We start from the raw sequence: 71,309 nt of genomic DNA on the forward strand, positions 1-71,309 counted from the left end.
ACAGGCTGCTCGTCTTGAACTCCTGGCCTCAAGCTATCAATCCTCCTGCCTTGGCCCCTTGAGTGCTGGGATTATAGGCATGAGCCACCGCACTAGGCCTGGCCTTTAAATATAAATTCTTGTAAATATACATTATGCTTCCCCAGCTACATTTTTTGCCTTTTCAGGGGTACAGATTTGCTTCTTACCTCTTTACATGTCCTTTCCCAGCACACAACAGTACTCAATAAATAATGACGGCATTACCTTTTCGTATCCACTATTATCAATGACCAAGTCACTTTTTCTGGAATAGGTGCATTCAAAAGGCCTTGAAGGGCCAGGCATGGTGGCTCATACCTGTAATCCCAGTACTTTGGGAGGCCAAGGCAGGTGGATCATGAGGTCAGGAGTTCCAGATCACCCTGGCCAACACAGTGAAACCCCATGTCTACTAAAAACACAAAAATTAGCCAGGCGTGGTGGCACACACTTGTAATCCCAGCTACTCAGGAGGCTGAGGCAGAAGAATCACTTGAACCTGGGAGGCAGAGGTTGCAGTGAGCTGAGACTGTGCCATTGCACTCTAGCCTGGGTGACAGAGCCAGAAAAAAAAAAAATTTCCTTTTCCCTTTTTTTTAAAGCTTCGACCCGTCACCACCACATTTACTCACTTAGACTGGGCTCTGCACTAGTAACACCTTAAATTTGTATAACCATGTAGTTTAAGGAGTTTTCTCACTTTTTATTTCACTGGTAAATGAATGAAGGCAATAAAGGGATATTATTTCCACATGGCAGACAGGGAAAATGAAGTACAGAACCATGACTGACGCACATGGTTCCGCAGCACAGTGGTGACAGGCCCACTGAGAGCAGTTGCTAATTTCTAGGCTGGGGCTTTTTATTTTATTTTTGAGGCAGACTCACTTTGCCACCCAGGCTGGAGTGTAATGGCCCAGCCTCAGCTTACTGTGACCTCCGCCTCCCAGGTTCAAATGATTCTCCTGCCTCAACCTCCTGAGTAGCTGGGATTACGGGCGCACACAACCACGCCTGGCTAATTTTCGTACTTTTAGTAGAGACGGTGTCCCGTCATGTTGGCCAGGCTGGTCTCGAACTCCTGACCTCAAGTGATCCTTCCGCCTCTGCCTCCCGAAGTGCTGGGATTCCAGGCATGAGCGTCTGTGCCCTGCCCACAGGGGCTCCTTCACTAGGTAAGTGGCTTATCTGGTTTCCTTTTCCTGCCAGTTCTCTCTCACCAAAAAGCAAGACTGCTTTCATCTCTTGGTGAAGAAAAAAGGGAGGGAGGCAGAATTTTGCAGTTAATCATCCTGCACTCTTGTCTCCAGCAGTGATTCCCCTGAATTAGCTGTCAGATATCTCCTTAGGAATTCTAACACACACCGCAGGCTCCTTCTCACTACAGAGCCTTCAGGTGGCCAGTTCTCCTCTGCTGAAATGCCTTCATCCTTCCTCTCCATGAACCCACATCCATCCCAGTCTGCAGACATCTTCCTTGTCACATTCCTACCTGACCCCATTCCGCCCTATGGGGACTCTGACTCAACCATGCTGACCAAGAGTCTACGATAGGGCCAGTCATTGCTTTTAGGAGTAAGGTTTTTTGCCCCATTTTATTTTTTATTTTATTTTTTGAAAGGAGTCTTGCTCTGTCACTCAGGCTCGAGTGCTGTGGCACGATCCCAGCTCACTGCAACCTCCACCTCCCGGGTTCAAGTGATTCTCCTGCCTCAGCTTCCTGAGTAGCTGGGACTACAGGTGCCTGCCGTCACACCCAGCTAATTTCCTTTCTTTTCTTTTTTTTGTTTTTTTGAGATGGAGTCTCGCTTGTCGCCCAGGCTGGAGTGCAGTGGCACGATCTGGGCTCACTGCAAGCTCCACCTCCCGGGTTCCCACCATTCTCCTGCCTCAGCCTCCCGAGTAGCTGGGACTACAGGCGCCCACCACCACACCCGGCTAATTTTTGTTTTTTTTCTATTTTTAGTAGAGACGGGGTTTCACCATGTTAGCCAGGATGGTCTCGATCTCCTGATCTTGTGAACCGCCCACCTCGGCCTCCCAAAGTGCTGGGATTACAGGAGTGAGCCACCACGCCTGGCACCCAGCTAATTTTCATGTTTTTAGTAGAGACAGGGTTTCACCATGTTGGTCAGGCTGGTCTTGAACGGCTGACCTCAAATGATCCTCCCGCCTCAGCCTCCCAAAGTGCTGAGATTACAAGTGTGAGCCACCACGCCTGGCCTTTATTCCCATGTTAGAGGTGATGCAACCCAGGCTCAGGAGAGTTGAGAACTCCAGCTTCTCGGCCCTCTAGGCTTTGTGCTCTTTTCTTTTCCCCGTAGCTCATGGTGTCTTTTTCCTTGTCAATCTCCTTCCCTTTATGAAAATTCCGGGGTTTCCGTGTACCATTCAGAAGAACTGCAAGAGATTTAGTTCCAGGGTTAGGTAAGCCTCATGGAATAGTTTGTGGAGGGTTGGAAATGAAATAATTTCCAATAATAATTTCAAATAATTAGGCTGTGTGCGGTGGCTCACGCCTGTAATCCCAGCACTTTGGGAGGCTGAGGTGGGTGGATCATGAGGTTGGGAGTTCAAGACTAGCCTGGCCAACATAGTGAAACCCTGTCTCTATTTTTTTTTTTTTTTTGGAGACGGAGTCTTGCTCTGTCGCCCAGGCTGGAGTGCAGTGGCTGGACCTCAGCTCACTGCAAGCTCCGCCTCCCGGGTTTACGCCATTCTCCTGCCTCAGCCTCCCGAGTGGCTGGGACTACAGGCGCCTGCCACCTCGCCCGGCTAGTTTTTGTATTTTTTTAGTAGAGACGGGGTTTCACCGTGTTAGCCAGGATGGTCTCGATCTCCTGACCTCGTGATCCGCCCGTCTCGGCCTCCCAAAGTGCTGGGATTACAGGCTTGAGCCACCGCGCCCGGCCCTGTCTCTATTAAAAATACAAAAAATTAGCCAGGTGTGGTGGTGGGTGCCTGTAATCCCAGCTACTCAGGAGGCTGAGGCAGGAGAATCGCTTGAATCCAGGAAGTGGAGGTTGCATTAAGCTGAGATGGTGCCACTGCACTCCAGCCTGGGCGAAAGTATGAGACTCTGTCTCAAAAAAAAAAAAAAAAAAAAAATTCGAATAATTGAACAATTTCCAGTAATTTCCAGATGTGCACTCCTACACTCTGCATGTGCTTCGGTTACTCTCTCCATCCTGACTAAGGTCAGAGGTGCCCCAGATCCTACTTTGGTCCCTCCACCTGTTGGAGTAAAGGGGTTCACAGGGGCCCAGCTTGGTATGGGCTGTGTCTGCAGCGGTGCGGGTCTGTCTCTGTGACTGTGTCTGCTGCGGTCCGGGTCCTGTGTCTCCCGTGGTCCGGGTTTGTCTCTGGAGTTTGCTGGTACTCATTTTGAGAGTTACTCCCATGGGAGGGGCTGGCCATTGAGTTTAGCTTTTGGAATTTATTTATTTTTGTTTGTATTTATGTATGTATGTAGGGTTTTTTTTTTCTTTCGACAGAGTCTTATCGCTCTGTCACCTAGGCTAGAGTGCAGTGGTGTGATCTCAGCTCACTGCAATCTCTGCCTCCCAGGTTCAAGCAATTCTCCCACCTCAGCCTCCCAAGTAGTTGGGACTACAGATGTGCCTCACCATGCATGCAAATTATGTTTTTTGTATTTTTTTTAGTAGAGACGGGGTCTCACTATGTTGGCCAGGCTGGTCTTGAACTTCCGATCTCAAGTAATCCACCCACTCGGCCTTCCAAAGTGCTGGGATTACAAGCATGAGCCACCGTACACGGCCTAGATATTAAATAAAGGTTGCCAAAAATATATTTCATTGCAAACATCCAAGTTACTGGATGTCCAGAAATGACAGGTATAGGGGCCAAGGCCTTGGGCCCCCTGGAGGTTCAAAGATCACTGACGTGAAGCTGATTGGCAGGAGAAAAGGCGCACAAATTTATTTAACATACCATGTGCAGGCACAGGGACAATCACAGAGTGACTGCTTATCCCCTGACAGGCTTCAGAAGCTCCTGGCAAACCAGGTTATGGGAGAAGACAGAAGAGGAGTTTTTTTTTTTTTCTTTTTTGGTTTTTTTTGAGATGGAATCTTGCTCTGTTGCCCAGGCTGGAGAGCAATGGTACGATCTCAGCTCACTGCAACCTCCACCTCCTGGGTTCAAGTGATTCTTCTGCCCAGGCTCCCAAGTAGCTGGAATTACAGGTATGCACCACCATGCCCTGCTAATTTTTGTTTTTTTTTTTTTTTTTTGAGACAGAGTCTCACTCTGTCGCCCAGGCTGGAGTGCAGTGGCGCGATCTCGGCTCACTGCAAGCTCCGCCTCCCGGGTTCACACCATTCTCCTGCCTCAGCCTCCCATGTAGCTGGGACTACAGGTGTCCGTCACTGTGCCCGGCTAATTTTTGTATTTTTAGTAGAGATGGGGTTTCACCGTGTTAGCCAGGGTGGTCTTGATCTCCTGACCTCATGATCCGCCTGTCTCGGCCTCCCAAAGTGCTGGGATTACAGGCGTGAGCCACCGCGTCCGGTTGGCCAGGCTGGTCTCAAATGCCTGATCTCAGGTGATCCACCTGCCTCGTCCTCCCACAGTGCTGAGATTACAGGTGTGAGCCACTGTGCCCAGCCCAGAAGAGGAATTCTATTGAGGAGATTACCAGGGAGAATGAGAATGAATGGATCAGGAAACAGATTAATTTGTCAGATGTGGTTACATTCTTGGTCTTTTTTTTTTTTGAAACAGAGTCTCGCTCTACCACCCAGGCTGGAGTGCTGTGGCCGGATCTCGGCTCACTGCAAGCTCTGCCTCCCGGGTTTACGCCATTCTCCTGCCTCAGCCTCCGGAGTAGCTGGGACTACAGGCGCCCACCACCTCGCCCGGCTAGTTTTTTTGTATTTTTAGTAGAGACGAGGTTTCACCGTGTTAGCCAGGATGGTCTCGATCTCCTGACCTCGTGATCCGCCCGTCTCGGCCTCCCAAAGTGCTGGGATTACAGGCTTGAGCCACCGCGCCCGGCCACATTCTTGGTCTTACAGAGAGGGGCAGAAAAAAATCAACTGCTCGTTTATGGTGGACCCGGATCTCAGGAAGACAAACGAATCTCAACTTCACTCTGTGCTTTTGTAGGGGAGGGAGGCCAGAGAGGCCCTGAGGTTTCTTTAGTTCAGCATGTCAAAATGCCATATTTTTGGGGTATTGGTTTCTGAGCCCAAACAGAGGTAATACTATGTAATAATGGCAAGAATAACAACAGTGAAAATCAGATAAAAAATAAAACATTTGAACTTCTACCTGTAACGCTACCTTCCTGGCATGAACCTTTGTATTGCCTCTTAGCGTGTATAGGTTCTGGAACAAAACAAGACAAATTTATATTCACTTACTTGAAATTGCAGAGGAGGGAGATTCTGCAAAGCCTTCAGTCACAAAGGGTTGGTATGTCTGTAATCCCAGCACTTGGGGAGGCTAAGGTGGGAGAATCCCTAGAGCCCAGGAGTTTGAGACTAGCCTGGGCAACATAGGGAGACTCTGTCTCTGCAAATATTAAACATTACCCAGGCGTGGTGGCATGTACCTGTGGTCTTAGCTACTTGGGAGATTGAGAGACAGGAGAACCACTTGAACCTGGGAGGTGGAGGCTGCAGTGAGCCATGATCACGCCACTGCAGTCCAGCCTGAGTGGCAGAGTGAGACCTCATCTCAAAAAAATAGGCCATGCATGGTGGCTCATGCCTGTAATCCCAGCACTTTGGGAGGCTGAGGCAGGTGGATCACTTGAGGTCAGGAGCTCGAGACTAGCCTGGCCAACATGGGGAACCCTGTCTCTAGTAAAAATACAAAAAAAAAAAAAAAAAAAAAAAAAAAAAAATCAGCGTGGGGTGATGGTTTAGGCCTGAAATCCCAGCTACTCTGGAGGCTGGGGCAGGAGAATTGCTTGAACCCCAGAGGTGGAGGTTGCAGTGGGCCGAGATCGTAGCACTACACTCCAGCCTGGTGACAGAACGAGACTGTTTCAAAAATAAATAAATAAATAAATAAATATATAAATAAATAGTCAAAGTGTTAATAAGTGGACTTTAATTGCAGTGTCTGTTAATACTAATAACAGCATAAAAATAAAAATATAATTGACAGCCTCTTTAGTGTCATGTTTATGGTTTTATTTCAGCGAATATAAATTTTTGAGATTTGGATTTTCATGTCCAAATGGTCCTGGCCTCTAAATGTCTCCTAAGCATATTTTTCTCTTCTTTTCTTTTTTTTTTCTTTTGAGACAGAGTCTTGCTCTGTTGCCCAGGCTGGAGGGCAGTGGTGCGATCTCAGCTCACTGCAACCTCCCCTTTCTGGGTTCAAATGATTCTCCTGCCTCAGCGTCTGGAGTAGCTGGGACCACAGGTGTGTACCACCAAGCCAGGCTAATTTTTGTATTTTTAGTTGTGATGGGGTTTTATCATGTTGGCCAGGCTGGTCTTGAACTCCTGACGTCAGGTGATCCACCTGCCTCAGTCTCCCAAAGTGTTGGGATTACAGGGATTAGCCATCTCATATGTCCACTTAAACCTACATCCTCCATGAGGGTATAAGATCTTCACCGGCAAATACCAGCATAGTTTGTTTCTTTTTAAAAGATACTTCAGTCAAGGAAAGGCAGGCCAGGCACGGTAGCTCATGCCTGTAATCCCAGCACTGTGGGAGGCCGGAGGCAGGAGGACTGTTTGAGCGCAGGAGTTCAAGACCAGTCTGGGCTACATAGCAAACTCTGCATCAAATAAAAAATAAAAAATAAATAGGCTGGGCACAGTGGCTCATGCCTATTATCCCAACACTTTGGGACGCCAAGGTGGGCAGATCACCTGAGGTCAGGAATTCAAGACAAGCCTGGCCAACATCATAAAACCCCATCACTACTCAAAATACAACAAGTAGCCAGGCGTGGTGGTGCACACCTGTAATCCCAGCGACTTGGGAGGCTGAGGCAGGAGAATTGCTTGAATCCGGAGGCAGAGGTTGCAGTGAGCCCGAGATCATGCCACTGTACTCCAGCCTGAGTGACAGGGCAAGACACTGTCTTAAAAATAATAATAATACAAATATATAAAATTAATAATTAAAAAAATAAAGAAGGAAGAGCAAAGGGGAGCAGGCCTGGTGTCTGAATGTTAAGGTAGGCCTTCTGTGGAAGTGCGTCCTTAACCTTTTCCTGACTAGATAATTTAAGGTGCAGCAATGCTCCTGCTCAAATTACTTTTTTTTTTTGTTTTAATTTGAGATGGAATCTTGCTCTGTTACCCAGGCTGGAGTGCAATGGTGCGATCTTGGCTCACTGCAACCTCCATCTCTTGGGTTCAAGCCATTCTTCTGCCTCAGCCTGCTGAGTAGCTGGGATTACAGGTGTGCGCCACTACACTCGGCTAATTTTTTTGGAAATTTTTTTAGTAGAGATGGGGTTTCACCATGTTGGTCAGGCTGGGCTGGAGCTCCAGATCTCGTGATCCACCCACCTCGGCCTCCCAAAGTGCTGGGATTAGGGCGTGAGCCACCGCGCCCGGCAACTCAATGACTTTTAAACACTTCTCTCTGGGGAGAGAGATTTTAGAGAATGGGAGCAAAGAGAAAGGCGGTGAGATAATCCCAAGTACTTTCTCTAGCTTAGAGCAGAAAAAATAAAGGGAAAAGTAAAAGCCGAAGGCCGAGAAACAGATTTGCTTCTTAAAGGGCTGTTCTGTAGTCCCTAAGGGCGCCGAAGGTCAGTTTATGTGCAATGCTTTTAAGGTCTGGGTTGTTTTCTTGCATTGTAGCTACTACCTCCCTGGCCTGCAGGTTACTGACCAGAGGGAGGGAGAGGGTGTGATTGTTTGGAAAGAGTTTAAACAGTGATAAGAATTGAATTTTATTTGTTATGCATTGCACAATCCAATAAGAGCAATGATGGCAATGAAAGAGAAAGTTAATCTACAATTCTATCACCCGATTGTTTCTATTTTCCCTTTTATTCCCTCATGCATTAAACATTATGCAAAGCACTCCGCTACTCTTGGTTACAGTGCAGCTTGTATACATTCTGAACAAAAATTTGCATTTTGCTTTTCTTTTCCTTTTTGTATTTCTGAGGCTGCAAAATACATCTTCACAAGAGCGGCTTTAATGGTTACCTAACATTTCATCCTGCACATACATTTTAAGGAACTGCTGCAGTGCAAGTATCCAACATTTGAGCGTCCACGCCAAAAGATTTGACCTTGCACTGCAGGGACTGGAGGTCGGTCAAGGTCAGGCGGAGGCTGCCAGGGTGGAGGAAGGCGCCGAGGCAGAGGCCAGTGCGCCTATCGCGCGGCTCCTCGGGGCACCTGCAGGCTGGCGCCTTTTCCCTTCGCCTTCGCCTCGCCCGCAGCGCCCTCCGCGGAGGGCCCCGCCCGGTGCGCGCGCATCCCCGCCCCCAGGCGATCTGTCAGAGCACCTCGCCGAGCGTACGTGCCTCAGGAAGTGACGCACGACCCCGGGGGGCCGGGGGCGGGGCCAGGCTATAAACCGCCGGTTCGGGGCCGCCATCCCCTCAGAGCGTCGTGATATCGGGTGGCTGCTAGGGCGGCGCGGGACAGAGGACGCGCTAGTGTGAGTGACTGCGGGCTTCTAGAACTACGCCGACCCTCGTGTCCTCCCTTCATCCTGCGGGCCTTGCTGGAGCGGCCGCTCCGGTGCTGTCCAGCAGCCATTGGGGGCCGCGCGGGGAGCGGGAAGGCGGCCGCGGCCCCAGGCGGGGCGGCCGGGATGGAGCGGGGCCGCGAGCCTGTGGGGAAGGGGCTGTTGTGGCGGCACCTCGAGCGGCTGCAGGTGCACGGGGTCGGGCGGCTGTGCGGAGAGGCGTCCCTTCTCCTCTCGTCCCTTCGCCTCGTCCCTTCGCCTCTCGTCCCTTCCCTTCTCGCTGCCTTCTTGCCCGCCGCCTCGGTCACAGAGCGACGAATGGCTTCTCTTATTGCTCCGAGGACGAGAGCAGGTGTACCCCACTGTCGCTCTCAGCCTCGCAGACTTCGGGTCCTCGCCCTTGCAGGCTGCAGGCCCTCGTGCGCGGGCTCCGGGCTGCGGGTCCGGGAGCGCGGGCGCAGTCACGGTGCAGCTGCGCTGCGTGCGGCGTCGGGGGAACACGTGGCTGGGCTGCTCCAGGAAGTCGCCCCAGGGAATGGCTGGGATCCGTGGGTGACCTTGGCTTGTAAACCTTCGCTTCCCCGGGCTCCAGGCAGGCCCCGCTCTCACTGCGGAAAGGGACAGAGCTGTCCCCGATTCGGTTACCTAACGTGTTACAGGCATTAATTAGATACGGGCTTCTGTAAACTGACCCTTCGGCTCTGGTACAACCTGATCTTGCCATGCTCTGCCTGGTCGCCATGTGTGTGACTTCTATTTTCTCAAGGCAGAATCCGACTGAACGCCGCAGGTGTTGACCTTAAGCATATTGCTAGCAGTTCTCACGACAAGACGGGAGCCATAGGAGTGACTTATTTGTGAAAGATACTTGGAGATGAGCGGTGTGGTTGGAGGGCTGTGCTGTATGATGGGCGCCCGAGAGGCCGTTGTGTCACATTCTGCTGGACAGTTCTTTAAGGTTGGGAGGGTGGGTAAGAAAATACATTCTGACTGGGCTTTTTTCGGTTAACACTTTCCCTCTGCTCACTGCTTGTAGAGACCTTGGGTACATCACTTATCCGGGGGACTGGACTCTGCAGCTTTTTCCATTTTCTTCCCCGTTGATAAGAGAATTAAAGTAGGAAATTGTATTTGGCCACCCCATACTTGTATGCTACGCTTACTGTGAAAATTACGGTTAAGTTCTCTAGAGTACTTGTGGACCCTGCTGGTCGGTCCCCCCACCCCCCGCCCTCAATTTTGGGTTACAATATGCTTCTCAAGAAAATCCAGAGTTAAGATAATTTTTGTCATCGATATTGCAAGGTTATATAGAGCATGGCATCCTTCAATTTCCTTTGGATGTTCTTATCAAGTAATGGTGGCTGTAAACCTAGCCTGTGTTGAAGGTTGTTAGATACACAGCAGTTTGGCTAACTCTGCCCTAAGGCGAGGCAGTTACTTGCCTCTGATAATGTATTTACATGTCATGGAGCAAGGTTCCCAGCCAAACGTGAATTGGATCACAATCCAATTTATGTTAAAACTGATCCTTGGTTGGGTGCCGTGGCTCACGCCTGTAATCCCAGCACTTGGGGAGGCTGAGGCAGGCGGATCACCTATGGTCAGGAGTTCGAGACCAGTCTGACTAACATGGTGAAACCCTGCCTCTACTAAAAATACAAAAATTAGCCGGGCATGGTGGCTCACACCTGTAATCCCAGCACTTTGGGAGGCCAAGGCAGGCAGATCGCTTGAGGTGAGGAGTTCGAGACCAGCCTGGCCAACATGGGGAAATCCCATCTCTACTAAAAATACAAAAATTAGCTGGGTGTAGTGGTGCACACCTGTAATCCCAGCCACTCAGGAGGCTGAGGCTCGAGAATCACTTTAACCTGGAAGGCAGAGGTTGTAGTGAGCTGAGATCCCTACACTGCACTCCAGCCTGGGCCACAGAGCGAGATGCCATCTCAAAAACAACAAAAAAAACTCCCTACTAAACCAGAAGAGTGATGGGGACGGGAAAAGATTACTGGTCCAATGTTTTCATTATATTTTTCATTTGGAATTCATTATATATCATTTGGAATCTCATGCATCAAGCATGCCCCAGTACTGTTAAATACAATATTTTTACTCATTATCAGGTCGTTCAATACCAGTTATTACAGGATAGGGAAGTCAGTCAGAGAAAGCTTCATAGAGATGGCCGTTGAGCTGAGCCTGGAGGAAATGAGGAGGACCTCAAGGAACAGAGAAGAATGTTAGTGGGTAAAAAGATGGGCTGGATTCCGTCAGATTTTGGAGAAAATAGAGGGTAGTGAAGTGGTTAGGCAGTGAATGTATTCCATTTCGTGGTTCAAAACGTGGGGCTACGTTTTGCCTACCTGAACTTCATTATTAATGTGAAAAATTGAATTGTTGTTTTCAGTCACCATTGAGAACACCAAACATACACAAGCAGCTTAGATTATTTATTTATTTTTGACGGAGTTTCACGCTTGTTGCCCAGGCTAGAATGCGATGGCGTGATCTCTCTGCAATGGTTGCTCTCTGCAACCTCCACCTCCCCTGGGTTCAAGCGATTCTCCCACCTCAGCCTCCCCAGTAGCTGGGATTACAGGCATTCGCCACCACGCCCAGCTAATTCTGTATTTTTTTAGTAGAGATGGAGTTTCTCCATGTTGGTCAGGCTAGTCTCAAACTCCCGACCTCAGGTGATCTGCTCGCCTTGGCCTCCCAAAGTGTTGCTGGGATTACAGGTGTGAGCCACCGTGCCCGGCCATCGCTTTGTGTTCTTAAAATTAATCTAAAACTAGAAAACTTGAGGAATGATGGTTCAGATGAGTGTTAAACCCTGCAAGATGTTTTTTCCTGGAAAAGGATGATTAAAATTGGTTCAGGGTGGGGCCTTCCAGGTCTGCTCTAGTGACTGGGTCCTTACTGCTCTGGTGGTGGCAGTGATAAGCATTTTGTAACAGAAGGGGCAAAAGATTGTGCTTCTGTCCGGGCAGTGGCTCACGCCTTCAATTTCCTTGGGATGTTCTTATCGAGTAACTAATCTTAGTTCTTTGAGAAGCCAGGTGGGTGGATCACCTTAGGTCCAGACCAGCCTGGCCAACAGACGGGTGAAATCCCGTCTCTATTAAAAATACAAAAATTAGCTGGGCATGGTGGCGGGCGCCTGTAATCCCAGCTACTCAGTCAGAGGCGGGAAAATTACTTGAACCCAGGAGTCTGAGGTTGCAGTGAGCCGAGATCGTGCTGTTGCACTCCTGCCTAGGCAACAAGACTGAAACTCTGTCTCAAAAAAAAAAGATTATGCTTCTAAGAATATGACCCATTGCATATGGACGCTGGTCTTTAAAGCTTGGATTTAAAAAGAATTTGTTTGTAATGGGTTTTATAACTTTTTTCTTTTTTGAGATGGAGTCTCACTGCTGCCATCTTGGCTTACCACAACCTCTGCCTCCCGGTTTCAAGCGATTCTCCTGCCTCAGCCTCCCCAGTAGCTGGGATTACAGGTGCTCACCAGCACGCCCATCTAATTTTTGTGCTTTTAGTAGAGATGAGGGTTTTACCACCTTGGCCAGGCTGGTCTCAAACTCCTGATTTCATGATCCACCTGCCTCGGCCTCCCAAAGTGTTGGGATTACAGGTGTTAGCCACCACGCCTGGCCAGAAAGCTTTTTCTTAATGCCGGTTATCATACCCTTTGCTTTACAATTTGCATATACCTCACAGCTGGCTTTGTGCCGTGTGCATGTTTAATATGCTCTCAGTGTTCTCATATATAGGAAAAGCTTTAAAATAGCGTCCAATAAATGTCCATTTTGTAAATCTCAGGATCATATCACTTTCACGTATCTAGATGCCCTCAAACCGAAAATTCAGATTTCAGTTAAGGCCTTTAACTTAACATAGGACTTTGATTACAGAGATGCATTTTGCTTTGACAGAAGTTAAGGTTAATGTCTTAAATTTCCAGAGATGAGAATACAGTTTCTATAACCCAGTAACCCATTTAACTTCACTTAATCTAAGTGATAATCTATCAGTTTTCAGCCTTGAACAGGCCACCTAGTTTCTCTGATAAGTGGCCTCCTCATCTGTAAAATAGCATAATCTGTGTTTTGTGTTTCTTTTTGTGTCAAAGATCGAATCACTTGTAGAACTATTCATTCAGTCAGAATCAGGATTTCTTCCCCTTTCCATTGAAGATGGTTTGTGGTATTCGTAGCATAACTGGTCTTGTCTGCTTTAGTCTTAATTTTTTCAAGTGATAGTCTGTTGTCTTTTTGTGCGTGTCACTTTTTTTTTTTTGAGATGGAATTTTGCTCTTACTGCCCAGGCTGGAGTGCAATGGTGTGATCTTGGCTCACCGTAACCTCCGCTCCCCAGGTTCAAGTGATTCTCCTGCCTCAGCCTCCCGAGTAGCTGGGATTACAGGTGCACACCACCATGCCCAGCTGATTTTTGTATTTTTAGTAGAGACGGGGTTTCACCATGTTGGTGTCAGGCTGGTCTCGAACTCCTGACCTCAGGTGATCCACCGGCCTCAGCCTCTCAAAGTGCTGGCATTACAGGTGTGAGCCACCACACCCGGCAGTATGTGTCACTTTTTTGTCTACTCAGGGCATAGTGGTTCATGCCTGTAATCGCAGCACTTTGGGATGCCAAGGTGGGAGGATTGTTTGAGATCAGGAGTTCAAGACCAGCCTGGGCAACATAGAGTGACCTTGTCTCTACCAAAAAAAAAAAAAAAAAAATACGTATATAACAAATACTAAAAAGGATCACACTTAATTTACTTGTCATGTAAATTGTGGCTAAATGCCTTTTCTAGAAAAGTGATAATGTATTTTAAAAATTTGATATAACATTTAGCCTGGTAATAGAAAGTTCACTAATGTGATCCGGTAGTATCTTTCTTAGTAATTCTCTATTCTGATACCCAGGTTCTTCTGTGTGGCTGGCAGTTCAGGATGATGGATCAAGCTAGATCAGCATTCTCTAACTTGGTAAGATATTTTCAGTTGTATTTCTGTGTCTACAAGAATGTGAAATATGCAAGCATGACTTGAAGCATGAAATAACCCAAATCTGTTATCAGGTATTCATTTACATTTGAATTGGTCTTGAGGCATAACTGATCCCACAGAGTTCAGCCTTCAGTAGGGTTAATTATAGAAGGTCTTGGAAGAATTCTCAGCGTGGTTCTGGGTGTGGTAGAGGGGCAGCCCGAGTAGATAAGATGAACTAAAGAAAGCACTGATCAAAATGTCTTCTTAGTGAGAGAGGTAAAAAGCAAAGTTGGCTGGGCGTTGCGGCTCACGCCTGTAATCACAGCACTTTGGGAGGCTGAAGTAGGTCGATCACCTGTGGTCAGGAGTTCAAGACCAGCCTGACCAACACGGTGAAACTCCATCTCTACTAAAAATCCAAAAAAAAAAAAAAAAAAGAAAAATTAGCGGAGTGTCATGGCACATGCCTGTAGTCCCAGCTAATCGGGAGGCTGAGGCAGGATAATTGCTTGAAGCTGGGAGGCGGAGGTTGCAATGAGCCGAGATCACGCCACTGCACTCCGGCCTGGGTAATAGAGGGAGACTCCATCTCAAAAAAAAAAAGCAAAGGCTCAATGAGGCCAAGTGTGGTGGCTCACTCCCGTAATCCCAGCAATTTGGGAGGTGAGGCAGGAGGATCACTTGAGGAGTTTGAGACTTGCCTGGGCAACATAGCAATCCCATCTCTATAAAAAAAAAAAAAATGGGCCGGGCGCGGTGGCTCAAGCCTGTAATCCCAGCACTTTGGGAGGCCGAGACGGGCGGATCACGAGGTCAGGAGATCGAGACCATCCTGGCTAATACGGCGAAACCCCGTCTCTACTAAAAAATACAAAAAACTAGCCGGGCGACGAGGCGGGCGCCTGTAGTCCAGCTACTCGGGAGGCTGAGACAGGAGAATGGCGTGAACCCGGGAGGCGGAGCTTGCAGTGAGCTGAGAGCGGCCACTGCACTCCAGCCTGGGCGGCAGAGCAAGACTCCGTCTCAAAAAAAAAAAAAAAAAAAAAAAAAAAAAAAAAAAATGAAATTTTAAGAAACATTGAGTAGACAGTATGAGCGAAAGCTGAAAGAACATACAGAAAAGACAGCCATCCAGGACATGACGAAAAGGAGCCTAACTCTTGACACACTATCTAGACCTCAATTCTCTCTCTTATTTATTTATTTATTTTTATTTTATTTTTTGGGATGGAGTCTCAGCGTGGGCTCTGTTGCCCGGGTTGGAGTGCTCACCACAACCTCCACCTCCTGAGTTCAAGTAATTCTCCTGCCTTAGCCTCCTGAGTGGCTGAGATTACAGGCGTGCACCACCATGCCCAGCTGATGTTTTTTTTTATTTTATTTTTTTAATTTTTAATTTTTTTATTTTAGTAGAGACAGGATTTCACTATGTTGGTCAGGCTGGTCTCAAACTCCTGACCTCAAATGATCCGTCTGCCTTGGCCCCTCAGAGTGTTGGGATTACAGGCATGAGCCACTGTGTCTGGCCTATTCTCTTTTTTCTGTCTTCTATCTTATGCTTAGTCAGAATTTCTGCTTATTTATAACCTTGTTTTATTCTTGTTCCCTGGCTCCTGCCAGCGTCATGGTCTGGGTTACTGCATAGTATCCTAAAGTGATTTGTGCCCCTAGTCCCAGCTGCTCAGGAGACTGAGATGGCAGAATCAGTAGAGCCCAGGATATTGAGGCTGCAGTGAGCGATGATGACACCACTGCACTCCATCCTGAGAGAGAGAGGGAGACCTTGTCTCAAAAAAAAAAAGCAAAAAACCATTTACAGAAAAGGAAAGACTGACTGAGAAGACCAGTGTGAACTAGCCCTTGACTGGGCCCAGGGAAGAATGTTGGTTTGAAAGGAAAACACTGAGGAATACATAGCAAGTCATAGTAATGGCCCAATAACAAGCGTATACCTAAGCAAGCGTTTCCTAAACATTCCTGTGCCTGTTCTTCATCATGTCTTTTTCCCCAAAACAGTTTGGTGGAGAACCATTGTCATATACCCGGTTCAGCCTGGCTCGGCAAGTGGATGGCGATAACAGTCATGTGGAGATGAAACTTGGTGTAGATGAAGAAGAAAATGCTGACAATAACACAAAGGCCAATGGCACAAAACCAAAAAGGTGTAATGGAAATATCTGCTATGGGACTATTGCCGTGATCATCTTTTTCTTGATTGGTAAGAATGACCATTCCAAACTTCAGTATTTTCCATGACCAGCTCTGGGAAGTCTCTTATTTCAGCTTAGCATATGGTTATTTTGTGCCTTTTTGTTTTGTTTTGTTTTGTTTTGTGACAGAGTCTTACTCTGTTGCCTAGGTTAGAGTGCAGTGGCACCATCTTGGCTCACTGCAACCTCTGCCTACCAGGTTTAAGCGATTCTTTGCCTTAGCCTCCTGAGTAGCTGGGACTATAGGCGCTCACCACCACACCTGGCTAATTTTTTTTTTTTTTTGAGACGGAGTCTCACTCTTGTCGCCCAGGCTGGAGTGCAGTGGCGTGATCTTGGCTCACAGCAATCTCTGCCTCCTGGGTTCAAGCGATTCTTCTGCCTCAGCCTCCTGAGGAGCTGGGACTACAGGTGTGCGCCACAATACCTGGCTAATTTTTGTATTTTTAGTAGAGACGGGGTTTCACCATGTTGGGCAGGCTGGTCTCGAACTCCTGACCTTGTGATCTGCCCACCTTGGCCTCCGAAGGTGCTAGGATTACAGACACGAGCCACTTCACCCGTCCACTTTGTGCCTTTTTAAGTGCCGCTAGGAAGACAATCATGAGTAGATTCTATACCTGTCATTGAATTTAGTCTGGTTAGAAAAAGAGACCCATGAATTCTTTCAACACGACAAGCAAGTGTTTTCTTTTTATTTATGAATTTTTTTGTTTGCTCCCACTCCACCAGGAAACAAATGTCACACTGAAACATACACAGGATGCTGGTGGTGTGGAAGCTCAGTCTGATGTGTCAAGGAGGCCTTTTGGAGAAAGTGCCTATGTTTTGAATAGGTAGCTCTTTGAAATAAAGCTCGTACACAATTTATTCAATGGCTTAAAGTAGACAAAACTGAGATGCATTATATACTTTAAAACTACTTAGAATTTGAAAACCAATATTTTCAAGGCTTACCTGAACAGTGTTAACAGGGATAGATGACAAGTGAAAATCTGAGCTCAGCTCTGGAACTTTGTCTCTTTAGGGTTTATGATTGGCTACTTGGGCTATTGTAAAGGGGTAGAACCAAAAACTGAGTGTGAGCGACTGGCAGGAACCGAGTCTCCAGTGAGGGAGGAGCCGGAAGAGGGCTTCCCTGCAGCACCTCGCTTATACTGGGATGACCTGAAGAGAAAGTTGTCAGAGAAACTGGACACCACAGACTTCACCAGCACCATCAAGTGAGCGTGAGCTACTTTGCAAGTATCTAGACAAGTAATTCAGGAATTATGATAGGCCGCAGGGAAACAATAATGGTGACACTGTGGGAATGGCTTTTCAGAGAAGACAAGACTTGCCATGTTTAGCTAAAGAGGGTGAGGGGCCTGTAAAGAACTGAAACTATACTGGTAGGAAAAAAGGTAGAACTTCTAGGGAGTCTCCTTTTTCTTAAAAAACCCATAGGCCCTTGATGTTTTCCCGATCTTTGTAGCTCATTGCTTGCTGTCATTCTTTGGCTCTGATTTTGCTTCTTTTTTTTTTTTTTTTTTTTTTTTTGAGACGGAGTCTTGCTCTGTCGTCCGGGCTGGAGTGCAGTGGCCGGATCTCAGCTCACTGCAAGCTCCGCCTCCCGGGTTCACGCCATTCTCCTGCCTCAGCCTCCGGAGTAGCTGGGACTACAGGCGCCCGCCACCTCGCCCGGCTAATTTTTTGTATTTTTAGTAGAGACGGGGTTTCACTGTGTTAGCCAGGGTGGTCTCGATCTCCTGACCTCATGATCCGCCCGCCTTGGCCTTCCAAAGTGGTGGGATTACAGGCGTGAGGCACCGCATCTGGCTCTTCTTAACCTCTTATAATGTTGTACTAAGCTCTGCTTTGTTGACAAGGACATCAGTAGCTTTTCTCTTTTATAGGAAGCAATACATGCCAGAAGTAGCCTTTTTCATCTTCTAGATCATGGGTAATTTAACTGCCTGATTTAAGTCTCTAGTGCTTCTTAGTTTCTGCTGATACTCACCCATTAACCCATAGGCCAATAAGTATCCAGATACAGTGTCTCCCTCTGGTGGAGGCTGGAATACAGTAGTACGATCTCATCTCACTGCAGCTTCAACCTCCCAGGCTCAAACGATCCCCACACCATAGCCTCCTGAGTAGCTGGGACTATAAGCACGCAGCACCACACCCAGCTCATTTTTTTTTTAAGAGACAGAATCTCACCATGTCTTCCAGGCTGGTCTGTCCTTAGATTTTTATTTTTATTTATTTAGTTATTTTGAGATGGAGTCTTACTGTGTTGTCCAGACTGGAGTGTAGTGGGACAATCTCAGCTCACTGCAACCTCTATCTCCCAGGTTCAAGTGATTCTCCTACCTCAGTCTCCTGAGTAGCTGAGATCACAGGCTTGTGCCGCCACACTCTGCTGATTTTTTTTTTTTTTTGATAGAAACGGGATTTCACCATGTTGGCCAGGCTGGTCTTGAACTTCTGACCTCAGGTGACCCTCCTGCACCGCACCTGGCCAGATTTTTATTTTATATTTATTTATTTTATTTTTAATGGGCTTTCTGGCAAAAGCTAGAAAGCATGCTAGACAGATTCTAAGAGCTTGTAACACTTGTCCGTATAGAGTTTTACTATCTTTGTACATCCATGCCTCTGTGCAAATAATAAATTTTTCTTTTCCTTTTTTCAAGCTTCCTATAGTTACCGTGGTACTATAATTCTTTAGTCTTAAGTTATGGCATTTTCTACTTCATCTAGTTGATGCTTTTGTGCTTATTTACTGTACACCAGACATTATGGATGAAGTGAGAGTATAGTCCACCCCACAAACGTGAGAACTAATAAGCTGAGTAAATAGAACGATGGGAGATCAGGCCAAGGAGCAGCTTTGCTTCAGGGTATTCAGAAATGCTTCACAAGTAGGTGAAAATTGAAACTATGCACCTGTTTAGCACAGTAGTCCTATCTTAGATTTTATAATTGACTTTATAGTAGATCTCCTGGAAGCTACTCATTTCCCCTCAGCAGATACATTGTGTTATGATGAGGCTCTTGAAGGGGTCCTTTATAGTGGGTAAAGAAGCTGTGAAGTTATAAAATTTGGGGCACAGTTTTTTTTTCTTAGTTTGTGTTATTCTGGTCAATCTAAAAGTTTTGGGTCACGGTTCGTTTATCTAAACTATGAGGGATAATATTTTGCTTTCAAAACAATTTGTTTAATCCTTGAGTTAAATGTTTATTTTAAATTAAACTTAAGTTCATTTAAAAGACATTTTCTCCTCCAGGCTGCTGAATGAAAATTCATATGTCCCTCGTGAGGCTGGATCTCAAAAAGATGAAAATCTTGCATTGTATATTGAAAATCAATTTCGTGAATTTAAACTCAGCAAAGTCTGGCGTGATCAACATTTTGTTAAGATTCAGGTCAAAGACAGGTATGTTGAAAGATGGTTAACTTGTTTTTATACAAGTAGCTATTTCCAGGTGTACTAAATATAGCAAAGACTTTTTGTTATTGTTGCTTTTTTTGAAACGGAGTCTTGCTGCGTCGCCCAGGCTGGAGTGCAGTGGCACAATCTCTACTCACTGCAGCCTCTGCCTTCTGGGTTCAAGTGATTCTCCTGCCTCAGCCTCCAAAGCAGCTAGGATTACAGGTATACGCCTCCATGCCCAGCTAATTTTTGTATTTTTAGTAGAGGTGGGTTTCACCATATTGGCCAGGCTGGTCTCGAACTTTTGACCTCAGGTGATCTGCCCACCTCGGCCTCCCAAAAATGCTGGAATTACAGGCGTGAGCCACCACATGTGGCCCAAAGGCTTTTAAAATAAAAATTAGCCTTAAGATTTAGAGGTAAATTTCCTGAAGCCAAATAATGCAAGACATACTAAATGTAAGCTATTGTGTTTTTAGGAAGGATGACTTTAGGCTTATTTTAACTTCATCTTTTTAACAGTGCTCAAAACTCGGTGATCATAGTTGATAAGAATGGTGGACTTGTTTACCTGGTGGAGAATCCTGGGGGTTATGTGGCGTATAGTAAGGCTGCAACAGTTACTGTAAGTAAGGCAAACAGTGCCTGAGATGCTCTTCCCTCTTGAATCATTCAAAACTCATCTTTTCTGTTCTTAGGAATTATATATTTACTTGTAAAATGTAAATTATCATGAGATATTTTGGTTTTCAACCCTCTAATGACACAGTCAACATGCAATGTCTTCTCTCTCTAATCACTTTCCCCACATCCTGCTTTATTTTTTCTTTATGGTACTGATAGCACCTGACATTATCTCTGCCTTTGTTTCCGTTGGAATGTGAGCCAGATGAAGACCATGGGTTAGTTCTGTTTACTGCCACGTCGCAGAGCTTTGGAGAATGATTTACTGCCACGTCGCAGAGCTTTGGAGGATGGCTGACATACATAGTAGTATTGCTAAACAAATGCATACCCTCCCTGTGGGGACAGATCTAAATAGCCATCTTGGCTGGGGCCTAGTCTTAGCTCCATTCATTAATGCTTGATCTTTTTTTATTTTTGTTTTGAGACAGGGTGTCACTCTTTTGCCTTAGCTGGAATGCAGTGGCGTGAGCTTGGCTGACTGCAACCTCCACCACCACCCAGGCTCAAGTGAGCCTCCCGAGTAGCTGGGACGTCCTGCTAATTTTTATTTTTTATTTTATTATTATTATTATTATTATTATTATTTTTTGTGGTAGAGACAAGGTTTTGCCATGTTGACCAGTCTGGTCTTGAATTCAAACTCCTAGGCTCAAGCCATTCACGCACCTCGGCCTCCCAAAGTGCTGGGATTACAGGAGTAAGCTGCTGCACCCAGCCCTCGATCTTTTTAAACTTAGGCAGATACAGTCAAATTAACACAGAAATAGAGAACAGATAGATGGAATAATTTTCAGCTTAAAAATCACATTTGTGGTTGGGCGTGGTGGCTCACGCCCATAATGCCAGCACTTTGGGAGTCCAAGGTAAACAGATCACCTGAGGTCAGAGACTAGCCTGGCCAACATGTTGAAGTCTACTAAAAATACAAAAATTAGCCAGGCGTGGTGGTGGGTGCCTGTAATCCCAGCTACTTGGGAGACGGGCAGGAGAATCCCTTGAACCCAGGAGGCGGAGGTTGCAGTGAGTGGAGATTGCGCCATTGCACTCCAGCAGGAGCAACAAAAGCGAAATTCGGCTCACAAAAAATCACATTGGTGAGTCGGGCGTCTCCAGTGGACACCTTTCGAGACAGGTGCAGTTCAATGGTGATTCCTTGCCTTTCTGGATACTTGTGCTTTATCCCTTTGCCTGGCTGCCTGTAAGCCAGGAGTTTAGAGATGGTAGATTGTTCTGTTAAAGAACATTGAAGATTTTTCTTCAGCTTCCAGCTTTCTGTGTTCAGGTGCTTGGTGTTAGTGTCTGTTTATAGCTGTTCATCTGGACTCTTCTTAGCTTAGGAACATAATGACACATCCAGAGTTGGTGTATGCAAGTCACTTTGTTGTAATAGATGGTGTTTTAATTTTGGGACAGATGTATCGTCAGGTCTTTCAGTTAAAACCTCTTTCTATGATGTCCTCAAGGCGAAGATTGTTCCAGGCCTCCAGTCCCATGACCAGTCTACATAGGCCTCTTTAAGCTAAATACCCTTTACATGAAAGGCAGTGTGGGATAAAAGCATGAAAGACATAGGAGGCTAAAACTCTTGATTTTATTCTAATACCTCTGACCTAAAAATTATAAAGTTTTTTACAACTCATGTCTGTTTTAGGCCTTGGACTCCTTTTATCTCTTACTTGGGTTGCCTGTCTTAGGTTTGATCTATAAAACTCTTCTGTCTCAAGATTTTAGAGCTGTTCCAATACCATAATGCTCATTAAATCTAATGTCTTTGTTCTAGGGTAAACTGGTCCATGCTAATTTTGGTACTAAAAAAGACTTTGAGGATTTAGACTCTCCTGTGAATGGATCTATAGTGATTGTCAGAGCAGGAAAAATCACCTTTGCAGAAAAGGTGAGTGTGGGTTATTATAATATTCAATACAGTACTTTGGTATCTTACTCTTCAGGTAAATTATTTATTTATTTAGTTTTTTTTTTGAGACGGAGTCTCGCTCTGTCGCCCAGGCTGGAGTGTAGTGGCCAGATCTCAGCTCACTGCCAGCTCCGCCTCCCGGGTTTACGCCATTCTCCTGCCTCAGCCTCCCGAGTAGCTGGGACTACAGGCGCCCGCCACCTCGCCCGGCTAGTTTTTGTATTTTTTATTTTTATTTTTTTTATTTTTTATTTTATTTTTTTTTTTTTGAGGCGGAGTTTCGCTCTGTCGCCCGGGCTGGAGTACTGTGGCCGGATCTCAGCTCACTGCATGCTCCGCCTCCCGGGTTCACGCCATTCTCCTGCCTCAGCCTCTGGAGTAGCTGGGACTACAGGCGCCCGCCACCTCGCCCGGCTAGTTTTTTGTATTTTTTAGTAGAGACGGGGTTTCACCGTGTTAGCCAGGATGGTCTCCATCTCCTGACCTCGTGATCCGCCCGTCTCGGCCTCCCAAAGTGCTGGGATTACAGGCTTGAGCCACCGCGCCCGGCTATATTTCTTGTTAATATTCTTATATTCTGAAAACCAGCAATCTTAAACTCTCATACCAGATAATACAATTTATTAAAAGTGCTAAACAAATCAAATAAGTTCCACTTCTCTAATCAGAAATGCTTAAGTGAAAGCCATTTGTCTGTATAACTCAGTTTTATGCATATACAGAATACAGTTAAAAGCATGTTTTATAAAAAGGAAAATAAATAGCTAAACATACACAAGGAACTAGATTGGAACATATCAAAGGACAGTGGTGATTTCTGCATTTTTAAAGAAGTGGCAGGGCTCACACCTGTAATCCCAACACTTTGAGAGGCTAAGGTGAGAGGACTGCTTGAGCCCTGGGGGCTGTGAGCTGTGCCTTGTGCCACTCCAGCCTGGGTGACAGTGGGACTGAAAAAAGTGGTTGTCTTAGATGGGTTTTTGTTATTTTTCTTTTTTTTTTTTTTTTTTGAGATGGAGTCTCAGTCACCCTGGCTGGAATGCAGTGGTGTGATCTCAGCTCACTGCAACCTCTGCCTTCTGGGTTCAAGCGATGCTCCTGCCTCAGCCTTCTGAGTAGCTGGGATTACAGGCGTCTGCCACCATGCCCGGCTAATGTTTGCATTTTTAGTAGAGGGGGATTTCACCAAGTTGGCCTGGCTGGTCTTGAACTCCTGACCTCAGGTGATCCGCCTGTCTCGGCCTCCCAAATTGCTGGGATTACAGGCGTGAGCCACCACTCCTGGCCTTCGTTATTCTTTTTTTTTTTTTTTGAGACGGAGTTTTGCTCTTTTGTTCAGGCTGGAGTGCAGTGGCTTACTGCAACCTCTGCCTTACAGTTTCAAGCGATTCTTGTGCCTCAGCCTCCCGAATGGCTGGGATTACAGGTGCCTGCCACTAAGCCCAGCAAATTTGTGTATTTTTAGTCGAGATGGGATTTCACCATGTTGGCCAGGCTGGTTTCAAACTCCTGACCTCATGATCCGCCCGCCTCAGCCTTGCAAGGTGTTGGAATTACAGGCGTGAGCAACCACGCCCGGCCCGTTATTCTTACTTTGCAAACAAGTGAGTTAATTTTTCAGGAAACAATTAACATATTACCAGATAAACAATTTGAAATATTTGGAAGTATTATAAGTTTAGTCCTCTGTAACCATTTGGCCTTTAGCATAATGTCCAAGAAGTATTCTCATTTCGTATGGTCAGATTTTCATTTTCTGAGCTTTATATGTTTTCTTTTAGGTTGCAAATGCTGAAAGCTTAAATGCAATTGGTGTCTTGATATATATGGACCAGACTAAATTTCCCATCGTTAAGGCAGACCTTTCATTCTTCGGACATGTGAGTTATTTCTTGAGTAAATCGCCGTTTTGAGTTCTTTTTTTTTTTTTTTTGAGACGGAGTCTCGCTCTGTCGCCCAGGCTGCAGTGCAGTGGCCGGATCTCAGCTCACTGCAAGCTCCGCCTCCCGGGTTTACGCCATTCTCCTGCCTCAGCCTCCCGAGTATCTGGGACTACAGGCGCCCGCCACCTCACCCGGCTAGTTTTTTGTATTTTTTTAGTAGAGACGGGGTTTCACCGTGTTTGCCAGGATGGTCTCGATCTCCTGACCTTGTGATCCGCCCGTCTCGGCCTCCCAAGTGCTGGGATTACAGGCGTGAGCCACCGCCCCCGGCCCGTTTTGAGTTCTTTGAATTGTTCTTGGATTCCTATATTAGCAGAAATAGCACTGTGTCTTCCTTAAATGCTCTTTTTCTGGGAGGGCGTTAGCAGTAAGCAAGAAGATAGATTACATTGACTTTGAGGCTTTATTATTTGTTGGTAAAAGTACTTTATCAATAGTGCCTTGAACTGAGAATTTCCACATGCCATGAAAACAGGAGTCACATTGTAGAGCCACTCAGATTTTTGAGGCTTTAAGTTGGTAAACTAAGGTTGGGCTGCAGCCTTACACCAAATCTGAATCTTACACCAAATCCGAATCTTACAGAGAACTTTTGAGGAAGTATGTGATGGAGCGAATTGCCCTTTTGTTTTCCTAGGCTCATCTGGGAACAGGTGACCCTTACACACCTGGATTCCCTTCCTTCAATCACACTCAGTTTCCACCATCTCATTCGTCAGGATTGCCTAATATACCTGTCCAAACGATCTCCAGAGCTGCTGCCGAAAAGCTGTTTGGGTAAGTTTTTATTTGACAGCTGTCTTGCAGGGTGAGGTTTTATGGTTAGGGAAGAACGGTAATTTGTTGATTAAAATGTTAAACATGATTATAATTTTCCACATTTGGGAATTTGGAGGATGGTTAGCTGTTACCTTGGTACAGATAAAAGTGAATTTTTCTCTATAAAGAGATCTTAATAATGGACTTTGGACTTCTTGTGCAAGATTCCTGGCGTAACTTCTGCTCAAGCACTTCTGTGCTGAGGCACGATGCCTGTGGCAACCCGTTCAGTTAGTGGAGAGAATCTGTTAGAATTCATATTGGGTAAAATCCTATTCCCTGAAACATCCATTTGTCTGGATTTTTCTTCTTTTTTTTATTTTTTTTTTATTTTTATTTTTTATTTTTTTTTGAGGCGGAGTCTAGCTCTGTCGCCCGGGCTGGAGTGCAGTGGCCGGATCTCAGCTCACTGCAAGCTCCGCCTCCCGGGTTCACGCCATTCTCCTGCCTCAGCCTCCCGAGTAGCTGGGACTACAGGCGCCCGCCACCTCGCCCGGCTAGTTTTTGTATTTTTAGTAGAGACGGGGTTTCACTGTGTTAGCCAGGATGGTCTCGATCTCCTGACCTCGTGATCCGCCCGTCTCGGCCTCCCAAAGTGCTGGGATTACAGGCTTGAGCCACCGCGCCCGGCCTGGATTTTTCTTCTAAGCAACACGGGATGATTCCAGTTTCCTTGTCTGTAGATTGAGAAGCCTCCCTTCTCATGCTGGTTTCCAGAGAAACCATTTGTGGTCGTGGCGCGCTCTTGGATATCCTCCCTGTAGTGTTAGTGCTCCTCTTTAAAAACAGCCCAGTTCTATTACAGGACGTAGCATTAGTTTTGATTTGGATGTGGACATATTTCTCTTCCTGTTGTTATAGGATAGAGATCGAATTTTAGACCTTTATGAAAGCATTTATCTCCTGTATGACATAGGCTCTCTGATCCTGTTTCTTGAACATAATTGGATAGTGAAAATATATTCTACCTGATAGTCTCAAATGAAGAACGTCTGTATGTAAGGAGTACGTGAAATACCATGACTATTGATCATGCTAAGAGGCCTTTAGCATAGGGGAGGGAGTGTGTAACATACCATGACTATTGATCATGCTAAGAGGCCTTTAGCATAGGAAGGAGTGTGTAACATACTATGACCATTGATAATGCTAAGAGGCATTTAGCATAGGTGATTTTTGTTGACTCATTCTACTTACCACCTACAAGTCATAACAAACCTGTGAAGCCAGTGACGCATCTTTCCCTTATGTAGTAGGGGAGTAATAATGTTTCAACCTATATTTGTGTAATTAAGCCCCCTTAGGAACAGCTATTATTTGGGGTAACACAGAGGAATTAGACGGGGGAAGCATAGGATTTTTTTTTTTTTTTTTTTTTTGTGATAGTCTTACTCTGTTGCCCAGGCTGGAGTGCAGTAGTGTGATCCTGGCTCACTGCAACCTCCACCTCCTGGGTTCAAGGAATTCTGCCTTAGCCTCCCAAAGTGCTGGGATTACAGGCGTGAGCCACTGCACCCAGCTAAGGAATATTTTTTATAACAGATAAGAATGTATACTATCCTTATTAGTGGTGACAGTTGGGAAACATAAAAATGTATTAATATCCTTTTATATATTAAAAGAACTTCATTTTGAGTCCATCTTGGTATGTATTCCAAATACAAACTACATAACTGTGTCTGGCAGAAAGGCATGTGTCAGAGGAGGACAGTTAGAAGTTTTGTAAAATATTGCTTAAACTAGGAATTCGTGGTTTTCAGTTGGCTGCCTACAGATCAAAGTAAGACACAAATGGTTCACCACTAGAGAGTAAGTTTGTTTTTGTTTTTGTTTTGTTTTTGAGACAGAAATTTTGCTCTGTTGCCCAGGGTAGAGTGCAGTGGCGTGATCTCGGCTCACTGCAGCCTCTGCCTCCCAGGTTCAAGCGATTCTCCTGCCTCAGCCTCCTGAGTAGCTGGGATTACAGGCACCCGTCACCACGCCCAGTTAATTTTTGTATTTTTAGTAGTAACGGGGTTTCACCATGTTGGTCAGGCTGGTCTCGCACTCCTGACCTTGTGATCCACCTGCCTTGGCCTCGCAGAGTGCTGGGATTAAAGGGGTGAGGCACTGCGCCTGCCCTAGAGTAAGTTTTGTTTATATGTCCTCTTAGTCTAGAACCTCACTAGACAGACAGAAGTAAACTTTGGGCAAGGAGCAATAACTCAGAACTTATGCCTGCTTTCTGGTTCTAGAAATATGGAGGGAGACTGTCCCTCTGACTGGAAAACAGACTCTACATGTAAGAGGGTAACCTCGGAAAACAAGAGCGTGAAGCTCACGGTGAGCAATGTGCTGAAAGAGACAAAAATTCTCAACATCTTTGGAGTTATTAAAGGCTTTGTAGAACCAGGTAAAGACCGCCCCCACCCCCCTTGGTTTTTTTTGTTGTTGTTGTTGTTGTTTTCTTTGCTGTTCTTAAGGATGTGGCTAGAGAAGGAGGGGGTGTACGATGTTGGCTTGACTTGGTTTTATGAAGTGCTTAATCTTGTCTGTCCTAAAGTGAATTGTTTATGTGTCAGATTTTTTTGTTTTTGTTTTTGTTTTTTTGAGGAGTTTCACTCTTGTTGCCCAGGCTGGAGTGCAGTGGCGTGATCTCGGCTCACTGCAACCTCTGCCTCACAGCTTCAAGCGATTCTCCTGCCTCAGCCTCCCCAGTAGCTGGGATTACAGGCGTGCACCACCACGCCTGGCTAATTTTGTATTTTTAGTAGACAGGGTTTCTCCATGTTGGTCAGCCTCTAGGAGGTCAGCTCCTGACCTCAGGTGATCTGCCTGCCTCGGCCTCCCAAAGTGCTGGGATTACAGGTGTGAGCCACTGCGCCTGGCCTATGTGTCAGTTTTACTGGGAGGTAATAAGGCCCTAGGAAATTCTTGTTAAAAATTGACCATTGTGACTAGAAAATCTATTCTAAGTTATTGACTAGACGAGTGATAAGCAAATTTCTTAAGGGGGCAGATAATAAGCCTTTTGCAGGCTCTACAGTCTCTGTTTTAGCTGTTCAACTCTGTAGAAGCAAGCAAATAGGCATAGACTGTGCGTAATGAATGGGTATGCAGGCTGTAGTTTGCCAGTCCCTAGAGTTGAGTTTAAATGCACTCAAATAGCCAACACCTACTAAGAAATAAGAAAATGACGACTGGCCCCGCTATGTACTCAAAATCTTATTTGCGGATCTCCCATATTGCTCTTTGTAGGTTACTTAAAAAAAATTATTCCTGTTCTTTTATTCTTTCACTTAAGAAGTCAGTAAATTTAAATAGTAGTGTAGGAAAAAAGTAGCTCTACTAGTAAAGTAAAATTAATATTCTCATGTGAATTTTTAATTCCTAGAGTTTTTAGTCAGATTTGAAGTAAGGTGCTTTTATTCTTAATACATATACTGCACTTTTACCTTTCTACTGATGTGCTAATTGTAGAAAAGTTTAGAAGCTTATTATGTAAATTCTTCCTCTTTTGTTTTTAAAGATCACTATGTTATAGTTGGGGCCCAGAGAGATGCGTGGGGCCCCGGAGCTGCAAAATCCAGTGTAGGGACAGCTCTCCTATTGAAACTTGCCCAGATGTTCTCAGATATGGTCTTAAAAGGTAGAGTACAAATTTTGGTTCTTTTGAATATTGGTGCACTACATACAGTTCTAGATGTTGTACTGTGCTTTGCTTACTTTGCCTGCATTCCTGTGGTTCCCTCCTGCTAGACTCTAGTTCTTAAATACAAGGCAGATTGTCTTTTGTTGTAGCTGCCTTTTTCTTTGAAACAGCTTTCCATAAAATGTCTTAGCTGTGCTGAAAATCACCAGTTTCTTTGAGACAGTGGATTATTAAGCCCCAGTGCTTAGTTTGATGTATCCAGCATGATAAGTCGGACCATAGTCCCTAAGTAATCTATTGGAAAGCAGTAGCATACCTCTGTACTCATGTACTGAGACCTAACAGCTATTGGAATTTTGTTATGTTTATTCATTTATTTTTTGAGACAGAGTTTAACTCTGTTGCCCAGGCTGGAGTGCAGTGGCACGATCTCAGCTCACTGCAACCTCCTCCTCCTGCCTCAGCCTCCTGAGTAGCTGGGATTACAGGCGCCCACCACCATGCCTGGCTAGTTTTTGTATTTTTAGTAGAGATGGGGCTTCACCATGTTGGCCAGTCTGGTCTCCTGACCTCAAGTGATTCACCCGCCTCAGCCTCCCAAACTGCTACGAGTGAGCCACTGTGCCCCGCCTCTTTTGTTTATTTTTGAGCCTTTCTGTCCTACTTGCCACTCTTTCACACTCCTACCCACCCACACATTCAAAATCATCATATTCTTGAATCTTTGGGTCACAGGGCAAATTGCAATGCTTATCTTTAATATAGAGTACATTAATGGAGGAAAAAAAATACTGAGGGAAGTGGGTGGGATGGAGGACAGTGATACATGTATCCCCAAAAGGCGCTGTCACAAATGTAGTTTCTCTGCAAACTCTTCTTATAACTTAAATTTGTGAATTTTTATTTTATTTTAGAGTTATTTTTAAAAAATCCAATGTTGTTTTGATTTACTTCTATGCAAATTGTTCTCAAGATGTGCATCATCATACTTACACTGTTTTCAGTGATCTCTGGGTCCAGAAGTTAAGGAACTGAAAGAATGAAATTGTAAAAGGGCGACTGACTACTGGCCCCGCTATGTACTCGCAATGTTATTTGCAGATCTCCTGTATTGCTCTTTGTAGGTTACTTAAAAAAAAAATTATTCCTGTTCTTTTATTCTTTCACCTGGAGTCTCAAAGATTTTGTTAGTATTTTTTTTTTTTTTTCTTTTTTGGCTCAGAAAAAAAAAGATTTTGGAATCTGCTATCTTGGAGTTAGACCTTCTGATTCATCTGAAGTGGGATACCTTCCATCCCTGCCCGTGTATAACCGTTCCTAAGATCAAGCTAACTTTCTTCTCTTTCAGATGGGTTTCAGCCCAGCAGAAGCATTATCTTTGCCAGTTGGAGTGCTGGAGACTTTGGATCAGTTGGTGCCACTGAATGGCTAGAGGTATTCTTTATCATCATCTATTCCCATATTGGGCACCGGAGCTTGTGGGCTCAGGCTCTCCTCCAGAAATGAAGTTCTTATAGGTTTGATTTTACCATTTTTGCCTTTGCGCTTAGTCTCAATAGAGTCCAGAATTGAAAATGAATCCCTATTGCTACTGTATGTGATAAATAAATAGATTTATACTTATTAGTGTTTTCTCTTCTAGGGATACCTTTCATCCTTGCATTTAAAGGCTTTCACTTATATTAATCTGGATAAAGCGGTGCTTGGTAAGTATCCCTTTCTTTGGCTGTTTATGAATTCAGGTAAACTACTTTTTTTTTTTTTTTTTTGAGATGGAGTTTCGTTCTTGTCGCCCAGGCTGGAGTGCAATGGCACAATCTTGGCTCACTGCAAGCTCCGCCTCCCAGGTTCAAGTGATTCTCCTGCCTCAGCCTCCTGAGTAACTGGGATTACAGGTGCTGACTACCACGCCCAGCTAATTTTTTGTATTTTTAGTACAAAAAATTGACAATGTTTCACTATGTTGGCCAGGATGGTCTCGAACTCCTGACCTCAGGCAATTCGCCTGCCTCGGCCTGGGATTACAGACGTGAGCCACCATGCCTGGCCGGGTAAACTACTTTGAAGTGGAAGGAAGCTTTTTTTTGAGACAGGGTCTCACTCTATTGCCCAGGCTAGAGTGCAGTGGCACAATCTTGGCTCACTGCAGCCTTGACCTCCTGGGCTCAGGTGATCCTCCCACTGCAGCCACCTGGCTAATTTTTTTTTATAGAGGTAGGTTTTTGCCATGTTGCACAGGCTGGTCTCAAACTCCTGAGTTCAGGCATTCTACTTCAGCTGCCCAAAATGCTGCGGTTATATGCATGAGCCATTGCCCTCAGCCTGTATCTTAACCTTCCTTTAAATAGTCAGTCAAGTTACACAGTGAACACATATTGCCTTGTCTAGAGCAGTGGGTGGTTCTCAATGTGGCCCCCAGATCAGCAGCATCAGGAACTGTTACAATGCAAACTTTCAGGTCCACCCCAGACCTTTGAGTCAGAAATGGGAGTGTTGGTCTAAAAACTGGGCTTTTTTGGCTAGGCATGGTGGCGCACGCCTGTAATCCCAGCACTTGGGGAGGCCAAGGCAGGCGGATCACCTGAGGTCAGGAGTTCGAGACCAGCCTGGCCAACATGGTGAAACCCCATCTCTACTATAAAAATACAAAAATTAGCTGGGCGTGGTGGTGGGCACCTGTAATCCCAGCTACTCAGGTGGCTGAGGCAGGAGAATCACTTAAACCCAGGAGGCAGAGGTTGCAGTGAGCCAAGATGGTGCCTTTGCTCTCCAGTCTGGGTGACAGAGCGAGACTCCATCTCAAAAAAACAAACAAAAAAACTGGGCTTTTTTTTTTTGGGCAACGCTTGGGGAATAAAAACCTGTTATTTTCTTAAGGACAAAGTATCCTGAAGCAAAGAAACCCAAACAAATAAACAAAAAACTTTAACAAGCATTCCAGGTAATTCTGATGCACTAAAGTTTTAGGACCATAAGTCTGGACTATTTTGAGGTGAGAAGAAACTAAACTATGCCATATAGAATGGTACTGAGAGAGTAATTCACATCCTATTCTGTTGTGGCGTCACTGATAGAAATATTGGATAATCAAACTTCTAGAAGAGTTTGAATGTTCACTGGCAGCAGAAAATTGACAGTTGAGTGTTATTTAAAGTGCAGATTACGTTCAACAGGAATGGGGTAAAAAAGAAAGTGCAGATGTAGCTGATGAACTGAGAATAGTGAAATGTCTACATGGGGGAAAAAAGGAAAGAGTTACAATTAAGCCTCTCTAGGTTAGTTATTTCCCTGTTGTATGTTTGCAGCAGAATGTGCTGAGTGTAGCAAGCATGTTGTAGCTCTCACCTGGGTGAACCAGCAAGTCAAATGTGAAATTGCTAATGGGGGAGGCTGCACATGTATGGAGGCAGTGGATTTATGGGACCTCCAGGTACCTTTTTCTTAATTTTGCTGCTGAACCTAAAACTGCTGATATTTTTAAAAAGATCACTAGGATTAAAGTATGCAAACTCAAGGATTAGTAAGAGCCTCACTTGAGTCAAGTTATCATAGTTGCTAAAGAACTTGATACCAGAATTGCTTTTGTCTACTTGATGAATAGGATAGCTGTTGCGTAGGGCCACTGATCTAGATTACTGTCTTATTTGTCAAGTACTTGTAGAAGTAGCAGTGTGAAAATTACTGGAGTGGAGAAGGGGCAATGATAAAATAATTTCTTTTCAGGTACCAGCAACTTCAAGGTTTCTGCCAGCCCGTTGTTGTATACGCTTATTGAGAAAACAATGCAAGATGTGAGTATATACCTCATTACAAAAATGTATGACTTAATTTTTTGTTGAATCGACCTGAGATAAAAAACACTGATATGTAAAACCGTAGTCAGTAACAAAAACTAGGAATTGAGAATAAATTCTATAGCAGCATTATTAAAGAGATACTTGCCTGTTGAACCGTATGAGATGAGGAGGTATATGAAGGGCTGCAATCTCAAAAAATATGTCGTCTCTTTAGGAATATATAACAAAATGCCATGAGGCCTGAGCTGTAGTGCAGGTGCCCACAGGGAATTGTCTGTAGAGTTACAATGCTAAGGAAGGCTGAAATCAACTTGAACTATACTTTGAGACAGCTGTACGAAATATTCATTGAATAAAGAATTGCCATAGTTTTGAGTGAGGGAGCAGCATATGAAAGAAAACATTTGCTTAATGGGATTAGAGACTATATTGGAGTGAGTGAAGTTAGATACAAGTCAGATAGCAGATATTGGCTTTTATCCGAAGGGATACTAGGGATTATAGGATCTCAAGCAAGGCAATAATGAATTTACCAGTTAGGTTGGTGGCATAAGATGCACTAGAGGCCGGGTGCGGTGGCTCAAGCCTGTAATCCCAGCACTTTGGGAGGCCGAGACGGGCGGATCACGAGGTCAGGAGATCGAGACCATCCTGGCTAACACGGTGAAACCCCGTCTCTACTAAAAAAATACAAAAAACTAGCTGGGCGAGGTGGCGGCACCTGTAGTCCCAGCTACTCCGGAGGCTGAGGCAGGAGAATAGCGTGAATCCGGGAGGCGGAGCTTGCAGTGAGCTGAGATCCGGCCACTGCACTCCAGCCTGGGCGACAGAGCGAGACTCCGTCTCAAAAAATAAATAAATAAATAAATAAAATAAAATTAAAAAAGATGCACTAGAAGGAAGAAACCAGAAACAAGATAGGATTATGGAGCCTAAAGAGGGCTTTTACAATTGTGGGTATGCCACTGTGGTTTTTTGGGTGTTTTTTTTGAGACGGAGTCTCCCTCTGTTGCCCAGGCTGGGGTATAGTAAAGCAATCCTGGCTCACTGCAGCCTCCACCTCCTGGGTTCAAGTGATTCTCCTGCCACAGCCTCCAGAGTAGCTGGGATTACAGGCATGCACCACCACACCTGGCCAATGTTTGTATTTTTAGTAGAGACGGGGTTTCACCATGTTGGCCAGGATGGTCTCGATCTCTTGACCATGTGATCCTCCCACTCGGCCTCCCAAAGTGCTGGGATTACAGGTGTGAGCCACTGTGCCCGGCTTTTTTTTTTTTTTTTAAGAGACAGGGTCTTGCTCTGTTGCCCAGGCTGGTCTCAAACTTCTGGGCTTGAGTGATCTCCCACCTTGGCCTCCCAAAGTGTTGGGATTGCAGGTGTGAACTACCCCACCTGGCCTAGGCCCACTTTTAAAATGTTAATTAAGAAGAAAACATTTTTTTCTAACCGTAACTAAAGGAACTGAAAACATGAGCCTAGTTAGTAGTAACTTAACTTAATTGAGACTGTTTTAACTGTCATAAATAATTTCCTTTCAAGAAGATAGAATACAAGTTTTCTATTTATAAGTTTTTATAGAGTAACATGTTAGTGACTAGCCTGAATAAATAAGTTCCAAAAGGTTAGTTTTAATGATAATTTCTTATCTTACAGGTGAAACATCCGGTTACTGGGCGATCTCTCTATCAGGACAGCAACTGGGCCAGCAAAGTGTAAGTTGAGAAAAGTGAATGAACAAACTAATAGAAAAGCAAAGATTCTGCTTCCTGTGTCAGGTAGAATCCAAATCTGTCCTTGCATTGGGCTTACTTGCACCTAAAGATACTCAACTAAAGAATTTCTTTTGGATGTGAGGACTAGCATGATAGAACAGTCTTCTTTAAAAAACTTTCTAAAGACACATTCTTTCTTCTTGCAGTGAGAAACTCACTTTAGACAATGCTGCTTTCCCTTTCCTTGCGTATTCTGGAATCCCAGCAGTTTCTTTCTGTTTTTGTGAGGTAAGTCTGAGGAGCTCAAAAGCATTACATCAGTTCATTTAAATGACAGATGGCGAGAGGCGCTCTGAAAGGAAATGATCTTTATTTGGGAATGGGACATTGCAGTGGGAATGCCTGTGCTATCGTCAACTATGTGCTTTATTCAGAGAGGTAAAGGAAAACAAGGTTTTAAAGGACAAATGACAAGGATGACATAGTTATTTTGAGGTAATTATTCTTGACTACCAAGATCAGTCAAGGTTTACAGGCAGTTGCTCGGCAGATTTTCTCACAAGAGAATTTTTTTGGTGCAAGGTGGCAGTGGCCTCTGTAAGGTTATAGTTTTTGTAAAAAGGAAAACAAAACCCTTAGTCCTTGTTATCAAACATAGAAGGGTGAGATCCTTCTCTTCAGGGTTGCATTTTTGTTAACACTAGTGACTCCATTTTGCTTTTGCACGTATCTTAGTTGTTGGGGGTTTTTTTTTTGTTTGTTTTTTGACAGTGATGTCTTGCTCTGTCACCAAGGCTGGGGTACAGTGGCCAAATCATGGCTCACTGCAGCCTCCAGCAGTCTTCCCCCTTCAGCCTCCAAACCATTCGGATTACAGGCAAGAGCTACTTACTGCACCTGGTCATGGCTCTTCTTGTATCAACTTTGAGACCAAGTTTACTGGAGTGCTTAAAATGTTTTTTTTTTTTTTTTTTTTTTCTTTCTGAGACGGAGTCTCGCTCTGTCGCCCGGGCTGGAATGCAGTGGCAGGATCTCAGCTCACTGCAAGCTCCGCCTCCCGGGTTCACGCCATTCTCCTGTCTCAGCCTCCCGAGTAGCTGGGACTACAGGCGCCTGCTACCTCGCCCGGCTAGTTTTTTTTTGTATTTTTTACTAGAGACGGGGTTTCACTGTGTTAGCCAGGATGGTCTCGATCTCCTGACCTCGTGATCCGCCCGTCTCGGCCTCCCAAAGTGCTAGGATTACAGGCTTGAGCCACCGCGCCCGGCCAAAATGTTTTAAGAAGTTATACACAAGTGCCAGACGTGGGAGCTCACGTCTGTAATCCTGTAGCAGGACGAGCTGCAGACAAAACCCCTCAGACACCGAGTTAAAGAAGGAAGGGCTTTATTGGGCCGGAAGCTTTGGCAAGACTCACGTCTCCAAAAACCGAGCTCCCTGAGTGAGCCATTCCTGTCCCTTTTAAGGGCTCACAACTCTAAGGGGGTCGGCGTGAGAGGGTCGTGATTGATCAAGCAGTGGGTACGTGCCTGGGGGCTGCATGTACTGGTGATTTGAACAGAACAGGACGGGTTTTCACAATGCTGTTCCATACAATGTCTGGAATCTACAGACAACATAACCCGTTAGGTCAGGGGTCCATCTTTAACTAGGCCCAGGGTCCGGCGCTGGGCTGTCTGCCTCTGCCTTTTAGTTTCTACTTCTTTCTTTGGAGGCAGAAATTGGGCATAAGACAATATGAGGGGTGGTCTCCTCCCTTAATCCCAGCACTTTGGGAGGCCAAGGCAGGCAGATCACGAGGTCAGGAGTTTGAGACTAGCCTGACCAAAATGTTGAAACCCTGTCTCTGCTAAAAATACAAAAAATGAGTCGGATGTGGTGGCGGGCGCCTGTAAGCCCACTACTCAGGAGGCTGAGGCAGGAGAATCACTTGAACCTGGGAGATGGAGGTTGCAGTGAGCTGAGATGGAGCCACTGCATCCAGCTTGGGCGACAGAGCGAGACCCTGTCTCAAAAAAAAAAGTTATACACATGTAATTATTGCATGTTCTGTCATTATCAGTTTTAATATAGACTTGTTAATCTCAATTAGCTTAATTAGCGTTTGAGTTTATTGCTAAAACTTCTTTAAGTATGAGTTTTAATAATGAGTGTGGTGGGTCACACCTGTAATCCCAGCATTTGGGAGGCCAAGGTGGGTGGATCACTTGAGGTCAGGAGTTGAAGACCAGCCTGGCCAATGTGGTGAAACCCCATCTCTACTAAAAATACAAAAAAATTAGCTGGGTGTGGTGGCACATGCCTATAATCTCAGCTACTCAGGAGGCTGAGGTGGAAGAATCACTTGAACCCAGGCGGCAGAGGTTGCAGTGAGCTGAGATCGTGCCATTGCACTCCAGCCTGGGCGACAGAGCAAGACTCTGTCTAACAACAACAAAAAAACGAGGCTGATGGCCGGGCGTGGTGGCTCAAGCCTGTAATCCCAGCACTTTGGGAGGCCGAGACGGACGGATCACGAGGTCAGGAGATCGAGACCATCCTGGCTAACACGGTGAAACCCCGTCTCTACTAAAAATACAAAAACTAGCCGGGCGAGGTGGCGGGTGCCTATAGTCCCAGCTACTCCGGAGGCTGAGGCAGGAGAATGGTGGGAACCCGGGAGGCAGAGCTTGCAGTGAGCTGAGATCCGGCCATTGCACTCCAGTCCGGGCGACAGAGCGAGACTCCGCCTCAAAAACAAAAACAAAAACAAACAAACAAAAAAAAAACGAGGCTGATTTTCTTGAGTGACTGAGCAGTGGCCTGCCTATTGGACAGTTCAGCTGAACAGTATTTTCATCAGGCTGGGGGCAATAGCTCACACCTGTAATTCCAGCACCTTGGGTGGCTGAGGTGGCCAGGAGTGAGACCAGCCTGGGTAACATGCCTAGACTATATCTCTACAAACATTTTTTTAATTAAGCTGCCCAGTGGCACCTGTAGTCCCAGCTTCTTGGGAGGCTGAGGCAGGGGGGTCACTTGAGCCAGGAGCTCAAGCCTGCAGAGAGCCAGGATTGCATCAGCACACGCTAGCCTGGGTGACAGAGTGAGACCTTGTCTCAAGGTACATTTCATGTATGTTCTCTTTTTCCATGATAAAGGTCCAAACTTCCCAGAGAGGAAGACGTACAGCCTTAAGGAATTTGGCTAGAAATCTATTCAAGGCATATGATACGATAGAACAGGGATTCTGTAGAACCTGGAAGAAAGTCGTCACTCTAGGAGTAGGTTAGATTCAGAGAAGTAGCAAGAATGTACTTAAAGCAGCAGATAACGAGATCACATTGGGGTGGGAATATGTTAGAAGAAGCGGGGAGCTGTAGTAACTTACCTCGATGGGGAAGCCAGAATGTGAGGCTTTTGCTGGTAGAACTCATGTGAGTGCCATTGCCTTGCTTTTTCTTGCAGGACACAGATTATCCTTACTTGGGCACTACCATGGACACCTATAAGGAACTGGTGGAGAAGATTCCTGAGCTGAACAAAGTGGCACGAGCAGCGGCAGAAGTAGCTGGTCAGTTCGTGATTAAACTGACCCATGATGTTGAATTGAACCTGGACTATGAGAGGTACAACAGCCAGCTGCTTTTGTTTTTGAGGGATCTGAACCAGTACAGAGCAGATGTAAAGGTGAGCACTGATTCCAAGTATGTTTTTACTGCTTGGAATGTCAAACTACTTGAATGTCAAGTAGTTTGAAGTGTGATGTGTTCCTCTGTGTTCCCGGTGGGTGGAAGGATGATTGTAGCCAAAGTACATTTTAAAGTGAACGGAGGTATAATTTTACATAGAATTTGTAACTTGTTTGACAGAAGTTGGGAGGCTGTGGGTTAGAGACCTAGGACAGAGCTCAGCAGTGTTTCAGAATCTAGAGCAGTGTCAGGTTTTCTGTCACTCACATCTCCCAGGCAGCCCGTCACAGAATATGACGATCTCAGCCAGGAGTTGGGCTGTGTGTGTTTCAGACATGACACGGATGGAAAGACAGCACAGCTAGTAGGATTCTGTCTCGTATTGATCCCGTGCATCTAAAATTCAAATATTCCATTAAGTGAAACTGATAAGCAGGGTGAGGTGGTGCACGCCCGTAGCCCCAGCTACTTCTGCTGAGGCAGGAGAACTACTGGAGCCCAGCCTGGGCAACATAGCAAAATCCCATCTCTAAATAAATTAATAAAATAAATATTAAGTGGCTTCCAGATGGTTTTATGGTACTAGGAGTTGATTTTTTTAACGGATCTCTTAATTGAAGTAAATCACTGATAACCAAATCTTTTTATGTTTGTCTTTTCTTTTTTTTTTTGAGAGATAAAATCTCACTCTTGTCCCCCAGGCAGGAGTGCAATGGTATGATCCCGGCTCACTGCAACCTCCACCTCCCGGGTTCAAGCAGTTCTCCTGCCTCAGCTCCCCAGGTAGCTGGGATTACAGGTGTGAGCCACCATGCCTGGATAGTTTTTGTATTTTTAGTAGAGCTGAGGTTTTACCCTGTTGGACAGGCTGGTCTCAAACTCCTGACCTCAGGTGATCCGCCCGCCTCAGCCTCCCGAGTGCTGGGATGACAGGTGGGAGCCGCCGCGTCCACCTCCCACAGTGCTGGGATGACAGGTGGGAGCCGCCGTGTCCACCTCCCACAGTGCTGGGATGACAGGTGGGAGCCGCCGCGCCCGGCCCCTTATTTGTTTGTTGAAACGAATTGTAACTGTTGAAAATGGAACTTACCAGATGGAGATAACGATCCTGAAGTACATTGAACCACAGTGTTTTCCCCTATAGGGAAGTTTTCCCCCAAAAGGAGAATTGAACTGGAAACAATATAGTACATAGGATTGTATAATTATGTTTAAATTCTTAATGAGAATGGTTTTCTTACATGCTGGGCTGAAATAGAGTGTATATCACAGTCTATAGAGCTTGGAACCCTGTGCAAGGTGCTTTGGGAGTCTTGAGCTTATCTGCGAGTTCCTTTTATCAGAATCTTATTAACACACGTTAAATTAGAAAGGCACGCAAAAGAGCATCCTTAGAAACAAAACCGCTCATAGCGAAGAATGTCTGTTTCAGGAAATGGGCCTGAGTTTGCAGTGGCTGTATTCTGCTCGTGGAGACTTTTTCCGCGCTACTTCCAGACTAACAACAGATTTCAGGAATGCTGAGAAAACAGACAAGTTTGTCATGAAGAAGCTCAATGATCGTGTCATGAGAGTAAGTGAACTTTTGGAAAAGGAGGAACTAAAGTATGTGTAAAATTTTAATGCATAATCTTACACTTCCGCAGCGTGGACAAACTCTAGGAGCTAGAATTCCTTTAGGAAGGGCAGAAGGAGCATTCATGGCTTAGCTGTCATTTTCTATTTCTGCTCATTCAGACCTTGGCCAAACCTAGTCTTCTTGGAAGAGACTTGCTGTAAACCTTCCGGGTATGCTCCAATGGGGAAAAGAATCTGAACACATTTAAAGTTTTCCTTTGTAAAATGAATCAGTTTCCTTTAAACTATTTATCTATCTATCTATCTATCTATCTATCTATCTATCTATGAGACGGAGTTTCACTGTTGTTGCCCAAGCTGGAGTGCAATGGCACAATCTTGGCTCACTGCACCCTCTGCCTCCTAGGTTCAAGTGATTCTCCTGCCTCAGCCTCCCGAGTAGCTGTGATTACAGGTGCCCACCACCACGCCCAGCTCATTTTTTGTATTTTTAGTAGAAACGGAGTTTCACCATGTTAGCCAGACCAGTCTCGAACTCCCAACCTCAGGTGATCCACCGGCCTCTGCCTCCCAAAGTGCTGGTATTATAGGCGTGAGCCACTGTGCCCAGCCTCCTTTAGAATTTTAACCTTAGAAGATTAGCATTGGCCTGGTTCTCAGCATTCTTTTTTCCTTACTCTGCTATAGAAAGTCCGATCAGCTGGCTGGACTCAGTGGCTCAACGCCTGTAATTCCAGCACTTTGGGAGGCCGAGACAAGTAGGTCACCTGAGGTCAGGAGTTCAAGACCAGCCTGACCAACATAGAGAAACCCTGTCTCTACTAAAAATACAAAAATCAGTCGGGCGTGGTGGCTCATGCCTGTAATCCCAGCTACTTAGGAGGCTGAGGTAGGAGAATTGCTTGAAGTCGGGAGGTGGAGATTGTGATCGTGCCATTGCACTCCAGCCTGGGCAACAGAGAAACTCTGTCTCAAAAAAAGAGCGATCAGCATTCTTAATTTGGGAAATTTTACATTAGAAGTGAACAGCTGTTTTACTACAGAAGTCACAGGACAGTGTAAATTGCCTGATGTTTTGTTTTATAGGTGGAGTATTACTTCCTCTCACCCTATGTGTCTCCAAAAGAGTCTCCTTTCCGACATGTCTTCTGGGGCTCTGGCTCTCACACACTGTCAGCTTTACTGGAGAACTTGAAACTGCGTAGACAAAATAACAGTGCTTTTAATGAAACGCTGTTCAGAAACCAGTTGGCTCTCGCTACTTGGACTATTCAGGGAGCTGCAAATGCCCTCTCTGGTGACGTTTGGGACATTGACAATGAGTTTTAAATGTGATACCCGTAGCTTACATCAGAACAGCAGGATAGTCTAGTTTCTAGACTCGCGCTGATTGTGCTACGTTTTCAGTAGGGCTTCAAAACCTGATGTTAAAATTCCATCCCATCATCTTGGTACTACTAGATGTCCTTAGGCAGCAGCTTTTAATCCAGGGTAGACAACCTGTCCTTCAAGTTAAAGTGAATGACCACTTAAAAAATGTCCCTGATGGAATATTCCCCTCTCTCTAGAATCGTGAGTGTTGTGTAATGGTAACTGCCTCTTTCCTGTTGTTGTTAATGAAAATGTCAGAAACCAGTTGTGTAAATGATCGCTGTGAACCCTAAGGGCTGGTCTCTGCTGAAGGTTATAAGTGGTCGTTTACTTCGAGTGATCCTCCAACTTCATTTGATGCTGGATAGGAGACACCAGGTCGAAAGACCTTCTCCAAATGAGATCTAAGCCTTTCCATAAGGAATGTAGCTGGTTTCCTCATGCCTGAAAGAAACAGTTAACTTTCAGAAGAGATGGGCTTGTTTTCTTGCCAGTGAGGTCTGAAATGGAGGCCCTTCTGCTGGATCCAATGAGGCTCCACTGTTGAGTGCAGGAATAAGGCCTTCATATGTTAACCTCAATGTCATTTATGAAAAGAGGGGACCAGAAGCCAAAGACTTAGTGTATTTTCTTTTCCTCTGTCCCTTCCCCCATAAGCCTCCATTTAGTTCTTTGTTATTTTTGTTTCTTCCAAAGCACATTGAAAGACAACCAGTTTCAGGTGTTTAGTTGCAGACTCTGTTTGTCAGACTTCAAAGAATAATACACTGCCAAATTTTGGCCAAAGTGTTAATCTTAGGGGAGAGCTTTCTGTCCTTTTGGCACTGAGATATTTATTGTTTATTTATCAGTGACAGAGTTCACTATAAATGGTGTTTTTTTTTTATAGAATATAATTATCGGAAGCAGTGCCTTCCATAATTATGACAGTTATACTGTCGGTTTTTTTAAATAAAAGCAGCATCTGCTAATAAAACTCAACAGATACTGGAAGTTTTGCATTTATGGTCAACACTTAGGGGTTTTAGAAAACAGCCGCAAGCCAAATGTAATTGAATAACGTTGAAGCTAAGATTTAGAGATGAATTAAATTTAATTAGGGGTTGCTGAGAAGTGAGCACTGACCAGATAAGCATGCTAGTTTTCCTGGATGCAATGAATTGTGACCAGGTTGTAAATAAATGTCACTTAAAGGCTGTGGAAGCACTCCTGCACAATTTTATAGCTCAGTTTATCCAAGGTATAACTCTAATTCCCATTTTGCAAAATTTCCAGTACCTTTGTCACAATCCTAACACATTATCGGGAGCAGTGTCTTCCATAATGTATAAAGAACAAGGTAGTTTTTACCTACCACAGGGTCTGTATCGGAGACAGTGGTCTCCATATGTTACACTGAAGGGTGTAAGTAATTATCGGGAGCAGTGTTTCCCATAATTTTCTTCATGCAATGACATCTTCAAAGCTTGAAGATCGTTAGTATCTAACATGTATTCCCAACTCCTATAATTCCCTCTTTTAGTTTTAGTTGCAGAAACATTTTGTGGTCATTAAGCATTTGGTGGGTAAATTCAACCACTGTAAAATGAAATTACTACAAAATTTGAAATTTAACGTGGGTTTTTGTTATCCTTGTGGTTTCTCCAGCTCCTCTACTTAATGGGATAGTAGCATACATTTATAATGTTTGCTATTGACAAGTCATTTTAACTTTATCACCTTATTTGCATGTTACCTCCTGTAAACTTAGTGCGGACAAGTTTTAATCCAGAATTGGCCTTTTGACTTAAAGCAGGGGGACTTTGTATAGGAGGTTTGGGGGGTGTGGGGAGGGAGAGTCCCCAGAAGATCTTTGACATGTCTGCCTACCCATTCGTGGTTATAAATTAAATGTAGGTATGAATAAGTTTGAAGCTACATGAGTGAACCGTCGTTATAAACGTGACCATCAGCTGTTTGTCATAGGGCAGTTTGAAACTGCCTCCTAGGAAGAGGCTCATAGGGTCTCTTGAGGTTCTTAGTGTAACTCACCTAGATTTACAGCCTCACTGGAATCGTTTCACTACTCACAGTCTCTTTAATCTTCAGTTTTATCTTTAATCTCCTCTTTTATCTCGGACTGACGTTTAGTGTAGCTATGTGAAAAGATCATAGCCGAGATTCCTGGTTTGGTTGTTACACTTACGTACTTAGTGTGTGACATACTCAGAGTGTAACACAACATGAATAAAGGGCATGCGTTTTGCAGCAGTCAGTCTCTTCAGAAAACCCTCTTCTGTAGTAGGGTTGAGTTACTTCCTGTCAAGCCAGTATGTGGTAACAGGCTCATGATTCCCGAATGAAATACCAGACTAGTGACAAGCTCCTGGTCTTCAGATGTCTTCTCGTAAAGGAGATGGGCCTTTTGGAGGTAAAGGATACAGTTAGTGAGTTCTGTCATGATTCGCTATTCTGGAACTTGCATGACCTTTACTGTGTTAGCTCTTTGAATGTTGTGGAAATTTTAGACTTTCTTTGTAAACAAATGATATGTCCTTATCATTGTATAAAAGCTGTTATGTGCAACAATGTGGAGATTCCTTATCTGATTTAATAAAATACTTAAACACTGAGTTTTTTTTTAGATACATTTTTTAAAAAGAGCAGTTTTAGGCTCATAGCAAAATTAAACAGAATTCCCACATACCCACCGTTTCTGCCACGTACACACCCTCCATGACTGCCAGCACCTTGCACCACAGCGGCATGTTACAATGGGCAGCCTGCGTGGGCGCGCCGTCAGCGCCGTTAGTCTACTGTTTCTATTAGGGTTTGTTCTCCTGCGGTTTTTGACAAATGTGTAGTACCATTCTAGTAGCTTACAGAATAGTTTTATTGCTGTAAATCTTGTGCTCTGCCCATTCATCCATCTCTTCTGTAAGATCCTGGCAAGCACAGATCTTACAATATCCGTAATTTTACCTCTTCCAGAATGTCATGCGGTTGGAGTCAGAATATCGCCTTTTCGGGTTGGCCTCTTTCACTAAGCAATGGCATTTGTTTCCTCCATGTCTTCATGATGTGTTACCTCATTTCTTTTTAGCACAGAACAATATTCTGTTGTCTGCAGTTACCACAGTTTATCTAGCTCACCTACTTGCTAAGTAATCTTGTTGCTTCTAAGTTTTGGGAGTTATGAATAAACTGATAAGCACCTGTGTGCATGTTTTTTCTGTGAACCTAGGTCTTCAGCCTTTTAGGTAAATACCAAGGTACATGATTGCCGCTGTCTTCTAAGTGGGCAGTCTCGGCTCACTGCAGCCTCTACCTCCCGGGTTCAAGCGATTCTCCTACCTCAGCCTCTGAGTAGCTGGGATTACAGGTGCCCACCATCACGCCTGGCTAATTTTTGTATTTCTAGTAGACATGGGGTTTTGCCATGTTGGCCGGGCTGGTCTTGAACTCCTGACCTCAGGTGATGCACTTGCCTCAGCCTCCCAAAGTGTTGGGATTACAGGTGTGAGCCACCGTGCCCAGCCTCTGTTGGCAATTTCTAAATATATGTCACCATGTACCACATATGTAATTTTATTTTTGAGACAGAATCTTTGCTGTCATCCAGGCTGGAGTGCAGTGGTGCTATCTCAGCTCCCTGCAACCCCCACTTCCTGGGTTCAAGCGATTCTCCTGCCTCAGCCTCCTGAGCAGCTGGGATTACAAGTGTGGGCCATCGTGCCTGGTTAATTTTAGTATTTTTAGTAGAGATGGGGTTTCACCATATTGGCCAGGCTAGTCTCGAACTCCTGACCTCAAGTGATCTGCCCACCTCGGTCTCCCAAAATGCTGGATTACAGGCATGAGTCACCATGCCTGGCCCCACATATGTAATTTTAAATGTCCCTATAGCCACATTAAAAGGTAAAGGGTGAAAAATAGGTGAAATTTTAGTGTTTTATCTGTATATCTTAAATACTATCATTTTAGCATATAATCATTAAAAATTATCAAGATAGTTTATATTCTTTTTTTTTTTTTTTAAATCTTTTTGAGATAGAGTTTTGCTCTTGTCACCCAGGTTGGAGTGCAGTGGCATGATCTCTGCTCACTGCAACCTCTGCCTCCCGGGTCAAGTGATTCTCCTGCCTCAGCTTCCCCAGTAGCTGGGATTACAGGTGCCCGCCACCACTCCTGGCTGATTTTTATATGTTTAGTAGAGATGGGGTTTCACCATGTTGGCCAGGCTGGTCTCGAACTCCTGACTTCAAGTGATCTGCCTGTCTCAGCCTCCCAAAGTGCTGGGATTACAGATGTGAGCCACCACCATGCCTGGCATTTTTTTTTTTGAGACAGTCTTGCTCCATTCCCTAGGCTCTGGAGTGCAGTGGCATGATCTCTGCTCACTGCAACCTCTACCTCCCAAGTTCAAGCAATTCTTGTGCCTCAGCCTCCTGAGTAGCTGAGATTACAGGCATGTTCCATACCACGTCTTCAAACTCCCTTGTACCTCAAGCAAGCACATCTCAGTTTCGGCTAGCCACACTTCAGTTACTCAGTTGCCACATGGTTCGTGGACACCAGCTCTATAGCAAAAGGCATAATTGTTAAGAGTTTTCTTATTTTGGCTTTCTGCCATGTGGTTGCCAAAAAATCCATTACACAATTTAATCTCATTGCTACAAGTGCCAACCAGGATTCTTAAGTATGGCTGCAAAAATTGTGGCCCCTAGAACTGGGAAGCTTTCTAATTGCCTCACCTATGTCCCAGCTTTCCCCTGTCCAAACTATCCACATTCATACCCTTGAGAAGCAAGACAATTATTAAACTGCTGTATTCTGCGGGAGATACCACCTATGTGAGAGAACGTGATGGGCTAGGAAGCTGCCCTGAACAAATATTTGTAAAACACCTGGTTATCTGCAAGACAGCTTTGCCTGGAATTCAATATCGGATACCAATGTCTAACTTGTGGCTGTCAACAGGTTTAGGTGCTGAGTTAAATAAAGCCTTTGCAGTTTGCTACATTTGCCCTTTAAGCTGCCTCATGCTTAATCCATCCCAAATGGACAGCTATGTATAATTTTCTTTTCTTTTTTTTTCTGAAACGGAGTTTCATTCTTGCTGCCCAGGCTGGAATGCAATGGCATGATCTTGGCTCACTGCAACCTCCGCCTCCCGGGTTCAAGCCATTCTCCTGTCTCAGCCTCCCGGTAGCTGGGATTACAGGTGCCCGCCACCACGCCCGACTAATTTTTGTATTTTTAGTAGAGAGGGGGTTTCACCATGTTGGCCAGGCTGGTCTTGAACTCCTGACCTCAGGTGATCCACCCGCCTTGGCCTCCCAAAGTGCTGGGATTAAAGGCGTGAGCTGCCGTGCCTAGCCAGCTTTGTATAATTTTTAATGCCTTTTTTGAAAATATTCACATATGGTCGAAGTGCAGAAAAGTCTGTATTAAAAAGTATTTTCCTCTTGGTCTCCAGAGTTGTCATCCCTCTAAATCTCCACAATTACCCATTTTTCTTTTTTTAGTTTGAGATGGTCTCGCTCTGTCACCCAGGCTGGATTGCAGTGGCATGATTTCAGTTCGCTGCAAACTCCACCTCCTGGGTTCCAGCTATCATCTTACCTAAGCCTCCTGAGAGTAGCTGGGACTACAGACAGGCACCACCATGCCCGGCTAGTTTTTGTATTTTTTGAGAGGTGGGGTTTTGCCTTGTTACTCAGGCTGGTCTCAAACTCCTGGACTCAACTGATAAACCTGCCTCAGCCTCCCAAAGTGCTGGGATTACAAGTGTGAGCCACTGGGCCTGGCCGTTTACCAACTTCTTACGTACACTTTCAAAGTTGTCTATGCATAAATGAGAATTATCTGCCAGATCTTCATGAAAGCATATGGGGGGGCCCTGGTTCTGTTGTCACCACACAAGCCCCTACAACCTGTCCCTCCTGCTGCTTACAGCTGTAAGCTCAGTAAGACGGGGAAGCTCTCCCAAACCTGAGATGTAAACGAAGGCAGGCGAACTGTGGAGGGGAGTACAACTTGGAGAAGTGACCTCAAAAGGGAAAGAATTGGCAGAAACCAAAAGAGGAACAAACAAAAAAAAACTAGTAAGCTGGCATGCCGAGTCCAGCCATGTCAACAATTATATTATTGACGTGTGAACATTCTAATCAAGACTGACGATTAAAAAGCAATCAAGACCCATTTATATGCTGCCTATAAGAAACTTTAAGGCCGGGCGCGGTGGCTCAAGCCTGTAATCCCAGCAGTTTGGGAGGCCGAGACGGGCGGATCACGAGGTCAGGAGATCGAGACCCTCCTGGCGAACACGGTGAAACCCCGTCTCTACTAAAAAATACAAAAAACTAGCCGGGCGAGGTGGCGGGCGCCTGTAGTCCCAGCTACTCGGGAGGCTGAGGCAGGAGAATGGCGTGAACCCGGGAGGCGGAGGTTGCAGTGAGCTGAGATCCGGCCACTGCACTCCAGCCTGGGCGACAGAGTGAGACTCCCTCTCAAAAAAAAAAAAAAAAAAAGAAACTTTAAAGACAGATAAATTGAAAGAGATGGGAAAAAATACAACGTGTACACTAGCATAGTATGGCTGGAATGGTTATATAAATATCAGATTAAAAAGCCTTCAAACAGATAGTACTACAACTAGGAGCATTTTATAATTGTAAAAAGGGCCATTCAGGAAGATAGCACACTTATAAATATGTATGCACCTTAAAATACATGAAAAAGAAATGAAAATTCTGCCATTATAAAATACTTTAACACCCATTTCTCAGCAGTAAATACAGAAACTAGACCGAAAAAATCGGGACAAATTATTTGAACCAGTGTATCAGCCACCTCAATCTAACTGACATTTGTAGAACAACACATCCAGCAACTGCAAAGTACACTTTTAGGTCTACGTGGTATATTCAGCAAGACAGAGCATACACCGGGTGATACGGCCTGGGTTTCTGTTCCCGCCCAAATCTCACATCCAATCGTAATGCCCAGTGTTGGGGGAGGAGGCTTGGTGGGAGGTGGTTGGATCATGGGGGCGGAATCCCCTCTTGCTGTTTTCGTGATCGATCCCACAAGATCGGGGAGTTTGAAAGCGTGTAGCACTTTTGCTGTCTTCCTCCTGCTCCAGCCATGTGGGATGCACCTGCTTCCCCTTTGCCTTCTGCCACAATGGTGCGTTTCCTGAGGCCTCCCCGGTCATGCTTCCCGTGTAGTCGGCGGAACCATGAGTCAATTAAACCTCTTTTCTTTATACATTACCCAGTCTCAGGTAGTTCTTTAAAGCAATGTGAGAATGAACTAATACATTGGGTGGTAAAACAAGTCTCAATTTTTTTTTTGAGACGGAGTTTTTCTCTTGTTGAAGATTATGTAGCGCGTTTCAGGAAGCTTCTACAATAGCCTTGACTAGTGGCTGTCGCCCGGGCTGTAGTGAGTGGCCGATCTCGGCTCCCTGCCAGCTCCGCCCCCGGGTTCCCGCCATTCTCCTGCCTCAGCCTCCCGAGGAGCTGGGACTACAGGCGCCGCCACCGCGCCTGGCTCAGTTTTCGTATTTTTAGTAGAGACGGGGTTTCGCCGTGTTGCCCAGGCTGGTCTCGAACTCCTGACCTCAGGCGATCCGCCCGCCTCGGCCTCCCAGGGTGCTGGGTTCCAGGCGTGAGCCACGCGCCCGGCCGGTCTGGATCTTGGCCGTGACGTGACCGTTAGTTCCTTTCCTCGGGTCGCAGCCCCCCGGGGCCGTCGCATCTCCGCTGAATTCAGCTGACGCGATGGTCTCGCCCGAGCGGCTCAGCCCCGTCTCCTTCCGGACGCGCGGAGGGACCGCCCGGCAGGGGGCAGGTGAGCGCCGGCGCGATGGCGGCCGTGGGCGGGGACGACCCTCCGCGGGAGCCGCCTCCGCCCGACCCCACCACGGCTCCTCCGGCCCGCGCCGCACGGGCGGGCACAGCCCGCGGTAGCGGCCTTATTTTATTTTATTTAAAAAAAAATTTTTTTTTTTAAATTGCCCTGTTGCCCAAGCTGGTCTTGAACTGCTGGCCTCAAGTGATCCTCCCACCTCAGCCTCCCGTTGCTGGGATTCCAGCTGTGAGTCTCTGCGTCTGGCTTTGTGAACAACTTTATGCCCCCAAATGTGACAACTTAAATATAAGTAGACAAGTTTATTGCTATATTCAAATTACCAAAATTAATGTAAAATCAGGACATCTGAGTAGACCTGTATATACGATTATTATTATTTTTAAATCTGTGTGTCTATTTTATTTCCATTACAAAAATACTACCTGTGTAAAATTGTGGTCCACGTTCTTCTCCTTTACCTCAAATTTTACACTTTTTTGTTCCTTTTTTTTTTTTTCTTTTTTGAGAGAGAGTCTCACTCCCTCACCCAGGCTGGAGTACACAGGTTGCTCACTGCAACTTCCATCTCCCCGGCTCAAGCGATTCTCCTGCCTCAGCCTCCCAAGTAGCTGGGATTACAGGCGCCCGCCACCATTCCTGGCTAATTTCTGTATTTTTAGTAGAGAAGGTTTCGCCATATTGGCCAGGCTGGTCTAGAACTCCCAGCCTCAGGTGATCCGCCCGCCTCGACCTCCCAAAGTGCTGGGATTACAGGTGTGAGCCACTGTGCCCGGCCAATTTCCACACTTTAATTTTACTCAAGTAAAAGCAGAATCACATATCTGACATGAGAACTACGTATTTCACGTCGTTAGTTTGGATTAGATATGTTCTTGATTGAATGTTTCTCGGGAATAATAACTCATCTTTCCTACCTGTTCTTTCTCTTTTATTGATTGAGGAAATAAATGTAATGACCATCATAGATTTGTGATGAATTTCTCTTTCCTATGTTCAGTAACACAGGTGTACGTAGGTGTAATTCAAAACTGTAACTGGATGCCTGGCGCAGTGGCTCATGCCGGTAATCCTAACACTTTGGGAGGCTGAGGCAGGTGGATCACTTCAAGCCTGTATTTGAGACCAGCCTGGCCAACATGGTGAAATCCTGTCTTTACTAAAAGGACAAAAATTAGCTGGGTGTGGTGGTGGATGCCTGTAATCTCAGCTACTTGGGAGGCTGAGACAGGAGAATCACTGGAACCCAGGAGGCAGAGGCTGCAGTGAGCCAGGATTGCTCCACTACACCCCAGCCTGGGCGACAGAGTGAGACCCTGTCTCAAAACAAACATAACAAACAAAATTAGGTTGTTACACATTTAAGATGCGAATTGTGGCCCCCATGTTAACCATTAAGAAAATAACTTTAAAATGTACAGAAATGGAATGAAGAAAGGAGTTTAAAAGTACATTAAAAAAAAATACAAAAAGGCAGTAATGAAGGTATTGAGGAATTTTAAAAATGTAAGACATACAAAAACAAATGCATAAATGGCAGAAGAAAATATTGTTTTATCACTAATGTTAAATGTAACTGGATTAAACTCTCCTGTGAAAAGGCAGGGATTGGCAGATTGGATTTAAAAAAAAAAAACACGATCCATCTATATGTTGTCAACAAGAGATTCACTCTAGATCTAAGGATACAATGTTGGAAGTAAGTGATGAAAAAAGTTATTTTACCAAATAGTAATTAAAAGAGAGCTGAGTGGCTGTATATTATCAGATAAAATAGACTTTAAAATGATTACAAAATACAAAGAAGGGCATTACATATTGATAAAAGATTTGATACAAACTTATTTTGGAACCTGGCCAAAAACAAGTTTTAATACATTTTAACAGACTGAAATCAGACAAAGCATGTTTTCCAATCACAAGGGAATGAAAGTAGAAATCAATAACGATGAAAACTGGAAAATTCACACATATATGGAAATTAACCTTTTTTTTTTTTTTTTGAGATGGAGTCTCGCTCTGTTGCCCAGGCTGGAGTGCAGTGGAATGATCTTGGCTCACTACAACCTCTGCCTCCGGGGTTCAAGCAATTCTCCTGCCTCAGCCTCCTAAGAGCTGGAACTACAGGCGTGTGCCACCACGCCTGGCTAATATTTATATTTTTAGTAGAAATGGGGTTTCACCATGTTGGCCAGGCTGATCTTAAACTCCTGATTTTGTGATCCACCCGCCTCGGCCTCCCAAAGTGCTGGGATTACAGGCACGAGCCACTGCACCAGGCTGGAAATTAACACTCTTAAATACAAATGAGCTAACAAAGAATCACAAGAGAAACTGGATAATACCTTAAGATAACTAAATGAAAAAGAAAATATGCCAACCAAAACTTATGAGATGCAGCAAAAGCAGCATTAAGAGGGAAATGTATAGTTGTAAATCTATACATGAAAGAAAAATACTGCAAACAGTGGATTCGTGTCCGCTGTGATTGTGGACTTGTGTGTTACTTCTTTTTTTTTTTTTTTTTTGAGATGGAGTCTCACTCTGTCGCCAGACTGGAGTGCAATGGCATGGTCTCAGCTCACTGCAACCTCTCCCTCCTGGGTTCAAGCAATTCTCCTGCCTCAGCCTCCTGACTATCTGAGACCACAGACGCGCACCACCACACCCAGCTAATTTTTGTATTTTTGGTAGAGATGGGGTTTCACCATGTTGGCCAGGATGGTCTTGATCTGTTGACCTCATGACCCACCTGCCTCGGCTCCCAAAGTGCTGGGATTACAGGGGTGAGCCACTGTGCCTGGCTGGACTTGTATATTACTTCTATAGTTATAAACTATAAACCGTAGTTTATAGTTCTGTAAGCTTTAGATAACTGAAATTTATGCTATTAGGTATTTACAAATTTATGAGCTTCCTATGGAATTGATCTTTTTATTACTTTGAAATGTGTATCTTTATGTCTTGTAATTCTCCTTTAGATCTACTTTGATATTAATATAGCCATATAATTTTTCCCTTGGTTAATATTTGCATGATCTATTTTCATCCTTTCACTTTTAGAATATGTCTGTCTACATAAAATGTTTCTTTTGTAAATAAAATATGGCTGTGTTTTATTTTTTATGTAGCTGACAAATTCTGTATTATTTTACTTTTTACTCAGAATTCTTTTCTTCTTATGAGGCATAATTGACAAATAATAATTATATTAAAAAGAGAAGAAAGGGCCGGGCGCGGTGGCTCAAGCCTGTAATCCCAGCACTTTGGGAGGCCGAGACGGGCGGATCACGAGGTCAGAAGATCGAGACCATCCTGGCTAACATGGTGAAACCCCGTCTCTACTAAAAATACCAAAAAACTAGCCGGGCGACGTGGCGGGCGCCTGTAGTCCCAGCTACTCGGGAGGCTGAGGCAGGAGAATGGCGTGAACCCGGGAGGCGGAGCTTGCAGTGAGCTGAGATCCGGCCACTGCACTCCAGCCTGGGCGGCAGAGCGAGACTCCGTCTCCAAAAAAAAAAAAAAAAAAAAAAAAAAAAAAAAAGAGAAGAAAGATCTAAAATCAACAACCTAACTGTACATCTCAAAGAACTAGAAAGAGAAGAGCAAATTAAACTCAAAGCTAGAAAAAAGGAAATAATAAAGAATCAGAGCTGAGATAAATGAAGTAGATAATAGAAAAACAAGGAAAATCAATGAAACCAAAGTTTTTCTTTGAAAACATCAACAAAAGTGACAAACTTTTAACTAGGTGGAATCAGATAAAAGGAGAAAAGATTCAGTTTACTAAAATCAGAAATGAAATTAGAGACATTATTACCAATGTAACAGAAAGTAAAAGGTTTATAAAAGAATAGCATAAACAATTGTATACCAACAAACTGCATAACCTAGAATAGATGGGCATATTCATAGACATACACAATATACCAAAAATGACTCATAAAGCAGTAGAAAATCTGAATAGACTCCGAACTAACTACTAAGGTCGAATCAGTAAGACACTGGCCTTTTCTTCACCAGATGGTTTCACTGGTGAATTCTTCTTCTTCTTTTTTTTTTTGAGACATGAGTCTTGCTCTGTCGCCCAGGCTGGAGTGCAGGGACACGATCTTGGCTCACCACAACCTCCGTCTACTGGGTTCAAGTGATTCTCCTGCCTCACCCTCCTCAGTAGCTGGGATTACAGGTGCGTACCACCATACCCAGCTAATTTTTGTATTTTTAGGAGAGATAGGGTTTCCCTATGTTGGCCAGGCTGGTCTCAAACTCCTGACCTCGTGACCCACCCGCCTTGGCCTCCCAAAGTGCTGGGATTACAGGCGTGAGCCACCACACCCATCTGCCATTTTGAATATTGATGCAAAATGTTTAATACTAGCAAACCAAATTTAGCAGCTTATCAAAATAATTATATACTGTGACTAAGTGAGGTTTATTCTGTAAATGCAAGGACGGTTCAACATAGGAAAATCAACCAATGTAATACACTACATTAATAGAATGAAGTGGAGGACCCCAAACGATCATCTCAATCGATACAGAAAAAGTATTTGACAAAATCCAACACACTTTCATGATAAAGCAGTCAATAAACTAGGAATGGAAGGGAATTCCTTCAAAATAATAAAGGTTATATCTGAAAAACCCATAGCTAATATCATATACAATGGTGAATTTCTTAAAACTTTACCCCAAAGATCAGAAAGAAGATAAGGACTTCTCTTCAGCACAGGAGTAGCCCTTGTAGTCACAGCAACTCGACCAAAAATAAATCCCATCTGAATTGGAAAGGAAGAAGTAAAATCATCTCTGTTCACAGAAGACATGCTCTTACATGTAGCAAATTCTAAAGAATCCGCAGTAAAATGGTTACATCTCACTCCAGAATTCAGAGACATGGCAAGATACAAAATCAGCTGCATTATTACCCACTAGCAATGAACATTCCGAAAGGATATTAAGAAAACAATTCTGGCTGGGCGTGGTGGCTCACGCCTATAATCCCAGCACTTCGGGAGGCTGAGGCGGGCGGATCACGTGAGGTCGGGAGTTCGAGACCAGCTTGATCAACATGGAGAAACCCCATCCATCTCTACTAAAAATACAAAATTAGCCAGGTGTGGTGGCGGGTGCCTATAATCTCAGCTACTCGAAGACTGAGGCAGGAGAATCCCTTGAACCCGGGAGCGGGAGGTTGCAATGATCCGAGATCGCGCCACTGCTCTCCAGCCTGGGCAACAAGAGCAAAACTCCATCTCAAAAAAATAAAAAATAAAAAATAAAAAATTCACACAGGGCACAGTGGCTCACGCCTGTAATCCCAGCACTTTGGGAGGCCAAGGCGGGCAGATCACCTGAGGTCGGGAGTTCGAGACCAGCCTGACCAACATGGAGAAACCCCGTCTCTACAAAATTAGCCAGGCTTGGTGGCAGGTGCCTATAATCCCAGCTACTCGGGAGGTTGAGGCAGGAGAATCGCTTGAACCTGGGAGGCGGAGGTTGCGGTGAGCAGAGATTGCGCCACTGCACTCCATCTGAGCAACGAGAGTGAAACTCCATCTCAAAATAAAATAAAATAAAAAATAAAAATTCATGTAGTGACTTGATTATCTCTGTAAAGAAAAAAAAAAGGAAAAATTCATGTGGTTATCTCAAGGGACCCTGAATAGCCAAAACCGTCTTGAAAAAGAAGAACAAGGTTGGAGTACTCGAAATCGCCTTTGCAAAATGATGACTGAGACAGTGAAAGAGATTTAACTTAACCGACTCCATCTTGCTTCTAACCTCCAAGCTGTCCCTGTTCACTCCTCCGAGTAGGCTGAACTAACTTTGGGAGCAGCTTAGTTTATAGTTTAAACAAAGACGATAACAGCCCTTTCCTAAAGCAGACCTCCTTGCCTGGGGACGAGACTGCCTTTGTAGGACTATCATTAGTCACAAGATTGGAAATTCTGATTTAGGAGCCATGCAGCTGGAGGCTACACGGTTCTGACCCTCCCTACACGGCTCCGAAGATCAGTGCTCGAGATATTCTGCAGACGCTTCGTTTGATGGATCAGCTGGCACCACCCGGATCGATAAACTGGCTGATCTGATCTCGTGACCCCGACCCAGGAACTGACTTGGCACAAGAAGACAGCTCTGACTCCCTGGAATTTCATCCCTGACCAGTTAGCACTTCAGGTCACTGGCTCTCCCCACCCACCAAGAGACTGATTTGAGTCATAATAAAAGTAATAACAAAACCCTGGTCTCCCACAAGCCCGGCTCTGCCTGAATTACTCTTTCTTTATTGCAATTCCTCCGCCTTGATGAATCGAATCCGCTCTGACTAGGCAGCAGGCAAGGTGAACCCCTTGGGCGGTAACAGACTCACACTTCTTGATTTTTCAAAACTTACTACAAAACTGAGGTAATAATCAAAACAGTGTGGTACTGGCATGAGGGCAGACACATAGACCAGTGAAATAGAATAGAAAGCCCAGAAATAAATTCTGGCTGGACGAGAGTGCCAAGGGTACTCCATGGGAAAAGTACAGTCTTTTTAACAAACGGTGCTGGGAAAACTAGGTATCTATCTGCAAAAGAGTAAAGGTGTATCCTTACCTTACACCATATATAAAAATTACCTTTTTCTTTTTTGAGATGGAGTCTTGCTCTGTTGCCCAGTCTGGAGTGCAGTGGCGCAATCTCGGCTCACTGCAACCTCCACCTCCCAAGTTCGAGCAATTCTCCTGCCTCAGCCTCCCGAGTAGCTGGGACTACAGGTGCCTGCCACTACACCTGGCTAATTTTTGTATTGTTAGTAGAGATAGGGTTTTGCCATGTTGGCCAGGCTGGTCTCGAACTCCTGACCTCAGGTGATCCACCCACCTTGGCCTCCCAAAGTGCTGGGATTACATGAGCCACAGCACCTGGCCCAAAAATTAACTTAAATGATTAAATACCTAACCTTAAGAGCTAAAACTATAAAATTCTTAGAAGAAAAAACAGGGAATTTTTTCTTTTTTCTTTTTTTGATAAGATCTCACTCTGTCACCCTGATTGGAGTGTCATTGCAGACTTGATCTCCCAGATTCAACTTATTTTTCTACCTCAGCCTCCTGAGTAGCTGGGACTGTCGGTGCAAGCCACTATGCCTGGCTAATTTTTGTATTTTTTGTAGAGACAGGGTTTTGCCATGTTGCCCAGGCTGCTCTCCAACTCCTGGGCTCAAGCTATCCTCCTGCTTCAGTCTCCCAAAGTGTTGGGACTACAGGTTTGAGCCACTATGACCAGCCAGAAAATCTCTATAACATTGGATTTGGCAATGATTTCTTGAATGTAACACTAAAAGCACATGAAACAGCAACAAAACATGGATACATTGGGTTTTATCAAAATGAAAAACATTTGTGCAGCAAAGGATATTATCAAGAGAGTGAGAAAAAATGACCAACAGGATGAGAGAAAAATATTTGTAAATCATATATCTGATAAAAGATTATATAAAAATATATAAAAAAAACAAAAAAAATCTGATTTTAAAAATGGGCAAAAGGCTTAAATGGACATTTATCCAAAGAAGATATACAAATGTCCAGTAATCACCTGAAAAGGTGCTCAGCATCTCTGCTCATGAGGGAAATGTATCAAGACCACAAAGACCAAAAATCCTGCTTCACATCTCCTATGACAGTTTTTTTTTTTTTTCTTTTCTGAGATAGAGTCTCGCTCTGTCGCTCAGGCTGGAGTGCAATGGCATGATCTCAGCTCACTGCAACCTCCGTCTCTCGGGTTCCAGCGATTCTCTTGCCTCAGCCTCCTGAGCAGTTGGGATTACAGGCATGCACCACCATGCCTAGCTAATTTTTGTATTTTTGGTAGAGACGGCATCTCGCCATGTTACCCAAGCTGGTCTTGAACTTCTGACCTCAAGTGATCCGCCCGCCTCGGCCTCCCAAAGTGCTGAAATTACAGGCATGGGCCACCACACCCAGCCATGATAGTTATTTTTTAAAAAGCAAAATAACAGGTATTGGTGAAGATGTGGAGAAATTGGAATGCTGCACGTTGGCGGTAGGGATGTAGAGTGGTGCGGCTGCTGTGGAAAGGGCTTGGTGGGTTCCTCACAAAAACTAGACCTAGAATCATGATGTCATCCAACAATGCCACTCCCAGTTAATTACCAAAAGAATTCACAGCAGGGGCTTCCACAGGTGCTTCTACATCAAAGTTCATTGCCACTTTATTCACAGAGGCGGAAACAGCTCATGGGCAAGTCATTCTCCTGCCTCAGCCTCCAGAGTGGCTGGGACTATAGGCACCCGCCACCACGCCTGGCTCATTTTTGTATTTTTAGTAGAAACAGGGCCTTGCCATGTTGCCCAGGCTGGTCTCGAACTCCTGGGCTCAAGCAGTCCACAAGGCTCGGCCTCCCAAAATGCTGGGATTACAGATGTGGTGCCAGGATTCAGTTCTGATACATGGAAGAAACTGCAAAACGTTATGTTAAGTGAAATAAGCCAGACATAAAAGGACAAATATTGTTTGACTCCAGTTATATGAGGTACCCAAATCAGGCAGATTCACAGAGATGGAAGGTAAAATAGAGGTTACCAGGGGCTGGGGTACACAGGAAATGGGAAGTTACTGCTTGATGGGCACAGAGTTTCTGTTCGGGATGAAGAGAAAGCTCTGGAAATAGTGGTGATGTTACACAACATTGTGAATGTACTTAGTGCCAGTGAATTGTATACTTAAAAGTGGCTAAAATAGTGTATTTTATGCTATGTGTATTTTACCACAATCTCGGCCTCCCAAAGTGCTGGGATTACAGGCTTGAGCCACCACGCCCGGCGATTTTTTCTTTTTTAAGATAGGGTTTTGCCATGTTACCTAGGCTGGTCTCAAACTCCTTGTTCAAATGATCCTCCCTTCTCAGTCTAGTGCTAGGATTACAGACATGAGTCACCGCACGTGGCCTGTATTAAATTCTAAGACAGACAAAACTATAGTGAAAGAAAGCAACTGCCAGGAGCTGTGGTGGGGGCGGTCACTGACTACAGCAGCATGCAAGGGAATTTTTGGGGTAATGAAATGTATTTCAATGGTAGTGTTGTGTACATAACTATATATATTCGTCAAAATGCATTCATTTGTACACTTAAAATTACTATATTCTTATATGTAAATTAAACTCAATCAGACAATAAAGAATAAACTTTTGATCCTGACAAAACACCTACATACACACAAACTACCTCTGAAACAAACTACTTTTTTAGAATTTCTAATTTAAATATTCAGAAATATGAATAATGATGATGAATTTTAACAATGCTTGCGTAATTCACTTCTGTTTTGGATCACGCCTGAGAGGCATATCGGCTGCTGGACTGCTGTGGACCTTCCTTACCTCCTTTGCATATGAAAAAATAGGAGGCTGAGACAGAAACAAGATATGTAATTATGTACAATGAAACTTTCTACTGCCCAGGAAATGAGGCTTTCTATTGCCCAATGAATTGTGCCTGGCAGCACAATTCACTGCTTCACAATTGATCATTCTTTTTACCCTCAGAGCATCCTTGAAATGATTGACTCAACCATGAGAGAAATACTGTAAATATTCTCAGATGCAAACTCACAGTACCAGCTTCACAGAACACCTGCAGGTGCAAGTAACTAAAAATCCAGCTCAATTTGACTTTAAATACAAGGGAATGTATTGACTCAGGTGGGTAGTTCAGAAGCAGGCCAGGCTTCAGGGTGAATCTGAGCTCATGGATGCTACCAGGACTCAGTCTTTTCCCAATTTTCTGCTCTGCCTTCAGTGAAGTCAGAATCATTCTGCGTGTGGCAAAATCTCCAGGAACAATTTCTGAGGCTGCATTCTTCACCAAAGAGAGAGCATGAACAAGCACACTCTTGTTCCTAACAACCTAGCACAACTTGTATTTGACTCTAGTTGGAACAACTCAGACCCTTGCCCATCCCCAAGTCCATTAGGGGGACCAAGGGAGGGCTGTGTGGCACCTGGCATGAGCCTCAGTTATGCACCCACCTTGGAACCAATAACTGTGACATAGGGTGAGACAGTGCTGGTTAAGTCAACCAGGACCCACCCCATGTTTCAAACCACGTGACTGAATAATTCAGGGCTCTGTTAGGAAGGAGAAAGGGGGATGCTTCTTGAATAGCACCCAACACTCAACTACAATTTAATTTGATAGGAACCCGGAGGTCCTGCCATAGAAATCTCTCACAGTTGCTTGGAATGAGAGCACTCAGTACAAAAATCCTATGGCAGCAACCCTGTGGCCTTGAGGGCACCACGGACTTGGTGTGGAGGGTGGGGAAGGGCTCGGTGTCTTCTGAAGATGAAGCTGAAGAATAGATGGCCCTGCCTTAGCAGAGTGGAAAATGTTTAACCCCAAGAGATGCCTCAGAGGCAGCTGAGCCGCACCACAGACTCCTAGAAGGGCTTGGGTTAGGCTTCCCAAGTGTCTAGGTAAGCAGAGGAGATGGCGAGGCAGACACAGAGGGTCAGTTCAAAGCACATTGGGAAGAGAGATGCTTACAGACGCAGCTGATCCCAAGACCCCTGAGTCCACACTGGCAGTCAAATGCTCCTCCCTGACATCGGAAAAAGAAACAATTTGTTTTCTTCAGACATTGAAACAGAACTTTTCTAAGCTCCAGGACACTGGACAATGCTGCTTATGCAGAGGGAGTATTCAGTGAAAGCCAGTTTACTGAGCAGGGAGATCCGCAGACTCTTTCTCCCTCTTGGCTCCCAGAAGGCTGGGGTCAGCTTGCAGTCTGAGGAGATTCGCCAACTCTTTTTGGAGAGGATCTGCAGATACCAACACTTTTAGGGTTTCTTCAGGTCCAGGAGTGCCAGGCTCCTGTGCACTCTTCTGTTGGGGAAGCAAAGGAAGACTCCATCCGTGCTTTTGGCCCTGGTTTCAGATGTGGTGTCTCACACAGGAGTTCAGCTCCTCTCAGAATAGTGGACCCAGTATTGTTTGTAAAGACCTACCAATAGCTCAATGTCCATGAATGGGGTAAGAGCACAGCGTCCAGAGAGAATTTCCCAGGGCCCAGAACTCGGGCTGGAGCCCATAGTGGAAAACCTCAACCCAACATCTGGGAGTGCTCTTGGGAACCAGCACTTTCCTGGGGCAGGAAGAGGTGACAAACCCGTGGCAACACCTGCCCACCACAACACCTGAGTCCACACCTGCCCACCACAACACCCGCCCACCACAACACCTGAGTCCACACCTGCCCACCACAACACCCGCCCACCACAACACCCGCCCACCACAACACCTGAGTCCACACTTGCCCACCACAACACCCGCCCACCACAACACCCGCCCACCACAACACCGCCACCACAACACCTGAGTGCACACCTGCCCACCACAACACCCGCCCACCACAACACCCGCCCACCACAACACCTGAGTCCACACCTGCCCACCACAACACCCGCCCACAACACCCGCCCACCACAACACCTGAGTGCACACCTGCCCACAACACCCACCCACCACAACACCCGCCCACCACAACACCTGAGTGCACACATGCCCACCACAACACCCATCACAACACCCATCAACACCCGTCCACTCCAGCACTCCCCCCACCACAACACCCGCCCACCACAACACCTGAGTCCACACCTGCCCACCACAACACCCGCCCACCACAACACCTGAGTGCACACCTGCCCACCACAACACCCACCCACCACAACACCCGCCCACCACAACACCTGAGTCCACACCTGCCCACCACAACACCTAGGTCCACACCTGCCCACCACAACACGCGCCCACCACAACACCTGAGTGCACACCTGCCCACCACAACACCCGCCCACCACAACACCCGCCCACCACAACACCCGCCCACCACAACACCTGAGTCCACACCTGCCCACCACAACACCTGAGTGCACACCTGCCCACCACAACACCCGCCCACCACAACACCTGAGTGCACACCTGCCCACCACAACACCTGAGTGCACACCTGCCCACCACAACACCCATCACAACACCCATCAACACCCGTCCACCCCAGCACTCCCCCCACCACAACACCAGCAGCAATACCTGGCACCACACTTGGGGAGCCTCAGGCAATCACCACCCCAGGCCCTGGGGCCACACTGAGGGGAAGCTGAGGCCTGAGCTCTCCATCCTGGCTCTCCTTATGCTGATCTGAGCCCAGGAGAAGGTCATGGAGAGAAAAGGCCAGGTGTGCTCTTGGACAGTCCCTGAGACTCTCCCAGGAACGGGCATGCAGGGGAGGAGGCTGCAGGGCCGGGAGTATGAGGAGGTCCCAGAGTCACACATCACGTCAGGAGGGGGTGAAGCTCCTGGGGCCGGCGCAACGTTCCCCAGCCAGAGGGAGCCCGCTGGCCTCCTCTGAGCTGGTGCTTGGGGAGGAAAAAAAGATCAAAGATAAGTTGTATTGATGGTTCCATCGTCATGCAGGGTTGGGGTAATGACCAAGCTGACCAGCGGTTTAAGTGTTAGTCGCCTTCTGGGTACGGGAGCAGGTTAACTGAGTGCATTTGAGGGACAGAAACAAACAGAACATTGATTTTTATAATCCCCAAAGCCAAGACCACTAAATGAATGCCCAGTTGAAAACATGATGGGAATTTAAACAGCCTTCGGAAGGAACCCCCCGGTCTCTGTATTCACACGACGGTCAGTCTGTCTGCGTGTTGGTGAGGGAGCAACTATTCCTCCCAACTGGTTTTCTGCCACGTCTGAGCGCTTTGAAGATGCTGAGGTCCTTCCGTGTGGCCATGGCTCACAAAGGCCCCATCTGGTGGCGCTGGACGCAGCTGCAGCCACCTGTGCCTTTATTCCGGTTTCTGCTAAGACAGAGAGGGCGCAGCTGCTGACTGCTCCTCCCCAACTCTCTTCAGGATGCTGCGGGAAGCTCAGGCGCTTCTGCTGGGACTGATGTGACGACCGTCCCACAGGTGCCTCCTCCGTCCGCCACATCCCACAGACCCAGAGGCCTTGACTGGAGCAGGCCTTGCCCACACCTTGGTTTTGGACCTCATGCCTCCAGAGCTGTGGGGGAAGCTTCGATTGCTTTAAGCCTCTGGGTTTCTGGCAACTGACTACAGCAGGTGTGGGAAGCCAGCATCCTTTCACGCTTGGTGCAGAGGATTCTGAGACGTCCAGCTAGAACTGGCGTTTTACCAGGGTGCAATTGAATTGAGATGTTGTTTAGTACAAAGTTTAATTTTAAACATTGTGATGGAGTACATCAATTTTTACACCTGATTTTAGGAAACTCTTTGCCTAATAACAGGCCATGAAGAGTTCTTACGCTTTCTTCTAAAATGTTTATACTTTCGTAGTTTTCATTTAGATCTATGATTAATTTCAGTTAAATATTCATAAGATGTGAGGTTTAGATTGAGGATGTTTGCACGTGCCTGTCAACATGATTCATAACGGTTTGTTGGAAAGGCTCCTTCTTTCCATGAGCTTCTTTTGCATATTTGGCATATTTGTGTTCTGGACACTGTATTCTGTTTCAAGGATCTATACGTTTGCTACTCTGCAAATGTCGCCGTCTGGTTGACTGCAGATTTACAGTAAGTCTTAAAGAAAAGTAGTTTTAATTTTGTGTTCTCCAACTTTGTTCTTCAGTGTTAAGTTGCATATTCTTTGTCCTTTGCCTTCCATGTAAAGTTTAGAATCAACTCAGTTTAAACATTTTTGTGGGATTTTAATTGGAATTGCATTAATCTACAGATCAATTTGGGGAGAGCTGATGTATTTACCATGTTGGGTCTTTCAATCTATGAACATGTTGTTTCTTCATTTATTTATATATACATGCAAAAATTATCTTCATAGGCTTCTTGTAGTACATGGAGATCCTGTACATGTTTGGAAAGATTCACACCTAAATGTTTCATTGTTTGGACCTTTATACAATGACATTTTTTAAAAAATGGAACCTCCTATTATACATTGCTATTATGTAAAACTATGATTGGCTTTCTATGTAAATGTAGAAATATGAGGTTTGTTGATCATAAATTCTACTTTGCTAAATTCATTCATTATTCTGGGAGTTATTTATTTAGTTTTTGTGTGTCTTGGGGTTTTCTGTGTGTAAAATCATGTCATCTACAACTAAGGACACTGCTGTTTTCTCTCCAATCAATATGCATTTTATTTCTTTTTCTTGCCTTATTGTACTGACTGGGATTTTAAGTGTGATGTCCAACAGGAGTGGAATATCTGGGCCTCCCTATCTTCTTCCTGATCTCGCTGAGAAAGCATGGGTCCCTCACTGTCGAGTGTAATGCCAGCCGTAGACCTTCTGCTGATGCCCTGTTCAGGCTGGAGAAGTTCTCCTCTAATCTTTGTTGCTGAGTTTTTATCATAAATTGATATTCCTTTGTCAACTGCCTTTTGGCATCAATTGATATGATCATGTTGTTTTATTCTTTAGACTGTCAATGGGATGTATTGCATTAGTTGATTTTACTTTTTTAGCTATCAAACCACCCTTGTATTCCTGGAATAAATAGCACCACTCGACTCTAGTGTGGTACTCTTTACTCTCTTGGTTTATTGTCAGATTCGATTTGCTAACATTTGAGTGAGGACTGTTATGTCCATGTTCATGAGGAGTACTGATCTGTAGCTTTCTTTATTTGAATGCTCTTTGTCTGGATTTGGTATCCTGATGACTTGCCCTCATTAAATATTTCGGGGAGTCCTCCTCCTCTTCTATTCTTTGAAGACATTGTGTAGAACTAATGGCATTTCTTTGTGAAATATTTATTAGAATTTCTTTTTTTTTTTTGAGACGGAGTCTCGCTTTGTCGCCCAGGCTGGAGTGCAGTGGCGCAATCTCGGCTCACTGCAAACTCCGCCTCCCGGGTTTACGCCATTCTCCTGCCTCAGCCTCCCGAGTAGCTGGGACTACAGGCGCCCACCACCTTGCCCGGCTAGTTTTTTGTATTTTTTTTAGTAGAGACGGGGTTTCACCGTGTAGGCCAGGATGGTCTCTATCTCCTGACCTCGTGATCCACCTGTCTCGGCCTCCCAAAGTGCTGGGATTACAGGCTTGAGCCACCGCACCTGGCCGAAATATTTATTAGAATTTCTTTTTTTTTTTTTTTTTGAGGCGGAGTCTCGCTCTGTCGCCCGGACTGGAGTGCAGTGGCCGGATCTCAGCTCACTGCAAGCTCTGCCTCCCGGGTTTGCGCCATTCTCCCGCCTCAGCCTCCCGAGTAGCTGGGACTACAGACGCCCGCCACCTCGCCCGGCTAGTTTTTGTATTTTTAGTAGAGACGGGGTTTCACTGTGTTAGCCAGGATGGTCTCGATCTCCTGACCTCGTGATCCGCCCGTCTCGGCCTCCCAAAGTGCTGGGATTACAGGCTTGAGCCACCGCGCCCGGCCAGAATTTCTTAGCAAAAAAATGGGCCTGGAGATTTCTTTGTTAGAAGGTTTGGGAATGAAAATAACCCTCTGAGGGTATTGCTTTCACATGGGTGAGTTTGTGTTTTCTGAAGAATCCATCCATTTTACCAGAGTGTTGAGCTCATGTGTGTGGAGTTGTCATATTATGCCCTGTTTATCCCTTAATGCCTGCAGCGTCTGTAACGATGACCCATCTTTCTTTTCCAATGTTGGTAAACTGTGTCTCCTTCCCCTTCTTTTTTATTCAATGGTATTGTTAGAAGTTCATCAATTTTATTCAAATTTAGTCAAAGAATTAGGTTTGGTGTCATTCATTTCTCTATTGTATTTTAAAATAATTTTGTTGTTTTTTGATCTTACCTTTATTATTTCCCTACTCCTGCTTGGTTTTGATTCATTTTGGTTTCCTTTTTCTACCTTTTAAAAAGTGAAAACCTACATTATTGAGAATTTTCTATCTTTTTAGTATAATCTTTATTAATAGAGCAGTGTTACCATTCCTCACTGTGGACTTTGTCTATTTCTCTTTTTGGGTTTTTAAATTTTTGTTTCAAGTATTTTAGAGTTCTGGCATTTCGTGAATTCACACTTAGGGTTGCTGTTTTCTTGACCCTTCTGTCATGATTTATTTCTTCTCTTTATCCCTGGTGATTTTATTTGCTTCAAGGCCTACGTTGCCTGATACTAACATGACTTATCCTCTGTCTTCGATGAGGGTTTGCCTGGCGTTTGCTGCTTTTTTCATCTTTTGATTTTCATCCTGCCTCTGTCATTATATTTGGGATGATTTAATTTTACACAGTGCATCACTCTCTAGGAAATAAAATGTACATCGTTAACTTTTCACACTTCACCTGGAATCCATATTTGCTGGAATTTGTGAATCCATCTCCACGTAGGTCACCTTCACCTGCCCCTCCAGTGACAGGAGAGTTACGAGCTAGGTCTGCACACTGCATCTCCACGAGAAGAAATTCTCATTTAAAACATGCCTTTCTCATGTTTTTCTCTGTTGTTAAGATTGGATAATTTCCATTGATCTATATTTGAATCTGTGGATTCGATTTATATTCGATCTACATTCGAGTCTGTAGGACTCTTTGTTCCATTCTGATATTTCTTTACCTCTGCTATAATCCCAGCCAGTGAGGATTTTTTCAAAAAGAACTTATTGCCCCTCCATTCTAAGATGTCCATTTGGTTTATATTTACATCTTCTAGTTCCTTCCTGAGATTTTCTCCTTTCTCTCTTCGTTTCAAGATTGTTTGTGACTATGGGTTGAGTGATTGTATTATAGCTATTTTCATGTTTCTGTCAGCAGATCACAACACCTCAGTCGTCTTGGCATGGGCATGGGCTGGCTGGTTCCTGCGTGAGTTGAGATTTTCCTGGTTCTTCATATCCTAGTAAGGTGGCATTCTGGACACCATGAATGTTATGTTTGGAGACTCTTCATCTTATTTTACTCCAGTGAAGAGCGTGGATTATGTATTGGTTTGTTTTAGTGAGCATTAACCCGATTAAATTCAGGCTGCAAGTTTCAACTAACATTTTGTGGTCTGGGTTTCCACAGCCAGTTGCTTTCTCAAAGCCTTCAGTGCTGTTTGCATCTGCCCTGTGTGTGCACCACCAGGGTCTAGGCTGAGGTCTGTGTATGAGCTCAGATCCACATGTGAGCAGCTCAGGGCAGTCCAGGAGGCCACATGCCACTTACCAAGACTCTCCCTCTCTCGAATCTCCCTAAAATGTCTTTTCTCCCTGGGAACCCTCATTTTCATTCTCTAGCTAGAAAGCCGGGGACTTAGTTACCTCCTGAGCTCTGCACTCTCACAGCTGAGCCAGGCCTGGGCCACGTGCTGGGAAGATGAGGGAGAAGGAAGCAGTGGGCTGGCCCCATCCTGCTGGAGCCCCATATGGAGAGGAGGTTCCCCCGTGGGGCTGGGTCCTGCCCTCTGCCATTGTTGCCACAGCTGCTGCCACAGACCCAGGTGATTGCCGGGGACAGGGGCAGGGGGCAGGGGGCAGAGGGCAGAGTGTGGGGAGGCGTGGGGTGTCTGCCCTTCCCCTAGGTCCTCTCTCCATGACCCCCAGCTCAGTCTGCGTGGTCCTTCCTGGAGTGTCCCGCACATGGCCCCTGAGCGCCTGTGAACCCTGCTGCCTCAATGCGGGCAGGGGATGCAGGAGGGGCCCAGAAGGGGACGCAGGTACACCCACTGCCTGGTCACTGCTCTTCATGTTCTTTCCAGAGTCCGTGGCCGGGGGCTCCCCGGGAGAGGTGAGTGGCACATCTCCCCTCCTCAACCGGTAATGGCAGCCCCCTGAGCAGGGCCTTCCCAGCGAGGGCTCCAGAGGGCTCTGGCCGCAGACCTGCCATGGCTTGCTTGTATGTTCAGTCCTGATATTGAGGAACTAACATCGCTTAAATATTTATGCAAACTTCTGTCCACGGAGTCGTGCAGCTTCAACCCCTGGGTACTTTTCATGGAGTCTTAGTTCACACGCACTAGTTTCCTTTTCTACTATTTATACTTTTGTGGAACATTAAAACTTGTTCTATAACGTTTCTGTTTCCTAAAAATGTCTTTTAAAAATGAAATTTGATACATATAAAATACCGACGCTTCTTCAGTTATGTCCTAGTCTGTCCACGTGGTCATGAGCTGGGGTGGGTCAGCTTATGTGGTTCTGACGAATCACGTGGCTTAAGAGCTATAGCGCTTTTCAGGACTTGGTTATGTAGAAGACGATTTCCGTTTCTACTTTGAATACAAATGTACATCAGTAGGAACGGGACGGGTCAGCCACCTCATGGCACTTCACTATGTGTTAAAAATTCTGAGACGTATTGTCCTGTGAAGAGCTTCCAAAGGGATGGCTCGCTGACCGATGGTTCCTGACCATGTTTCACTGCTTCAGAGACCATTCGCTGCATTGGTCTTTCCTCGCGGGTGACAGCCAGGATTTCAGCCCTGCGCAACCTGCTGAAGCCCCACTCCTCTGACTTCAGAGCTGTCCACGGCCCAGGCTATGAGGCAGCTGCCGAGAGGTCCCACGTACAGGTTGGGAGCACCTTTTTCCACGAAACTCACAGGACAGCCCCGGGCACTGAGGCCTGCACGACAACGGAGAAGTCAGGCTTTGCTTCACTTTCTTAAAAAAGAAGTCCAGTTAGATTTATGAGTATGACCATGACCATGCAGAAATATCACTAATTTCTGAAAGTACTGCACACATGAGTGCTGGTTCTCGGATGCCAGTACGACGCCACCTGTGTGAGGCTGTCAACATTAGGAAGACAAAAGACGCTCCTAAAACACAAGTCAGAACAGGGGCAAGCGCTGGAGGAGATCCGTGAAAGGCCACCCCCACCCCAGAGCCTGGCAAGAAGCGGCTCGCCCAGGAGGGCCGGCCGGGTTCTGTGCCAGCTTCCCAGGGCTACTTAACAGTGTTCCAGAGACTGGGGACTTCCACAATAGAAATGTATTATTATCTCGCGGTTCTGGAGGCCAGAAGTCCCTGAGATCAAGGTGTAGCCACGTGTGGTGATGCGCACCTCTAGTCCGAGGTGCTCAGGAGGCTGAGGCAGGAGAATCGCTGGAACCAGGGAGGCAGAGCTTGCAGTGAGCCGAGATCATGCCACGCACTCCAGCCTGGGAGACAGAGTGAGACTCCGTCTCAAAAAGAAAAAAAAGTTTCCAAGTAGTGTAAAGAAAAATAAAGCAGGCTGGACTCAGTGGCTTACGCCTGTAATCCCAACACTTTGGGAGGCTGAAGTGGGAGGATTGCTTGAGCTCAGGAGTTCAAGACCAGCCCGGGCAACATGGCAAAACCCTGTCTCTAAAAAAAAAAAAAAATTTGCTGAGTGTGGTGGCGTGCACCTGTAGTCCCAGCCACTGTGGAGGCTGAGGAGGGAGGATTGCTTGAGCCCAGGAGGTGAAGCTTGCAGTAAGCCAAGATCATGCCATTGCACTCCAGCCTGGATGACAGAGCCAGATCCTGAAAAAAAAAAAAGAAAGGAAGGAAGGGAGGGAGGGAGGGAGAGAGAGAAAAAAAGAAAGAGAGAAAGAAGAAAGAAAGGGACAGAGAGGAAGAAAGAAAGGAAGCAGAGATGGGGGCATGCAAGGGAGGGGGCTGGGGATGCAGGGGAGGGGCTGGGGACGCAGGGGAGTGGCTGGGGATGCAATCTTTCCTGAGCTCCCACAGTTTTCTGCCCTTCTCCTGTCTCACCCGGCGCAGGCCCCCTGGGGCTTGCGGTGGTTTTGCGCCAAGCTAATATCTTGTTCTTCCCAACAGACAGAGGCCGATTGAGGCTTCTGTCTCCTCTGCGGGGAACAGCATTGGGCTAAACCTGCAGACACCATTGCAAAGGGAAGTCAGCTCAGGGGAACCCGCTGGTGAAGAATGATCCCAGCATGGGGACACAGAGGCCGACATTTCTTGCCGTGGGTGATTTAATGTTGGGCCTCAATTTCTCACTCCCCCGGTAAGAGTGTGACACAGCTCGCAGCTGCAGCCTAGCCAGGGCCCGAGGGAGGGTGGACGGACTTACCCATCTCATCGGTGTTGCTTGGGGCTGGGTGACTTGCTTCTGCCAACGAGATTTGCACAGACACAGCACGAGCAGCAGTCTGGAATGTGCGGGCACTGCCAGGCCTGCCCTCTAAGGCTCTTGATTTTCCCCACGAGATGCACGTGCCCTGGGGAACAGTGGCTCTGGCTGCAGGATGAGAGGCGTGTGGAGCACGCATGGTTCCCACGCTCAGCCTGGAGTCAAGCCTAGACTAGATCAGCCTAAGCCCAGCCAGGCCACGGGTGCAGGAGGGAAGAGCAAATGCTGACTGTCCGTGACAGTGGCTTTCAAAGGGGCGTGTCGTGTGCCTTATCCCAGCAACAGTGACGGCATTTGTCTGTCAGTCAGTCAGGAAATGATGATTGACAGTGTGCTGGGAAGCTGGAGTGATCTGTCAGTGAGTCGGGAAATGATGACTGACAGTGTGCTGGGAAGCTGGAGTGATTTGAGTAGATCTGGCCTCTATTCTCATGGAGCTTCCTTTCTAGAGGGGAAGGCAGGTGATGGATGAATATAAATGGTTCTAATAGGCTGGGGCAGCAGTCATTAAAAGTAATGACACACAAAAAAGGGAGGCGCCGCTGCCACAGTTCATTAATAGTAATGGCAAAAACCGCGATGACTTCTGCACCAACCCAACACAGTCATCACGGGTGTGCAAAATGGGGCAGGGGGAGTTCCGAGTGCTAGGATGGCATCTGGCTTCCTGGAGTCAGGAGACGGGGGCTGGCAACCTAAGCAAGGTGAAGTCCCAGTGAGGGGGTGGGCAGGGAGCGATATTTCAGTGGAGACTCTGAGGATGAATGGTATTTAGAGAGTAAACCCCGGCCAGGCAGTGGCTCACGCCTGTAATCCCCGCACTTTGGGAGGCCGAGACGGGCGGATCACGAGGTCAGGAGATCGAGACCATCCTGGCTAACACGGTGAAACCCCGTCTCTACTAAAAATGCAAAAAAACTAGCCGGGCGAGATGGCGGCGCCTGTAGTACCGGCTACTCGGGAGACTGAGGCAGGAGAATGGCGTGAACCCGGGGGGCGGAGCTTGTAGTGAGCCGAGATGGCGCCACTCACTCTAGCCTGGGCCACAGAGCCAGACTCCGTCTCAAAAAAAAAAAAAAAAAAAAGAGAGTAAACCCTGATGGTGAGAGGGGGAGTGTGTCTGGCACAGAGAAGAGCCTGTGCAAAGGCCGGTGGGGTGGGAGGACACCGTGTGTTCATCCACCCGAGGGGCAACCAGCAGGCTGGAGCTGAGCGAGTCGAGAGGAGGATGCGGAGCCAGGAAAGGCACCCCAGGCAGAGGGCACAGCAGGGCAAAGGCCCGGAGTCAGGCCTGAGCCTGTGTGGTTTGAGGAACGGACAGAGGCCTGTCCGGCAGGAAGGGAAGGGCACAGGGGAGAGACCTTAGGCCACAGCAGAGGCCAGGGCAGAGGGCAGGGCCGGGCTGGGCACTGTGGGCTGTGGATGGGAGCTGGCATTTATGCTCGGGTGATGGGGAACATGTTAAAATATTTTAAGGAGGGGAGTAACATTTGGGATTAATGTGTATTCTGGGAATCTCAACAAAGTGAATTCATAGTTGGAATTTTCATAAGACTTCTGCACAGGCAGAGAGAAATAAGATTGCGTCTACGGCTGTGTGATCGTATTTTAAAAATTACTCAGTTTTTAAACGTGATTTCAAATGGTGTGTTTCTATCTCACACTGGACTTAAGTAGATTGCAAGGTTAATGGAAAGTAGAAAAGTTAACTCATGAACATGAAAGAGACATCGATTTGAAAACAAAACATTTATTCATTTACTTCGACTGCAGTTTTCTTGACTGCTGAATTTCATGAGAAGGGATTGTTCAGGGTCGGTCACGGGGCTGAAGCCCTGGACAGGAGCTGGTGCTACCGCTGTTCAAATCTGAGGGCGGTGGAGCTGGAGCCTTGGGGAGGAGCCGACGCTGCCTTTTAAGTCTGAGAGTCGTTGAGCTGGAGGTCCGGGGAGGAGCTGGTGCTGCCACTGATGTCTTAGGTTGTGGAGCTGAAGACAGTGAAGGAGCCGGGGTGGCTGTTCCTCCGTGAGGGTCGTGAAGCTGGAGATCCGGGTGGGAGAGGTGATCTAGTTTGAGGATCATTCAGCTGGAGACCTGGGAGGAGCTGATGTTATTTTAATTGGAGGGTCGTACAGCTGGAGACCTGGGGAGGAGCTGGGGTTTTTTAGTTTGAGGGCCGTGCAGCTGGAGACTCAGGGAGGAGCTGATGTTCTAGATTGTGGGTCATGGAGCTGGAGACCCAGAGAGGAGCTGATGTTCTAGATTGAGGTTCGTGCAGCTGGAGATTCGGGGAGGAGCTGATGTTCTAGATTGTGGGTCACGGAGCTGGAGACCCAGAGAGGAGCTGATGTTCTAATTTGAGGGTCGTACAGCCTAAGACTTGGGGAGGAGTTGATGTTCTCATTTGAAGGCCCTAGAGCTGGAGACCAGGGGAGAAGCTGATGTTCTAGATTGAGGTTCATGCAACTGAAGACTCAGGGAGGAGCTGATGTTGTTCGCGTTGAGGGTCTTTCAGCTGGAGACTCAGGGAGGAGCTGATGTTCTAGATTGAGGGTCATGGAGCTGGAGACCCGGGGAGGAGCTGATGTTCTCGTTTGATGGCCCTACAGCTGGAGACCCGGAGAAGAGGTGATGTTCTAGATTGAGGTTCACGCAGCTGAAGACTCCGGGGGGAGTTGATGTTGTTCGCGTTGAGAGTCTTTCAGCTGGAGACTCAGGGAGGAGCTGATGTCCTAGATTGAGGGTCATGGAGCTGGAGACCCGGAGAGGAGTTGATGTTCCAGTTTGAGGGTCTTGCAGCTGCAGACTGTGAGAGGAGCTGATGTTCTAAATTGAGAGTCATGCAGCTGAAGACTCGGAGAAGAGCTGATGTTCTAGATTGAGGGCCTTACAGCTGTAGACCTGGAGAGGAGCTGATGTTCTAGTTTGAAGGTCATGCAGCTGAAGACTC

The 71,309-nt window shown here is 45.7% G+C and overlaps 1 protein-coding gene and 1 non-coding gene across 2 annotated transcripts; one reads left to right on the top strand and one right to left on the bottom strand.

Annotated features, from left to right (window-relative positions):
- Positions 1–8,512: 8,512 nt before the first annotated feature.
- Positions 8,513–43,035, top strand: TFRC (transferrin receptor). The gene is made up of 19 exons (XM_033213206.1): positions 8,513–8,634; positions 13,602–13,664; positions 15,684–15,885; positions 16,905–17,100; positions 19,150–19,299; positions 19,819–19,921; positions 21,764–21,877; positions 23,680–23,778; positions 24,479–24,618; positions 26,895–27,052; positions 28,169–28,288; positions 29,640–29,725; positions 29,934–29,997; positions 32,015–32,082; positions 33,745–33,803; positions 34,010–34,091; positions 37,251–37,472; positions 38,907–39,047; positions 40,139–43,035. The coding sequence occupies exons 2-19, from the start codon at positions 13,629–13,631 to the stop codon at positions 40,379–40,381; spliced, it is 2,283 nt and encodes a 760-aa protein (XP_033069097.1). The 5' UTR covers positions 8,513–8,634; positions 13,602–13,628; the 3' UTR covers positions 40,382–43,035.
- LOC117084668 lies at positions 18,418–18,478 on the bottom strand. The gene has a single exon (XR_004437578.1). It is a non-coding gene; the product is annotated as a U7 small nuclear RNA (small nuclear RNA).
- Positions 43,036–71,309: the final 28,274 nt, after the last annotated feature.

This window comes from Trachypithecus francoisi, unplaced genomic scaffold, assembly GCF_009764315.1.
Source record: "Trachypithecus francoisi isolate TF-2019V2 unplaced genomic scaffold, Tfra_2.0 Lachesis_group0, whole genome shotgun sequence".
NCBI lineage: Eukaryota > Metazoa > Chordata > Mammalia > Primates > Cercopithecidae > Trachypithecus > Trachypithecus francoisi.

Excerpts from the sequence above, each read along its gene's own strand:
- TFRC (XM_033213206.1), top strand. The coding sequence starts at position 13,629 with ATGATGGATCAAGCTAGATCAGCATTCTCTAACTTG. Across the intron at positions 19,922-21,763 it reads GTAAGGCTGCAACAGTTACT|GGTAAACTGGTCCATGCTAA; the intron begins GTAAGTAAGGCA and ends TCTTTGTTCTAG. Across the intron at positions 21,878-23,679 it reads AAATCACCTTTGCAGAAAAG|GTTGCAAATGCTGAAAGCTT; the intron begins GTGAGTGTGGGT and ends GTTTTCTTTTAG.